General features: G+C 50.2%; 2 protein-coding genes across 2 annotated transcripts in view; both read left to right on the forward strand.

The window, feature by feature from the left end:
• Positions 1 to 305: 305 nt before the first annotated feature.
• Positions 306 to 17,884, forward strand: TRAF1 (TNF receptor associated factor 1; the record flags this gene model as incomplete). Its single annotated transcript, XM_080709625.1, has 7 exons — positions 306 to 445; positions 2,921 to 3,005; positions 10,725 to 10,790; positions 11,461 to 11,871; positions 13,472 to 13,649; positions 15,265 to 15,413; positions 17,666 to 17,884. 7 exons carry the CDS (start codon positions 306 to 308, stop codon positions 17,882 to 17,884), a joined length of 1,248 nt encoding a protein of 415 aa, XP_080565751.1.
• A 33,629-nt stretch (positions 17,885 to 51,513) lies between these two features.
• The window catches only part of PHF19 (PHD finger protein 19), a gene marked incomplete at its 3' end in the record, with an annotated part of 18,745 nt that continues 10,657 nt past the window's right edge, over positions 51,514 to 59,601 (forward strand). Inside the window, exons 1-5 of the mRNA XM_080709512.1 lie at positions 51,514 to 51,711; positions 54,157 to 54,238; positions 56,279 to 56,374; positions 56,809 to 56,909; positions 57,412 to 57,560. Of these exons, the coding sequence (XP_080565638.1) occupies positions 51,526 to 51,711; positions 54,157 to 54,238; positions 56,279 to 56,374; positions 56,809 to 56,909; positions 57,412 to 57,560 (614 nt within the window). The 5' untranslated portion in view covers positions 51,514 to 51,525. The remainder of the gene's footprint in view (positions 51,712 to 54,156; positions 54,239 to 56,278; positions 56,375 to 56,808; positions 56,910 to 57,411; positions 57,561 to 59,601) is intronic.

The following is a 59,601-nucleotide window of genomic DNA, read 5'->3' on the forward strand; positions in this document are numbered from 1 at the left end:
CTGACTCTTTCTCACTCTAAAAAAAAAAAAAAAAATGACTGGACACTCCTAAGGCCTGCAGTCACCATCCAGGGGATTTTTTTCACTGCAGAGGGTAATTCCTGCCCCATCCCTGCTGTGACTCAGCTGTGACGTTGAACCACACAAGCCAGAGAGGAGAAGATAAAGTCACCAGAGACTCCTGCTCACGAGAGAGGGTGGCTCGGGCCAGAGCCCACGTCTCCTCTCCCCACAGAGTCCACGGGGCTGTTCCTGCTGTTCTGGAGCAGCGCCGACAGGCCCTGTGGTTAGCCTGGGACCCCGAGATGACCTCCAGCTTGGCCAACAGCCCTCGCCCGGCCCCTGATGAGAACGAGTTTCCCTTTGGGTGCCCTCCCACTGTCTGCCAGGACCCATCAGAGCCCAAGGCCCACTGCTGCACAGCCTGTCTCTCTGAAAACCCAAGGTGAGGGGACAGGAGCAAGGGGTGGGCGGGAAGCAGGTGCCGGGGAGGGATCCCGGCAGGAGGTGAGGCCAAGAGGAGCCAGGAACTTTGAGCAGAGGGCTTCTCCTCTCTGGGCCTCAGTTTCCACCCTACTTTCCCTGATGCTGCTCCTCTGGTGCATTTGGGGGAAGTAACCACAGAAAGATGGACACAGAAAGGTGTCCATCCCACAGTACTCATCTTCTGCCAAAGGAGATCCCTTAGGCCCAGCTTGGCTACTTGCTTACTGTGCAGCCTGGTGCACACTGCTGGTGTCTCGGAGTCTCAGCTCTCTTGTCTGTGATGCTGTTTCCTGCCTGGAAGAATTGTTACAAGGCCCAGTGAATAATATTCAAAAAAGTTCTTATCATAGTAAATATAATCCCCCCCGCCTTGGTTAGTGATGTTAAATTGTGGACTGGGAGTCCTTTTCATGGGGACAAGGGTATAGAGATAAAAATTTATTGATGGTGCACACTCGTAATCTCAATACTTGGGAGGCTGAGACAAGAGAATCGCACAGGTTCGAAGCCAGCCTCAGTTACTTAGTGAGACTCTCAGCAACTTAGTGAGACCCTGTTTCCAAATAAAAATACAAAAATAGGTCTGAGAGTATAGCCTGGAGGTAGAGGCCTCTGGGTTCCATTCCCAGTACCGTTTAAAAAAAAAAAAAAGTATATTTATGAGCTGGGCATGGTGGTACACGCCAGTAATCTCAGTACTTGGGAGGCTGAGACAGGAAGTCTCCAAGTTCAAGGCCAGCCTCGGCCTTGTAGGGAAGCCTTCAGCAACCTAGTAAGACCCTCTTTCAAAATAAAAAATACAAAAAGAAAAAAGGGCTGGGAGTATAGCTTAGAGGTAGAATGCATCTGGGTTCATTTCCCCGGGACCAAGAACAGAACAAAACAAAACAAAATAATATATTCGTGTAGATATTTGCAATTAAAATGTAAATAACATGGAAATGCGTGTCATCAGTAGTAACATCATCATCCAGCCTTAAGCAACTATTATGCATCTTCTGTGTGCCGAGTACTCTTTCCTATTTGATATCCTCTGAACAGCCTACAGAGGTGGGTACTATTACTATCCCATTTTACAGATGAGGACAGGAAGGCCTTCTAGAGAGACAGGCCTGGGTCAGTTTCCTGGCGAATGTGCCCTTAAATGATCATGGGCCACAAGTATGACCTTTTGGGTTTTACCACTTTGGGGCTTTACAGCTTAAGGAGGCGGGAAAACTGAATCGGGCAAGTGAGAAGTTCAGATGTGGTGACGGAGGGGAGGAGCGTGGGAGAGGGCAGGAAAGGCCAGGGTGGTGCTAGAGGAGCCAGGGCCTCTTCCTTTCCCGTCAAGCTGCTGCTCTGGTTCTGCTGGGGCTTATGTTGTAGGTCTCTGGGCTCCCCTCTCCAATCCTCCAAACCTAGCAGAGAAGGAAGAAAGGGCTGGTTCGAGCGGGGCCGGGACTCAGCCTGAAGGGCCTCAGGCCTGCTCTGCTCTGGACTCTCTCTACCTTGGCCCATCCACAGGCCTCTGGGCCTCAGTTTCTTCATCTAGAAAATGGGTTGGGTCAGTAGCATTTACTGTGGGTCGGATGGCTTAGGAGCTTTGTAAAAACACAAATACAGAACCAGGTGTGGTGGTGCACGCTTGTAATCTCAGCATTTGGGAGGCTAAGGCAGGAGGATTGTGGTTTGAAGACAGCCTCAGCTACTTAGTGAGGCCCTTTGCGAATCAGTGAGACCGTTTCAAAAGAAAGGATAAAAAATAGGACTGGGGGTGTAGCTTGGAGATAGAAGATCCCTGGATTACATCCTCAGTACTGCAAATAAATAAATAAATAAATAAATAAATAAATAAATAAATAATAAAACAAAAAAACACGGGCACCCATGTTTCCCCCAGCCAACCTGACCCTGTCTTAAACCTCTAGGCTCGAAGGTATCAGAGGCCCCTGCTTTTCTCATAGACCATGATCACCTGTCATTACCAAAAAGAAGTCAAAACCAAACAGAAGATGCTGAGAAGAACAAATAGAGTTACACGTCCACAATCCCTTGCCTGAACCCCTAGGGTCGGAAGGAAACTTTGTCAGGTTTTTTAGAAAATAAGCCAGCACATGATGTAATTCTCACAGCTGCAACGTGGCCGCAGCCTCTGTTGAGCGCTTCAGTGTTTCTGCGGCGAAATTTACAAATATTCCCCCGAGGCAAGACGAGTAAAGGCCAGATCACGTCGGGTTTGGTTGCCAAAGAAGCTCACTGCCAACTACAGAAAAACTCCAATGCCCTGCACTTTTGCGGTTTGGGAACAGGGGCTCCGGGATTGTGACCTGTGGGGTCGCAGGCATCAGCTACCACGCTGGGCAAGGCCCAGGCTTTGGGGGTTGTCGGAAGAGTGGGTGGTGCCAGGGAGTGAGTGTCTCGCCTCAGGGGGAACTTGTTCATGTCTCCCCAGGAACCGTGAGGATCAGATCTGCCTCAAATGCAGAGCCAAGGGCATCCACTCTGAAAGCCCGGGAGGCCTTCCGCCGCAGGAGAAGGTATGTTGTTACAACTGGGAAAGTTGTCACTTTTTTGATTGATCCAGGTCTAGGCAACTGACTGGCAGGCGCCTCCCTCCTTTGCCTTGGGCGTGGACCAGATTCACTTTCTAAGTGGTGAGGAGTCTGACTTTCACAGTGGTGAAGCCTTTTGCCCAAAGCCACCCAATTGGTCTCTGACAAATTTCGAGTGAGAACCACTGTCTAGACCACGTGTCCACAAACTGTGGTTCTTGTAGCAAATGTAGCCCGCCACCTGTTTATCTGTCCAGCCCACAAACTAAGAATGGCTTTTATATTTTAAAATGATTGAAAAAAAGTCAAGCCGAGCATGGTGGCGCATGCTTGTAATCCCCGCGCTTGGGAGGCAGAGACGGGAGGATCGCGCAGGTTTGAAGCCAGCCGCGCTGGCTTAAGAGACCCTGTTTCCAAATAAAATATAAAATAGGTCTGGGAGTATAGCCCAGAGGTAGAAAGGTTCCATCCCCAGTACCACCAAAAAGAAAAAAAAAAAGAAAGAAAAAAGCCAAAAGTATTTTGGGGACACATGAAAAGTATATGAAATTCAAATTACTGTGCCCATAAATAAAGTTTTCTTGATACATGCCACACTCGTTTGTTTATGTGGTGTCTATCTCCCAGCAGAGTTGAGTGCTTGTAACAGACCCTTTGAAACTCAAAATATTTACTCTCTGGCCCTTTACAAAAACAAACCAAACAGCTAGCTCCTAGTTTTGCAGAGATAGACTGTGATCAGCTCCCTCTTTAGTTCTGCCAAGCTGTCTTCTAGAAGTAAGAGACGCCTTTGGAAGTGTGAGGGCCCAACAAGCCACTCTCAGACACCAGTTTAGAACTCTGTCCCACCTGAGCTGGAAGGGCCCTCGTTGGGTATCTGCCTAACCCTGATGTTCCCACATCCCACCCGTTAAGATTTTAAAACATGATGAAAATAAGTGAACTTCTTATGAAGCTAAATTATTTTCATTTATAGAATCAACTTCACTCTTCTTTCTTTAAGCTTCAAGATGTCCTTCCCACGTATCACTTTGTAGAAACAAAATGGTGTGATAGTAGATGATAGAATTTGTGGTAAAGCCTTTGTATTATTATACTAGGAACAGTAAAAAGATGGCAATCCTTAGGTTAATTTTCCAACTTAAAAAAAAATATATAAAAATGTGTATGGGCCCATGAACCCGTACATGTAGGAATCACTGCTCAGATTCTAACCCCCAGTGTAGGGCCCAAGATGCACGGGGAATCTCAGTGCCAAAGCTCCCCAAGGACCAGGGTCTCGCTGCTCGGCCACTGTCCCCACAATGACAGACATCTGGCTGATTTCAACCAAAGCTCCCCTCTGGCAACAGCAGTGTCCCCCATATCAGGAGCCTGGCATCCAGAGGTAGTTTTGTTTTGTTTGTTTGTTTGTTTGTTTGTTTTTGGTGGTACTGGGGTTCCTGGAAGCCCTTCTAACCGCCGGGCTACACTCCCAGACCTATTTTATATTTTTTTATATTTGGAAACAGGGTCTCTTAAGCCAGCGAGGCTGGCTCCGAACCAGCGCGATCCTCCTGTCTCTGCCTCCCAAGCGCGGGGATTATAAGCGTGTGCCACCACGCCCGGCCTCAGAGGTAGTTTTGTATAATTCACTGCACGGCCACAGGAAAATCCCAGGCTCTTTGTCTCCCTCTATAAAGGAGATGATAAGTTGGTTCCGCACGGCCTCTCTGTGATGTGCAGGATACTGACCATGGCTGCCAGGCAGCGCTTCCTCCCACCTGCTGAACCAGAGGCATCAGGGGAGCCTCCTTCTCCCTCCTCCTGGCTGGTTTGGGTGGGTGGGAAGGGCTTTCCCTTCCCTTTCTCAGCAGCCCCCACCCCACCTGCAGGCCCTCGAGAACCGTAACAAGGATCAAGTGCCTATTCTTAGAATCTGACACTCTGCCGTGCATTAAGAGTTAATCCCGTACACAGATCCATTTAAGGACCTCGGAGCCGCCCTGCTTGGCAGTGCTTGTGACCTGCTGTGCCATGGGAACAGCTCCCAGCATGCATGGCTTGGGAGGGTGGACTGCGCACTCTCGGACCCTGCCTGCTGCGTGCTCCAGGGCCACTGTTTCCGACGTGATGTATTCTTTGCTCTTAACAACATCAATACACAATCACTGTATAGCTTTTAGATGTTGTAGATAAAGTATATTTACTATGTCTTCATCCAATGGTTTTAATTTTTTTCACTTTTGTCAAAGTAAAAATCTAATATAAATAGAAGCTTTCTGCTAGAAGAGAGCCAGGAGCCCCATCTGTTAGGTACCCCATTCCTTTCTCCTGTTCCTGCCCCTGACAGACTCTGCCTCTGACCTGCAGGGCATGGTCAAAACATGCTGTCTTAAGCCAAAAGCAGTGACTTTTATGATGGACTTACAGGCGTTCCAACAGGCTGGGAGGTGGGAGAGGACGCTGCTGTGTGTAGGGGCAGGAGCCTCTTGATGCAGGCAAACCTGTCAGCCCCTCTCCCTCACTAGCCTCACCACCTGATACAGCTGGCACTGCGCCCCCAGGGACAAGAGGGGCTGGGCAAGTCAGTGGTCTGATCACCTGCACAAAGGCACGTGGTGGAAAAACTGGGGACTCTTCTGACTCCTGCCAGATGATGGGAACTTTGGGGGACTTTTTTTGCGGTACTGGGGATGGAACCCAGGGACATTCTGCCTCTGAGTTATATCCCCAGCCCTATATTTTATTCTTTGTTTTGAAACAAGGTCTCACTGAACTGAGTTGCAAAGGTCCTCACTAAGTAGTAGCTGAGGTGTCCACAAACTGCGATCCTCCCATCTCAGCCTCCTGAATGCTGGGATTACAAGCATGCGCCACCACACCTGGGTTTTGGGGGACTTTTTTGTGGGTCTGGGGATGGAACCCAGGGGCATTCAACCTCCGAGCTATACCCCCTGCCCTATTTTTTATTCTTTATTTTGAAAAAAGGTCTCACTAAGTTGCGGAGGGCCTCACTAAGTAGCTGAAGCTGTTTACGAACCACGATCCTCCAGTCTCAGCCTCCGGAATGCTGGGATTACAAGCGTGCGCCACCACGCCCGGGCTTTGGGGGGACTTTTGACCAAAGAAAAGCAGCTGGCTAGAAGCCAGCACTTTGCATATGTGGTCATCCTAAATTGGTGCATCTGAGGTAGCCTGGGAAATGGAGGCAGACTGGAGAGGCTGGGCCAGAAATCAGAAGAATAAAACCCAAAGGTGCCGGTCCTCGCAGACTCCCAGTGCCACCGGTCTGTCTCTTTGTCCTCCTCCCCTGACTTCATTAGATTCCGTTCTCCCCAATGGGCCCAGAGCTACCTAAGGTGAGAAGCGCTACTACAGCGTTGATGTTGACCTAGTCGGCCACTTGGTTCTTGCCTGGAATGATCTTCCTGAAGAAAAACAGGAGACAAACCAGTGGCAAAAGGAACAAAAAAAAAAAAAGGTCAATCCTGTTTGCCCAGCCGCACAAACTGGATTGTTTCCCACTCTCTTCCCTGTGGGACCCACTCAGGAAGGTCAAAGCCAGCATCAGTGGCTCACAAGAATGCCATAACGTTTTCTAGAATCCAAAAATGATGGGAGTTTAAGCTTTCTAGTCCAGTTTCTGTGCTGCGCTGGATTCCTGTTACATGGCTTTAGGTGCTTCCAAAGACAGGGAGCTCGTTGCTCAGAACACCTCAATGTGTTACGTAACGAGGCTGCATTCATTTGCCAGGCCTGCCAAAACTAAGTTACACTACCAACGAGGTAGTGCAAACAACGAAAATTTGTTTCCTCTGAGTTCTAGAGACTGTAAGTCTGGCAGAGCTGGTTTCTTCCAAGGCCTTTCTCTCGGGTTTGCAGATGCCATCTTTTTCCTGTCTTCATATAGTCTCCTTTGTCCAAATTTCTTCTTCTTGGGAGGACACAAGTCATATTAAATTAGAACCCACCCATTGTGACATCATTTTAACTGAAGCTCTTTAGAGGTCCTGTCCTCAACTTTTAAATTTATTTTTTTTTATATTTTGGTACTGGAGATTGAACTCAGGGGTGTTCTACCTCTGACCTACACTCTAAATCCTTTCTCTCTCTCTCTCTCTCTCTCTCTCTCTCTCTCTCTCTCTCTCTCTCTCTCTTTTATAGTTTTTTTTTTTTTGGATAAGGTTTCACTAAGTCACTGTGCAGTTCGCTACATTGCTGAGACTAGCCTCAGACCTGCAATCCTCCTAAGTACTCGGCCTCCTAAATACTGGGATTGCAGGCACGCACCACTGTACCCAGCTCCTAGCTCTGAGATGGGCTTAGAATTTCAATATGTGGCCGGGCGTGGTGGCGCACGCTTGTTATCCCCGCGCTTGGGAGGCTGAAACAAGAGGATCGCACGGGTTCGAAGCCAGCCTCAGCTACTCAGTGAGGCTTTCAGCAACTTAGTGAGACCCTGTTTCCAAATAAAATATAAAAAAGGTCTGGGAGTATAGCCCGGAGGTAGAAAGCCTCTGGGTTCCATTTCCAATAACACACACACACACACACACACACACACACACACACACACACACACAGAATTTCAATATGTGAGTCAGCAGGAACACACTGTGCCTATAACATGGCAAAAGAGACTCTGTAGATGTGATTAAATGCAAGATCTTGAGATGGGACCTGAAGCATGTGTGCGAACACAGTAAAATCACAAGAGTCCTTATAAGGGGAAGACAGAGCGTCAGCAAGACATGGAAGATGCTGCACGCTAGCTGGGGAGGTGGAGTGAGGGACCCCAGGCCAAGGGAGGCAGGTAGCTGCCAGGAGCTAGAAAAAGAAGGAAACAGATTGTCCCTTCAGGCTCCAGAGAGAACAGGGCCCTGCTAACACCTTGACGCTAGGACTCCTGGAGCAGGGTCTGTATGTTAACAAATCTGTGTTGTTTAAACCGTTATGTTGCCGGGCGTGGTGGCGCACGCTTGTAATCCCCGCACTTGGGAGGCAGAGACAGGAGGATCGCGCAGGTTTGAAGCCAGCGTGCTGGCTTAAGAGACCCTGTTTCCAAATTTTTAAAAAAGTATAAAATGGGTCTGGGAGCGTAGCCCAGAGGCAGAAGGGCTTCCAGGAACCCCAGTACCACCAAAAATAAATAAATAACAAATAAAAAATAAACCGTTATGTTTATAGGATTTTGTGGCAACAACAATAGGTAACTAATACTGGCAGCTGCAGGTATTATCTCATATGAGCTTCACAATAACTCTAAAAGGTGGTACCACTATCCCCATTTCGCCCATGGGGAAACTTAATGACTCTTTCAGGGCTACCCAGCTAGTATTTGAATTGACAGAAATGGGCTTCAAACCTTGACGGGCTGGCTCCAGAGCCCCTGCCCTATAAACTCTAAGGGGTGAGTGACTACCGACAAGACCAGACCAATGGCTGAGCCCCAGAAGGCCTCTCCAGCCACTCCAGCCTGACCACATCCGCATTCAAGGCTGGTCACAGCCCAGCCTGTGCACACATCATAGTAAGGACGACACAGACATCCGTGGGACATCTCCCCCCGCAGCAGGTTTTTACATTCACACAACACAGGAAGGCGCCACTGCCGGAGACGCCGCAGCTCCAGGCAGGGGGAGCCTGGAGGCCTCTGCCAACGTGGCCACTTCCACCTCTGTGCCCTCTGATGCTTCTTACTTCAAGCACTGGCCCTCAGAGCTGCAGAGGATTTGAGTTGCAGATGTGTAGAAGTTGCTTGACCAGAGAGGTCCCTCGGGTCCATTTTCCCGGACCCCAAGTGTCCCCCAACCCCCATAAGGCTCCCACGTTATCATCCAAAGCTACCTGTCCAGAGAGGCTTTGTCACACAGACTCCCCAGAGCCAGGCTGTCTCCTGCCAAAGCCGCCCTCTGCCCGTCCTCTCGTGAAACATCTGTTTTCTATTTTTTGTTGGGAACAACTTGTCCCAGAAGCCTAGGGCAGTGGGGTGAGGCGGGGGTGGGCCTCTGCCGGGCTGCGCTCTGTGTCCCAAGACAACTGTGTTCATTAAGCTTTCTGCTTATTTTACTTTTAGAGAGGAGTGGCTTTGCCTCTTTTCAGCCCAATCCAAATCCCCTTTCCCTTCGCCCTACCAGATCCTTCTTCCAAAACAAAATAACGAAGTGTTTGTAAAACCAATATTATGATTTGCATGCAATAAAATTCCCTCTTTTTAAGAGTACAGCTTGAGGACTCTTGGTTAAAGTAATAAATGTGTGACCACTACTACAGTCAGGATGGCAAATGTTTCTGCTCTGGAAAAAGCTGCTCTGGAAAAACCTCCTACCCACAGGGCTGATATACTTGCTATCTCTATAGTATTGCCTCATCTAGAATCTCTTAAGAATGGAATCATGGAGCTGGGTGTGATGGTGCATGCTGGTAATCCCACCTACTCAGAAGGCTGGGGCAGGTAGACCATAAGGTTGAGGCCACCCTGGGTAATTTAGCAAAACCCTAATAATAAATACTACTACTACTACAAATAATAATGATAATAATAAAAACAATAACAATAATAATGGTTGAGTGTGTAGTTTATTGGTAGAGAATCCCAGGACACAATCCCCCAGTACTTAAAAAATTTTGAGCCGGGCGTGGTGGTGCATGCTTGTAATCCCCGTGCTTGGGAGGCAGAGACAGGAGGATCGTGCAGGTTCAAAGCCAGCCGCACTGGCTTAAGAGACCCTGTTTCCAAATAAAAAGTTATGAAATAGGTTTGGGAGTGTAGCCCCGAGGTAGAAGGGCTTCCAGGAACCCCAGTACCACCCAAAAAAAATTTTTTTTGAAAAATGGATTCATAGAGTATGTAATCTTTTGTGTTTGATTTCTTCCATTTAGCAAAATGTTTTCAAGAAAGGTTAGTCATGCTATTGCGTCTATTAGTACTTAACTCCATTTGACTGCTGAGTGGGTTCTGAATGGACGTACCACAGTTTATCCATTCACCACCTGATCACATCTGAATTGCACGCAGTGTGCATCTGCAATGAGTTAAGCCACTCTGAACACTCATACACACTTCTCAGTGTGGACAGATATTGGAATTTCTCTTGGAGAAATCCCCAGCAGTAGAGTGTGGGTTGTATGGGGACTGTGTAAGTACAGCTTACAAGTTCTTTTAGGGGGATGCCTTAACTTTATAAAAGGCTTCTACAGATTCTCCTACAGTGTTTGAACCGTTGTGCACCCCACCAGCAACACAGGAGAGCGTGTGCTGCCTCCCGCCCTCACCAACACTTGATTATGGTCCCTCTTTTTAATTTTACCTGCTCTAGCAAGTGGAGAATGGCATTCTGTTGTGGTTGTAACTTACATTTCTCTGATGATGGGCGACGCTATCTTTTCATGCGTCACCTCGCATGCAGTATCCGTTCAATATTTGCTCCCAGACTGGTGGCAGCCATAGTGAATAGAGGTTACAGAGCCGCGTGGCAGGTGTCCTGATAGGAGTAGTAGCAGCGCTGCTCAGGATGACAGCAGGGGCCCTGGTCCTGTTTCGTAGGAAGGTCATAAGAGAGCTACAGCTCAAAGGGTGGGGAGGAGTTGTCCACGCAGAGGGAACAGCATGTGCAAAGCTCCATGCCTAGCCCGACTCCCGCCCTGCTGGATCCTGGAGCTTTGCAGAGAGCCCTGCGGGGTGGCCACAAGGATCCCCAGTGACATGGTTATCATTTCCAGGTCGCCCCCAAGGTGACAGAGGCTGGAGTTGTGTGCCCCTTTTCAGGCGCTGGCTGTTCCTTCAAGGTAAGCATCTGGGAGCAAGAAAGGAGATTTGTCTAGTCTCCTTTGACTAGACATCCGGGTCTCCCCTCTCCGGCCCTTGGGCTGCTCCTCTAATATGCCTTATACTAATGACTTTCCAAGCAAGAAATCCCACTATTAAGTCTTCTAGTACTTAGGGAAGTTCTCAATGCCTTACCTAAGCCTGGGCCTGGGTCATTAAAATGCCCCCGTGCCTCTCTCCATGGTCCTGAATCACAACTAGGGGGAGGGGAGTCAGAAGGCACAGCTCACTGCGGGCATGTCTGACGCCAGGGTCCTCCCAAGTCCCTTCCACTATACAGGGAGCCACTTATTCTGTTGGGGAACAGGTCTGACTTTCCTTGGTGGCCTGTTTTGTGTTTTTTTTTTTCTTCCCTTTATGGTGCTGGGTGTTCTACCACTGAGCTACATCCCCAGCCCTTTTTATTTTTTGTTCTTGAAACACAGACTCAGTAGGTTTCTGAGGGTCTCACTATGCTGCTGCGGCTGACCTCAAACCTGCAATCTTTCTATCTCAGCTTCCTGAGTATTGGAATTACAGGCGTGTGTCATCACACCCGGCTCCTTGGTGGCCTCTGATGCTAGGACTCGCCACTGCTCCTGGCTCCTCCACCCAACTCTCTTTTCACCAGTGACCCCTCTCTCTCTGCAGGGGAGCCCCCAGTCCATGCAGGAGCATGAAGCTGCCTCCCAAGCCTGCCACCTGAACCTGCTGCTGGAGCTCCTGCAGCACTGGAAGACCCAGCTGGGCTCTGGCCTGGAGGCTGGGCCCACGGCCCTGGAGCAGAACTTGTCAGACCTGCAGTTGCAAGCAGCCGTGGAGGTGGCTGGAGACCTGGAGGTGGACTGCTACCGGGACCCCTGCTCCAAGAGCCAGGAGGAGCTGGCCCTGCAGCACTTCATGAAGGAAAAGCTGCTAGCCGAGCTGCAGGAGAAGCTGCGCGTGTTTGAGAACATTGTGGCGGTCCTCAATAAGGAGGTGGAAGGCTCCCAGATGATCCTGGCCGCCTCCATCCACCAGAGCCAGCTGGACCGCGAGCACATCCTGAGCTTGGAACAGAAGGTGAGATCAGCCCCACTGCCCCCTCTCTCCCCACGGCTGTTCACCAGCCTCTTTCCTAATCATTCGTCTTGCTCAGAGTGGCTGGGTTCCCACCAAAACCTAGCTCCCTGTGTCCCCGGGGCTTCCAGGAAGAGCCTTGCCTGGGTCAGAAGCTCTAATCCAGTCAAGCCCCACCCCAGAGCCAGTGCCTGAGTTCCCTTGACCTTCAGGATCCTCCTTTCTGGGCAGGTCAATTCATTGCTAGACATTTTTTTTTTTTTTTTTTTTTTTTTTGCAGTACTGGGGATGGAGCCCAGGGGCATTCTACCTCCAAGTGACACCCCCAGGCCTATTTTTTTATTCTTTATTTTGAAACAGGGTCTCACTGATTTGCAAAGGGCCTCACTAAGTAGTAGCTGAGGCTGTCTGCGAACCGTGATCCTCCTGTCTCAGCCTCCCGAGTGCTGGGATTACAGCGTGCGCCACTACGCCTGGCTTTGCTGGACATTTTTCACTACTAGAAAGTTCTTCCTACTAAACTAAACCCCCGTCTCTGTGTCTCCTCTGCAACCTTCCTAGCCCCGCCCCCTTAGGTTCCACCAAACAAATCTGCCTCGGAGTCCCCACGGTGGCTCTTCAGAGATGGATGGTCAGTAAACATGCTCCATTTCCATCTTGAGAACGGCGGTCCAGCGCCTGTGCCATTCTTCCCAACATGTTGTCTTGTGTTGTCCTCAAAACATCTGGCTGTAAGGAGTCTGTGTGCTTGGAGTGTGCCCCAGATGGACTCCAAATAATCCACTTGGCTAACAGTTCTTGGTCCATCAGAAGGTCCCCTCCTTTATTCCAGAGCTTAGACTTGCCCTACCACAGCCAGTTATATGCTAATGTTGCTTTTGTCTCTTACTGACGGGGACCTGGATTCTAGTTTTAGATCCACTGGTAACTTGCTGAGTGGGTCTGAGCAAGTCACTTTCTTTCTGAGGACCTCAACTTACCAGTGAACTCAAGGGTGAATTGTTCCTTAAGGACCCTCACTCCCATTCCCGGCTCCCCTTACCTGAGAACACCCGAGATGAAAGTTGTGTTCTTCAAATTTCATTGGAGAAACCTCCTAGAAGGGCCAGGCACTGGCTGACTCAAGCCTTTATTTATGCACCTCTCCCCAATTTAAAACGTGGGACCCCTGAGGCAGCGACCATGTCTTCATCTCGCCAACAAACTTTATAGCTATTCTCTTTCAGGCCAGGTACCTATGGACACAGGTATCTGGACACAGAAATAAAATGAGCCTGGACCCAGCCCGTAGTGGAGACCAGAGGGCAAGAAAGGCAGAAAAATGTATCTCAAAAACCATCATAAAGGGCTCAGCAGCAGTGGCTGGAGGCTTCCCCCAAGAAGGGCCATATGAGCTGGGTTCCTGATGGATGAATAGGAGTTGGCCAGTAGAAAAGGAAGGAAAATTCCTGGCAGGGGCAGCACGTGCAAGCACAGGTGTGTGCACACCTGGGTGAGGCATGGTCAGGAACACATAGCTGGGCAGATCCATCTCCTTGTCCTGCATGCCCATCTCATCCCCAGGCTGGGTTCTGATGTCCTGGCTGAACGGGCTTCCTTGCAGGTGGTGGAGTTGCAGCAGACTCTGGCTCAGAAAGACCAGGCCCTGGGCAAGCTGGAACAGAGCCTGCGCCTCATGGAGGAGGCGTCCTTCGATGGTACCTTCCTGTGGAAGATCACCAATGTCAACAGGCGGTGCCACGAGTCAGCCTGTGGCAGGACCATCAGCCTCTTCTCCCCAGGTAACACCTGGAGGGTGCAGGGAGCAGGTGGGGAGGCCGGGCCCGCAGGGCCAGGAGACCAGCAGTGAGAACTGTCAACTCTGAGACAGCGCCTGGGTTCAGTTAGGCCAGGTCCATCCAGGCCTCTACAGCCAACAGCTGGGTGGGACCCGGGGTGCTGTGGGTGAGTCGTGATCTGACCTGAGGCCCCCAGCCACACCAGCAGTGGGTGCTGGGCCCTGGCCAGACCCGTTCTCCACTCGGAATGTCATTGCCCTCATGTAAATAGGAATAAGAGTTATCCACTTTAGCTGAGAGTGGTGGTGCACACCCATAATCCCAGTACTCAGGAGGCCGGGACAGGAGGATCACAGGTCCTAGGCCTGTATATGGTGACTTAGCAGGACCCTGTTTCAAAAGAAAACAGAAAAAATAAGAAAAGGCTAAGGATATAGCTCAGAGGCAGAATGCCCCTGGACTCAGTCCCTAGTACTCCCCCCAAAAATAACAATGCGCATTTCTGTGTATACCATGCCTGTACATGTGTATCTATGGCTGCGGCTCCTTTTAAATGGCACAGTGCACTGGAGACTGGGCCGCCACTGAGCCTGAGTCTTGAAGCCTCAACAAGTGTCGCTTCGACAGTTGCGGATGAGTAAACTGAGGCCCAGGAAGGCTGGTCCCCAGGCAAGCCCACATGGTGGCCAGCTGTGGAGCTCGCATCACTCACCCGTGTCCAGGGGTGGGGGGAGGGCATGAAGGATGTGTCGGGGTTTAGGGCCTGCACTTGTCTGAGCTGCACATCTCCTGTTTGTGAGCGCTCTGAGCAGCCCCAGAGGTGGCACCCAGCAAGGTGGTGGAGTCTGCCCACACCCACAGCAGGGCTGGGCCCCAAGATTGTCCCTTCTGTGAGGGTGGCCCTGTAGACTTTTCCTTCTCCATTCTTTCCAAAGAGGGGAAGTGTGAACAGCGCCTCTAGCTTCCGGTCCCAACACTCAACAGGCAGAGATGAGTCAGACGGCCAGCCTGACCCCAACCCCCACCCACCCCTTCCCGCCTGTATGCTCCTGTGCTCAGGCACCAGGGACCATCCGCCCACAGGGGTCTTGGCCATGGGTGGCTGCAAAACTATTAGCTTCCCTGCTCGCCCCAGACTCCAAGGAAGCTCAACTGTGGGCCTGGGGCAGCAGAAAGGACCAGTGCTGCGGGTGGCAGGACTGGCCTCTAATCCTGACCGTGACCGGCCACTTCCCTTCCTGGGCTCAGTTCTCAGATGAAAATGTGGGTCAGTGAAAGCCGTGGTTTTCAAAGTGGGCTCCCAGGCCCAGCAGTACCAACATCTCCAGAGAAATTGTTACACATGTGAATTATTGGGACTTGCCCAGCATCCCTGAATCAGAACACTGAGGGAGGTCCCGTGTCTGTGATGGGAAGGTCGGGGATAACCACTGGGCCGGTGATGTCCAAGATCCCATCTCATATTGACACACTCATGCTGAAGAAGCCGGGCTCTGACCCAGCCGTTCTGAGCCGGGACCGTGGGCGCGCCCAACTGCAGCGACCTGGTCTCCTCTTCTGCAAAGCCCAGCACCTGCAGCCGCCTGCAGGCTCTGCTGACTCTGGCTCCACACTGCAGCTTTCTACACCGCCAAGTATGGCTATAAGCTGTGCTTGCGGCTGTACCTGAACGGCGACGGCACAGGCAAGAGGACCCACCTGTCGCTCTTCATCGTAATCATGAGGGGGGAGTACGACGCCCTGCTGCCGTGGCCTTTCCGGAACAAGGTATGGGCTCCCGGGATGATGGAGAGGGAGGGAAGTCTGGGAACCTGAGTCCTAGTCCGGGTTTAGCCAGGAGCCGGCCGTATGACCTGGCCATTCCCTGCATGATCAGTGTCTTCTTTTTAATAAAACAAGAAGCCGAGTTCAGATCCAGTAGCTAAGGCGCCCTCCAGCTCCCTGAGCCCGGGAGCTAATATATCAGGATCAGGGCCCTCCCAAAGGGCTGGTAGAAATGGAGTTCACAAGTGGGGCGAAGGAAGGCTTTCTGGAGAAGATGCTGAGCCGGCAGGACTTCCATAAGAAAGAAAGGAGGCGGATAACACTGTACCCCATGGAAATGCCCCAAACCCAGAACACACAACACCGCACGCTGGCGAGGACACGGAGAAACAAGAGCTCTGGTCCATAGCTGGGGGGATTCAACACAACACGGTACAGCTGCTTTGGAAAAGAATTTGGTAGTTTCTTAACAAAACTGGACATGCCCTTACCATACATCCCAGCAGTCACATTCCTTGGTATTTTCCAGAGGAGCTGAAAACATATATCCACCCCAAAACCTGCACATGGATGTTTATAGCACCTTTATACATAACTGCCCAAACTTGGAAGCAATTACAATGTCCTTCAATAGCCGAATAGATGAACTGTGGTATAACCAGATGATGAAATATTATTCAGTGCTAAAAAAGAAGCCATTGAAAAGACGTAGAACTGTACACACTTATTACTAAGTAAAAGAAGCCAGTCTGAAAAGCCAATCACACATATCATGATTTCAGTCACATGTCATTCTGAAAAAGGAAGGCTTTGGAGACAGTAAAAAGATCTGTGGTTTCTAGGGGGAAGGGAAAGGGTGGAGCACAGAAGACTTTAAGGGCAGTGAAATTCTTCTGTAGGATTCTTTAATGGTGAGCACACGTCCTTAGTCATTTCTCAGAACCCACAGGATGTACGGCACCAAGGGTGAACCCCAACGTAAGCCATGGACTTGGGTAAGAGATGTGGTAACATCAGGCGCCAGATGTTGACATGAGGAGGTGCGTAGAGAGGACAGGAGACTGCAAAATCTGCATTTTCTCTCAATTTGGTTGTGAACCTAAAACTACTTTAAAAAATAAAGTCTAATGCCGGGCGTGGTGGCGCACGCTTGTAATCCCCGCGCTTGGGAGGTGGAGACTGGAGGATGGCAGTTTGTGGACAGCCTCAGCTACTTAGTGAGGCCCTTTGCAACTCTGTGAGACCCTGTTTCAAAAGTAAAAAGACAAAAAAATAGGGCTGGGGGTGTAGCTCAGAGGTACAATGTCCCTGGGTTCCATCCCTATTACAATAATAATAATAATAATAATAATAATAATAATAAAGTTTATTAACAATTTTCAAGGAGGATGGGGGGATCTGGGGAGCAGCACCAAGTGAGGGGGCTAGCTCAGGATGACAGACCCCAGCTGGGGTGGGGAATGGGCAGTTGGGGCAGGCCAGGTGGGCCTGGGTAGGTCATGAGGCAGTGGTTCTCAGAGATACTGGGGACATTTAAAAAACACCAGTGGCCAAAGCTTAGCTCTATAAGTAGCAGTAAGTGTTCAGGCCAGAGCATCAGGACTTTTAGGCCTCCCCTGGAAATTCTAATGTTTAGCCAAGTTGAAGAATGGCATCGGGAGGAGATGGGAAGCAGTTTCAGTTCCTGGCCAGCACTGGGGCCAGTGCCGGGGAAGAGGGCTTGCGTCACGTTTACATCATTGGCTTCTTCAGGACACATATGTCTGCTCTGTGCATACCAGAAGTGGACTGCAGGTCTCAAAGCATTGTGTGACAGCCCCCAAGTAGAAGGCCTGCCTGACTCTGCCCCTCTGTCTGGTCCCAGGAGGGCCCGGCTGTAGTTGAATGAGAAATTTCCAAGCCAGAGAGCACATTTGGGACCCTGAGGCTAGCCTGCTTGTTAGTGATCGATCCCACCTTTAGCCCCAAGACCCAGGTAAAGTTGACTGTGGCATAATGCCCCTCAGCCTGCTTGCTGGGCTGACAGCTGCTGCTAACCTTAGGACAGCCCTGCGCCCACTTGGAACACGGTTTACCAAGGTCAGGCCACGCCCCAGGTGCGGTCTTATGTTGCTGTGACTCCTAGTGAAACTGAGCTAAGAGTCGGGGAAGGGGGCAAATAGGCAATGCAGGGAGCCCCCCAGCCACTCACTGGGTCCCTGAGCCTCGGGGCTGCTGCCCAGGCCTAATCCCACCTGCCCCTGGGCCGCACACAGGTCACCTTCATGCTGCTGGACCAGAACAACCGTGAGCACGCCATCGACGCCTTCCGGCCCGACCTGAGCTCGGCCTCCTTCCAGCGGCCTCAGAGTGAGACCAACGTGGCCAGCGGCTGCCCGCTCTTCTTCCCCCTCAGCCGGCTGCACTCGCCCAAGCACGCCTACGTGAAGGATGACACCATGTTCCTCAAGTGTATTGTGGAGACCGGGGCTTAGGGCCGGCTGAGACTGTGATGGCCTGGCCTTGGCGCCCACGGGCTCGGGGCCACAAGGAGGGGCTGCAGCTGGCGCCATCTGAGCAGGACCAACAGGTTGACTGTGGCTGCTGTCAGGATGGTGCGACCTAGGGTAGAGAGCACCAAGACAGAGGCCCAAAGGAGGCGGGCAGAAGAGCTCCCCCTACCTAGGCGCCGGACCTAGGAGACCGGGAGCCTCTCCGCCCTGAATGTTGAGGCTGACTTCAATCGGGGAGGATGGGGGGGCTGGATTCAGCCTGAGGTATGGACGGTGAGCCCAGAGCTCCAGGGCCTGAGCAGAGAGAGGCTCTCAGGATAGGAGGTTCTCTACAGCGCCCCATTTGAGGCCTCCTTTTCCGTAGAGTGGCCCTGTGGATTTCCTTGTTTACTACTGGTGATGGAAAGCTCACTCCAGGCACAGAGGGACTGAGCTCACATTTACCTTGGCCCGAGGAGGGGCGCAGCATTTGAAGACTTTCGTGTCCCTTACAGCCAAGAAGTTCTCTAATAACAGGCCACAGGTCCCTGCCACCTCCAGGAGCAGCCTTGGAGGAGGAAAAGGAGGAGGAGGAGGAGGAGAGGGAGGAGGAGAAAGAGGAGGAGGGGAAGGAGGGGAGGAGACAAGGGCCCAGACTTTGCTGCTGCACTGAATCTCCTGTCACATAACTAACCAGGGGACTCTCTTCTTTTGGTTGGTTAACCAGGGCCTTGGAGCCACTGGGCAGAGGCTGTCCTTTTAAATACGCACAAAACCAAACAAAGTATTGTTTTACAATCTCTTTCGAAGCTTTCATGAACTGTGTGGGGGTGGGGGTTGGTGGCCCTGAGCCACCTCTGAAAAGGCCATCGCTGAGTTCAAGGTGGCCCCGCTGAGTTCAAGGTGGCCTTGGGGGCGGCTGGGCTGGCAGGTGGATCCCCTCTTGGCCTCAGTCTTTGCTTTTCTAGATCAAAGAGCCCCACCCTGGCCTGCCCCCCACACTGGTTCTGCGACCCTTAAGGAAGACACGGAGGGGAGACAGAGGGAGAAACGCCCTCACCCCGCACCATCGCCTGCCTGGCATGGCTGCCCAGTGCCCTGTGCTTGTCTTTCCCCGTGGAGATGCACGCCACATTCCCCATGGGACCCTCACCAACCTCCGGGACCCTGAGGCTCCCCAGTGCCCCTCAGGGCGGCAGGTCAGGGCCTGGCCTCTCTCCTGTCCAGCCTGCCCAGCCGCCCACTCTCCTCTACTTGCCTGTGGTGCTGAGGTTTACCTCACTCCTCAGACCTTGGGGTTTTCGTCTGTGCAATGGGCCAGCAACCTCCCTGTGCCCTAGCGTAGCATTTGGGGGGGGGTCAAGGAGGTGAGGGAGCAGCGTGGTGCAACGGGCCCAAGAGATCCAAAGACCCAGGTCCAGCCTGGCTCCACCTGCACCCGCCTCGCGCCTCGGCCTCCATCTCAAGAGCGGGGAAGCTTCTCCCCGGGCCGCGGAGCCCACTGTGGTGACGTGCTCCGCATGAGGGTGGCGTGGTGACAGGAAACAGGCAGGCCTCGGCTGCTTTTTCTTGTTCCTGCTCCTGACAGCTTCTCAGTCATGGAAACTGACAGCTTCCCCGACAGATGAGCGAACCCAGGGCAGGTCTGGCCTCCTCGCCAGGGGTTGCGCCTCAGCGGGTGTCCTAGTGATGACTAGGGTGCCCAGCCAACAGGGATGGCAGGACGTGCTCCTGAACTCCTAGGGGACTCCTCTCACCCCAGAGCGGGTGTGTGTGTGTGTGTGTGTGTGTGTGTGTGTGTGTGTGTGTGTTGCTGGAGATTGAACTCACATTCCTTTTTATTTCGAGGCAGTATCTCACTCATCTGCCCAGGCTGGCCTCAAACTTGTGATCCTCCCTCCTCTGCCTCCAGGGTCACTGGGATGACAGGCACATACCTCTGTGTCCTGTCTCCAGCTGCACATCCTTTCTTCCTTCCTTCCTTCCTTTTTTTTTGTGGTACTGGGGGTTGAAATTAGGGGCCCTCTACCTCCAAGGTAGCCCTTTGTGTTTTCTATTTTGAAACAAGGTCTAACACGCCATTACACATACGCAGAAGCTGACCTTGTACCTGCGCTCCAAGTACTAGGATTACAGGCATGTGCCACCATGCTTGGCACTTTTTTTATTTTTATTTTTATTTTTTTTTTAATTTTATTTTATTGGTGCACTGTATTCATACATCATAGTGGGATACAAACTTTTGTAGACATACATGCACACATCGCCCAGTCAGCCCCCACCCGATCCCCACCCCATTCTCTCCCCATCCCTCCTTCCCATGCTTGGCTTAGTGGTTGACATCTAGTATTATAGCAATTTATCCAAAATTAAAAATGATAATCTCACATAACAGTTTCATTTGTCTGATACCAAGCGTTTGATGATTTAAAGATAGCATTTCAATATTTCTTTTTGCTTTCTTTCTTACTAGAGCATATTTTTTTCTGTTTTTTTAGGTGAAACTATCATATATTTATATATTTATTTTTCAGAAAAAAATCTATCCTAATATGGAATATGAATTCTAGATACCCAAAACGATCTTGAAAAAGAACAAAGCTAGCAGATATATATTTTCTGATTTCAAACCATATAAAGCTACAATAATTGAAACAGTGTAGTACTGTTCTAAAGGCAGATATATAGACCATTGGAGTTAAATACAAGCCTAGAGCTAAATTCTTCCCTATATTGTCAAGTTATTTTTGACAAGGTTTCCACGAACATTTGGTGGTGGAAATAATAATCTTTTAACTAAATATTGTTGAAAAATAATAATTACATGGAAAGGAATAAAATTGGACCTTTACCTAATCCCATATACAAGTATTAACTCAAACTAGATAAAAGACCTAAATATAAATCTTAAGACTATAAACTTTTAGGAGAAAATCTGGGTCATAAAACCTCACAACATTGAAATTGGCAGTGATTTCTTGGATATGATTTCAATGGCACAGGCAACAGAGGAGTATACAGACTCCCTAAAAAATAAAATAAAATATTGTATATCCAAAGACAATGTAAACAGAGTTAAAAGTTACTAATAGTATTGGATAAAATATTTCCAAATGCTATATCTGAAGGTATATTAATATTCCAACTAGAAATCCTAAAAATTAACAACAATAAAGGCAAACAATACCATTTAGAGATAGGTAAAAGACTAACATAAATAATGAATCTCCACAGATAACCAATCTTAGTTGTCTGTTGGATGGAAACTCTTGTTTCTCTGGTTCTGGTGAGTGTTACCTATTTCTTCTTTGTAGTTAATCTCTTTGAGTATTTTCTCTAGCGCTGGTTTTGAAGACATAAATTCCTTCAGTTTCTGTTTGTCATGGAAGCTTCTTATTTCTCCATCTAATTTGATAGAAAGTTTTGCTGGATAGGAAATTTTTGGCTGGAAGTTGTTTTCTTTCAGAGTTTGGAATATGTTACTCCAAGCCCTTCTGGCTCTCATGACTTGGTTTGGGAAGTCTGGAGTGATTCTAATTGGTTTGCCTCTGAATGTCAGTTGGCCCTTTGTTTTTGTTGCCTTTAAGATTCTCTGCTTGGCTTCCACATTGGTCATTTTGACAATTATATGGCGTGGGGATCCTCTTCTCCGATCCTGTCTAAAGGGAGTTCTATAAGTTTCCTGGATCTGTGTATCAACCTCTTGCTCTATATTTGGAAAATTTTCTGCTATTACTTCCTTGAAGAGATTGTTGAATCCTTTGGTATCACTTTCTTTTCCCTCCTCTATTCCAATTATTCTTAGGTTAGCTCTCTTAAGATGGGCCCATATTTCTTCAATGTCAGATTCCTGCTGTTGGATATCTTTTTCTCGATTAGAAACTATGCATTCATTTTTGGATTGCTCATCTTCTAAGAGCGAGATTCTGTTCTCCATGTGGTCTAATCGGTTGTTTGTGCTTTGAATTGAGGCCTTTACTTCATTAATTGCATCCTTTATCTCTTTTTGGCTCTCTCTGAGTTCTTTTCGAAGCACCTCTATTATTTCTACAGTTATTTTCCTGATTTGATCTTCTAGAAATCTCTGATTTTCTGTTTTATCAGGTTCTGATGTTGTGGGGTTGTGCACATTCATTACTCCAGTGTTATTCCTCTTTCCCATGATTTCGGAGGTTTGTGCCTTCTCTGGGTTCTTCCCTTGGGTCACTATGGCTTCACTTAAGGTGCTCTGGATCTCGAGTCTGTATTATCTCAGACCCTACTACTCCTTTACTGGGTTTTATCACAGAGTCTCCGACCCAGGGAGTTGATAGAGGCTGCTTTAAACTATGGGGGGTGCCAGGTTGCACGTTCTCCTATGGTGTGATATCTCTGCCACCACCACTCCCTCACTGGGTCAAGTCCCAGGAGGCCCAATACTGCGATTTCTCCTCTGTGGCCCACAATTTGACTCACTGTTCTTGAGTACGCAGATGTAGCTGTACTGGACTCGGTGAATTCACTGCTGCTGCCGCCGCCAGTGGCAATATGGTGCCTCTGCCACGCCCTCGGCCATGAGGCTGGCGTATTTTTTCTTCTCTGGTTTTGATTTCCACTCTGAATCCCTGCAGCGTGTGCTGAGCTCAGCCACTGGGAGCTTTAAATGCTGTCTGCGCCGAGAAATCCCGCCTGGCTGTTCCGCAGCGGCTCACCTGGCTTGCTGTAGCCGTCCGTTGAGTTCGCCGCTGCCGCCGGCAGTATGGCGCTGCTGCCGCGTCCTCGGGTGCGTGTGTCTCCTCTGTGGCCCTGAGCTCTGTTCTCAGTCCACTTTCTCTCTGGAGCCTGGTGGTTTTTTTTGTTTTTCTGGTGATGGTGTTTTCTGGCTATGAAAGGCGCTCTTTTTGTGGTAATGGAGATTGGTTGTTAGCGGGACTCTTAAGCCCCGCTTTTCTCGGTCGCCATCTTCCCGGAAGTGACCTTTTTATTTTTTATCTTCTTTTTTGTTTTGTTATTTTTTTATTATTTAGTTTTATTTATTTTATATTTATTTATTTATTTATTTATTTTGGCACCAGAGGTTAAACCCGGGGTATTCTACCTCTAAGCTACATCCTTAGCCCCATTTTATTTTATTTTTTATTTTGAAACAGGGTCTCACTAAGTTGCCAAAGGCCTCGCTAAGTTGCTGAGTCTGCCTCTTAACTGCAATCCTCCTGTCTCAGCCTCCCACGTATGGGGATTACAGGTGTGAGCCACCATGTGGTTCCCGGGCTGATTGCCCATTTCAGTGGGAGGAGACACCCGTCTCTTCACACTGTGAGAGTCACCCAGCAAAGCTTCGTTGGTGCCTCCGCATCCTCTTCTGTGCTGGGCGTGATGGCAGATCCCTGTGCCTGAGGGTAGGAGACGCTCAGAGAAAGCACAGCGTCCACTGGGCAGAGCGGGACGGCTTTGTGGAAAAGGCAGCCTGACAACCCGGCCTGAAATACTTTGAAATACAGAGGAAGAAGATCTGGGCAGATGGGAAGCAGCCTTGGCTGTATTTTGAAATACAGATGAAGGGAATCAGGGTGTTGGTTGCGGAAGGACAGAGGAGACAACACAGGGTAGGGTATGCTGGGTGACCTTCAGCCTGTAACAGCATGGTGAGACAGTGAGTTAAGGTGTTTGGTAATATACCTTTCCACAGAGCCTTGTGTTGAATGCACCAAAGACCTGCCATCCCATCTCTCCCAGGTGATTCAAGGGTGGGGAGGCAAGTCGCAGGCACAGCCAGTTTCACGGAGTCCTCCCAACCCCCCAGTGAGGCAGGCACTCTTAATTATTTCCTTTTACAGTTAAGAAATGGAGGCCCGAGGATTCGTCAACTTTTCATCACTGTGGCCAAATTTCCTGGCAACTTAGAGGAAGAAAGGTTTATTTGGCTCGTGGTTTCAGAGGTTCAGTCTATGGTGGGCTGGCTCCAAGGCAAAGGATGTGGCAGAGAAAAGATGCTCAGCTCATAGCAGCTGGGAGCAGAAAGAGAGAGGGGAAGCAACCAGGGACACACATACTGCACAAGGCCATGCCCCCAGTAACCCACCATCCCAGCCACCTGCCTGTGGGTACCACCAGGAAATCCATTATGGGCTCCACTGATGAGGTTAGAGCCGTCATGATTCAATGACTTCACCTCTGAATGCTGCATTGCCCCACATGAGCTTTAATGGGGGACATTCCAAATCTAAATCCTAATAGACAGGGAGGCCTGGCGCCCGCCTGGTGTGAAAGAGGAGCTGCCATTGGAGGCCAGAGCCTTTGCTTCAGGCACCTTCCGCTTCAGGTGTCCCTGTGCGTGAAGTCTTCAGCCACAGCAAGGTCAAGTCTTCATGGCAGGTCTTGGAAGGCAATGGCTCCTCCAGAAATATATAATACACACACACACACACACACACACATACACACACACACATACACACTCATACACATATACATACACATATACATATATACACACATACATGTATATATATACACACACACATATACACACACATACATACACATATACATACACATATACATATATACACACATACATGTATATATATATATATATATATATAAAATATTTGTTTGTTTTTGCGGTACTAGGGATGGAACCCAGGGGTATTCTACCTCCAAGCTGTACCCCCAGCCCTATTTTTTTTTTTTTTTTTGGTGGTACTGGGGTTCCTGGAAGCCCTTCTACCTCCGGGCTACACTCCCAGACCTATTTTAACTTTTTTTTTTTTTAATTTTGAAACAGGGTCTCCTAAGCCAGCGCGCGCGGCTGGCTTCGAACCTGCGCGATCCTCCTGTCTCTGCCTCCCAAGCACGGGGATTACAAGCGTGCGCCACCACGCCCAGCTCCCAGCCCTATTTTTTATTCCTTATTTTGAATCAAAATCTCACTGAGTTGTAAAGGACCTCACTAAATAGCTGAGGCTGAACCGGAGGATTGCAGTTCACGGACAGCCTCAGCTACTTAGTGAGGCCCTTTGCAACTCAGTGAGACCCGGTTTCCAAATAAAGAATAAAAAAAAAAAAAAGGACATGAGGTGTAGCTCAGAGGTCGAATGCCCCTGGGTTCCATCCCCAGACCACACACACACACACACACACACACACACACACACACACACAAATAGCTGAGGCTGTCCACAAACCGTGATCCTCCTGTCTCAGCCTCCCAAATACCAGGATTACAAGCATGCACCACCAAGCCCGGCTCTCAGCCCTATATTTTTGAAACAGGGTCTCAGTATATTGAGGAGGGCCTCACGAAGAAGCTGAGGCTGGCTGCAAACTAGCAATCCTTCTGTCTCAGCCTTCCAAGTACTAGGATTACAAGCATGTACCACTGAGCCCAGCTTCTTACTTTTTTAAACAATACACACACACACACACACACACACACACACACATGTAGGCTTTTTTATTTGTTTTTTGTTTTGTTTTGTTTTTGGTGGTACTGGGGTTCCTGGAAGCCCTTCTACATCCGGGCTACACTCCCAGACCTATTTTATATTTTTATTTGGAAACAGGGTCTCTTAAGCCAGCGCGGCAGGCTTCGAACCTGCGCGATCCTCCTGTCTCCGCCTCCCAAGCGCAGGGATTACAAGCGTGCGCCACCACACCCAGCGCTCACGTAGGCTTTTTAAAATGCAGCTAGAATTATACTAATTAACAGGCTTATGCTCTCCTTCCCCCCCCCCTTACAATCCTAGTATCATGAGCTGGGTGTGGTGGTGCACACCTGTGATTTCAGTAGATAGGAAGATCATAGGTTCGAGGCTAACCTCAGCAACTTACCAAGATCCTAAACAACTTAGCAAAACCCTGTTTTATTTTTATTTATTTATTTATTTATTTTTTTTGCGGGTCTGGAGATGGAACCCAGGGAGATTTGACCTCCGAGCTACACCCCCTGCCCAATTTTGTATTCTTTAATTTGAAACAGGGTCTCACTGAGTTGCAGAGGGCCTCACTAAGTAGCTGAGGCTGTCTGTGAACCGCGATCCTCCAGTCTCTGCCTCCCAAATGCTGGGATTATAAGCGTGAGCCACCATGCCCGGCTCCCTGTTTAAAATTAAAAAAAAAAAAAAAAAAAGGGCTGATAGTGTAGCTGAGAGTTAGAATGCCCAGAGTTTAACCCTTTGTACAAAAAAAAAAAAAAAAATCTGTTACTAGATTCTGTCACTAGCCTGTTCTTCCAAACACACAAACTAATTCAGGTGAGTTGCTCAGGGTCACTGCAAATATGGAAGCAGGATTCACGCTGAGGCCTTTTAACCCCACAGCCAGGGCCAAGGTCATCGTGGCTATTTTCTAATGGAGAAACTGAGGCACAGAAGGAAAGTGATGTGCCTAGGATCACATGGCCAGCTCCTGGGCCACCTTGGGTCACATGGCCAGCTCCTGGGCCACCTTGGGTCTCTAGGACTCAGTCCTGCATCCGGGGTCAGGTGGGTCAGTGGAAGGGACTGAGGAGAGACTTTATCTTGTGGGAGAAGAGGGATCCGGAGCCCGTGAGCAGGACGCAGCTCAGCCTGTGCCGGGCAGAGTGACCGTGCTGCTTTCATTCAGTAGGCTGAGCTCCAGAGCAAACGGGATCACCCCGCTCACAAGGCCTTGGTTTCCACTTCGCCAAGGGGTGAACATCCTAACCTCATCATCCATGGTGGGGAAGCCAAGGGTGCCTTATCCTCCGGTGGGCTCCGTCTAGGAATAGTGGAATCAAAGAACCACGGATACTTAGCTAAGGGCAATACACTGTGCTCAGGCTCTACCCCCATCATATGAAAACCTACCAGTGAGCTGAGCTCATTCTCATCTGTTACAGAGAAGGAAATCAGGCTTGAAAGGGTGAGAGCTCACACCAGGGCCAGCAGCCAGGAATTGAAGCAAGATTAGTCAATGTGCCGTTCAAAGCCCAGTCCAGGGATTTGATCAGGACAGGAAGCAGCCTAATGTTGTGGGAACAGTATGAACAAAGTTATCAGCTTGGGATCTCAGTTTTAGTTCTGCACAGACTACAGATTGATTTTTAAACGGCCCTAACAAAATAATGATAGGTGTCATTTACTGATAACGAACGGGGTGTGCTGACTCACACTTCTGACCCCTGTACTTGGCAGGCTGAGACAGGAAGATTGAAGGCTCCCGGCCAGCCTCAGCAACTTAGTGAGGTCCTGTTTCAAAATAAAAGAATAAAACAGGATTGAAGTGTAGCCCAGAGGTAGAATGTCCCTGGGTCCGATCCCCAGTACCGCCCCCCCCCCAACAAACACACACACAATCATTTAACATGCCTCCAATAGGAGCTGTCACAGTTCTGATAGCAGACCCAAGGGGAAGGGTTGTCCTCACTTTATAGATGAGAAAACAAGCTCAGAGGGGGTAGGCAGTTTTCCCAAGGTCACACAACCAATAGCAGGCCTCTGCCTCCACAGCCAGAAGCTTTACCCACTGTACTGTCCTCTCCTGCGATTTGGGTGAGTGGGAATTGAATGAGATGTGATGCACAGTCTGGACTAGCTGCCAGCCTTTCTCCTCCAGGACCCCCACTCTAGAAGAGAGCTCTGCCCCAGGGGAGGGGCCCTGGGTGGGCTGCTGCCGCCTCAGGGAAGGGGTAGGTAAGTGAGGTCTCAGCTGCCACCCCAGCATTGGGATGTGCGTGTTTAAGCAACACGCACTCACCTGGCCAAGCCAGGGTTTGGGGACCACTCCATGGGCACTGGACATTACACTCACCTGGGCCGATGGCATCCTCTTTGTTGAGTCCTCTCTTCGACCCGCAACTGTCTCAAAGCATTTTCCTCCTTGGAGAACCTGGGGTGTGCGGTGCTAATGTCCCCAGCACTGTCCTAACTGACCATTGCACAAGGAGACCAAAGACCAGAGAGGGGCAGACACTGGGAAAGGCTGTCCGGTCGGTTGATGGCTTGGCCTCCCCTCTCTGATGGGATGGAGGTCAGCTGATCCGTCATCCCAGCCCTCCCTGTTGCCCTCCTCTCCTCTCTGGGATAGGTCCACTCTTTCAGCATCAGGAACTCTGATCCTTTGTACAGATGAACAGCAGGCGCTCAGAGAAGAGGAGGGACCTGCGTAGGCACAGCCTGCCGCCAAGGGGCAGAGCTGCCTTGGGTCTTCCGTCCATGGTGCACCCCCCTTCCCGATGCACCCGGGAACTTGTTGGTAGCGACACTGTATTGAAGATTCTTTTTATGGCCAGAATTGATTTCTCTCCACATTCCCAGCTCCAAGCACAGTCCATCTATGGAATCCCCAGGCCAGCAGTAGAATGGAATCCACTCTCCCACAAGTGCCTGGGACTGTGGGGAAAGGGCCTCTCTGCTGCCCCATTCTCCCTGGGGAATTACCCGCCCCCATGCACAGCTCGTGGGCATAGGGCAGGGGGTGGGGAGGCGCCTCCCAGCAGTGAGGCCACTGGGTGTCTGGTGTCTCTCTGCTGTGCTGTCTCTGAGCTCCGCACAGTGGACAGATGGGTGGTGACAGACACAGGCCTGCAGCCCTGACCATGTCAGAGTCTGGGCACTGAGCTGTGCTGAGGGAGGCCTCTGCCCATGGGAGTAGCAGCTGGTCTCTGCTCAGCCCAGGCCCTGCTTCTTGAGAAAGGGAGAATCTGGCCCCACCAGCCCTCACAGGGGCGCTGGTCAGCATCTCCACAGCCTAGGACCGTGTCATCGTGTGTATGTGTGTGTGTGGTACTAGGGATGGAACTCAGGGGCATTTTACCTCTGAGCTATACCCCCAGCCCTATTTTATTCTTTATTTTGAAACAGGGTCTCACTGAGTTGCAAAGGGCCTCACTAAGTAGTAACTGAGGCTGTCCTCGAACCGCGATCCTCCTGTCTCAGCCTCCCAAATGCTGGAATTACAAGTATGCACCACCATACCTGGTTTCCCTGGGTCTTTTGAGAGAGTATCCACACCCTCGCCCTGGCTCTTAGTAGGGAGTGAGTGTGTCGGGCCCAGCAGTCCAATTCCAGCCATGGTTCTGTTACTTGAACATTTTAGCTTATAATGTCTCTGGGCCTCAGTCTCCCCATCTGTAAAGTGGTGATATAACTTCCCCTGTGTCTGCAGAGGAGGGGACTAAAGCTCGGAGGGGACAGGCAGTGGGGCCTAGGGGCACAGTGTTCCAACAAGCCCCCTTCCCAGATGGACTGTTGAGTCACTAGAAACCTCTGACCTGCTCTTCCTCATGCTGGGCCTCAGTTTCCCCATGGGTGAAACGAGGAAGCCGAAGCCTGCAGTCTCCAACACCCCTCCTAGGACTGAGGACTCCTACCACAGGCGGCAGCGCCCCAGCCTGCCGGCAGAGCCCCGTGCAGATGAATAAGCACTTCCACCGGGTCACCTGGGAGTCTTTACCTGGCGCGGGTCATTCACCTCGACTCACACGCAGGCAGGTAGAGTGAGCCAGGGATCCGGAGAGACTCGCCCACGGTGACCCGGAAGGGGAAGATGGTGAACTCTGATGACGGAAGAAGGGGCCACGGGCCAGGGGCTGCAGCTGGAAAGAATTCTTCCCCAGACCCCGGAAGGAGACGCAGCCCTGCACACACCTCGGTTTTAGCCCCATAAGTCTCACTTAAACTGAAGCTACCCCAGTGGGCTGAGCTGTAAATCCAAAATACATACTAGAGTTTGAAGACTTCATATCAAAGATAATTTGTTTACTTCTATATTGGTGACATGCTGACGTGATGGAATTTTTGATAGATTAATTATATCCTTAAAATTAACATCACTTATCACTTTTTTTTTTTTTTTTTGCGGTACTGTGAATGGAACTCACTCAGGGGCATTCTACCTCCGAGCTATATCCCCAGTCTTATTTTTTACACTTTTTTTTTTTTTTTTTTTGTCTGAAACAGTTTCTCACTGAGTTGCGGAGGGCCTCACTAAGTAGCTGAGGCTGTTCACGAACCACAATCCTCTGGTCTCCGCCTCCCAAGTGCTGGGATTACAAGCGTGTACCACCATGCCCGGCTTATTCTTTATTTTGAAACAGGGTCTCAGTGAGTTGCAAAGGGGCCTCAGTAAGTAGCTGAGGCTGTCCACGAACCGCAATTTTTCCGTCTCAGCCTCCCAAATGCTGGGATTACAAGTGTGCGCCACCATGCTTGGCACCTTTTTCTTTTCTTTTCTTTTCTTTTTTTTTGGAGGTTCTGGGGTTCCTGGAAGCCCTTCTACCTTCGGGCTACACTCCCAGACCTATTTTATTTTTGGAAACAGGGTCTCTTAAGCCAGCACGGCTGGCTTCGAACCTACGCGATCCTCCTGTCTCTGCCTCCCAAGCGCGGGGATTACAAGCGTGCGCCACCACGCCCGGCTGGCACCTTTTTTTTTTTTTTTTTTAATATGCCTCTTACACAGGTCATGGTGGTGCACGCCTATAATCCCAGTACTTGGGAGGCTAAGAAAGGAGGATTACAGGTTGGAGGCTGGCTTCAGCAACTTAGTGAGACCCTTAGCAGCTTAGATAGACCCCATTTCAAAATTAAAATAAAAAAATAAAAAGCCGGGAGTGTAGCTCAGAGGTTAAATGCACCTGGGTTCAACCCCCAGCATCAAAAAAAAAAAAAAATTAATATGCCTCCTAGAAAAACAGAATTACATCTGTAGCTCACATTATATCTCCGCTGGACAGCCCTCAAGGGCTTTTGAGTTGCTTCAGCTGGAAGAACGGTGGACCGCGGCCAGCTGTTGGAGCTGGAACTTTTGCTGGGTAAAGGAATCACCCTCCCCCATATGCTGCAGGTGGGAGGCCTGGTGTTGAGTGATGTCTCAGCCTCTCCTCTGCTCCCATCTGCTCCTGGGCCTTCCCTGAAACATGGTTATATTTAGGTGCCTCAGCACAGCTGCCCGGAAGCCCACTGGGTGGGGGCCAGCCTGGGACCACCATCTCGCTGCCAATGGGGGTCTCAGGAGAACCCGATGCTGCGGCTGTGGGGCTCTTCACGGCTTGTGAGTAAGCTCCCTGCAGCCCTGGCGAGGAAAGATGGTCGTAACCCACATGTTCTCAAATGATGAAACTGAGTCGGAGACAGCTGTGCAAGAGAGGAGGGACCGAGCCAGCCTTGGAATCTCCCACAGCCCGGACTGGGAAGCCACCATCTAGGCCACAGGTCACCAAAGTGGGGAATAGCATTCCCCGGGGGGGAACATAATACAGATTCATAAAGGAACACACATTTGTCACTGTGTCTTTCTGTTTATTAAAGAAGGTAGACTTCCAGAGAGGCGCTGAGTATTTTTTTTTCTCTGAAAAAAAGGCAATAAGCCAAATAAGTCTGGGAACCTCTGGTCTGGACTGAGCCTGCCTCCTGAGGTGCTGGACACTTCACAGGGGCTGGAGCTGTGGGTCCTGCCCACTTAATGCCCAGCAGTTGCCAGGTGTCAGGCAGGCTTTCTGAGGTAGTGTTTTATACCTTGGGAAGTTTCGTTTCCTTCCTTCCTTCCTTTATTCCTCCCTTCCTTCTTTCCTCCTTCCCTCTTTTCTTTCCTTCCTTCTTTCCTTTCTTCCTCTCTTTACTCTGTGTGTGTGTGCGTGTGTGTGTGTGTGTGTGTGTGTGTGTGTGTGTGTGTGTGTGTGTGTATGATGCTGGGGATGGAACCCAGGGCCTCGCACATGATAAACACATGCTTTACACACTGAGTTACACCCTCAGCCTTGGGAAAGTTGCTCTAAGCAAAGCAAAAGTCACCCATTCATTTGGAAGGAGGTGGGTAGGTAGAAGAAATTTAGCTCCAGCGTGTGCAGCCCAACGTCTCCAAATGAAGTGGATCAGAATTCTAAAAAAAAGAAAAAATCCATAAAAATTACACAACAAGCTGGGTGTGGTGGTGCACACTTATAATCCCAGCATTTGAGAGGCTGAGGCAGGAGGATCGTGGTCATGGACAGTCTCAACTACTTAGGCCCTTTACAACTCAGTAAGACCCTGTTTCAAAATAAAGAATAAAAAATAGAGCTGGGGGTGTAGCTCAGAGATAAAATGGCCTGGGTTCCATCCCTAGTACCAATAAATAAATAAATAAATATAAATAAATAAATAAATAAATAAATAAATAAATAAGGACTAGGGGTGTCACTCCGAGGTAGAATACTCCTGGGTTCAAGCTGTGCATGGAGGAGCACACTTGTAATCCCAGCATTTTGGAGGCTGAGACTGGAGGATTGTGGCTCTCGGACAGCCTCAGCTACTTAATGAGGCCCTTTGCAACTCATTAAGACCCTGTTTCAAAATAAAGAATAAAAAAAGAGGGTTGGGAGTGTTGCTCAGAGGTAGAATGCCCCTAGGTTCATCCTCAGAACCGCAAAAGAAAAAAACCAAAACACTACGTAACAACCAGACCACCATGAGGCTCGGAACCCGAGACGTGGCACCAGGAAGAGCTCGGTTCCCAGCCTGCTTCATTCTCTGCGCTCTCAGCGTGGCCCTCCCTGAGCCCAGGGTGAGACCTGGCCGGCCCTTTTTAACTACCTTTCAAATGGCAAACCTCAGCTCGCATCCAAGTCCCCTGCTTGGCTGAGGCTGCGATGCTCAGTAGCTTCAGATCACAGTGGACTGAGGACGTAGAAACTTCATCCACGTGACAACTACGTTTCTGTGTTAACTTGGCTAGGTATGTATGATGCCGTTATTCAATCCAGTAGTCATCTAGGTGTTGCTGTGCTATTTTGTAGCTGTAATGAACGTTTGTAATCAGTCAGCTTTAGGTAAAGGAGATTACCCTGGTTGTTCCTGGTGAAGCTGATTCAGTCGACAGGCATGAAGAGCAGAGCAGAGTCAGACACGGTGGCAAACACCTGTAATCCCAGCTACTCAGGAGGTTGGGGCAGGAGGATGGTACGTTTGAGACCATCCCGGGCAACTTAGTGATATCCTGTCTCAAAATAAAATTAAAAAATGGCCGGGCGTGGTGGCGCACTCTTGTAATCCCCACGCTTGGGAGGCAAAGACAGGAGGATCATGCAGGTTCGTAGTCAGCCTCGCTGGCTTAAGAGACCCTGTTTCCAAATAAATAAAACATATAAAATAGGGTTGGGAGTGTAGCCCGGAGGTAGAAGGGCTTCCAGGAACCCCAGTGCCACCAAAAAAAAAAAAAAAAAAAAATTTAAAAAATGATCGGAAACTGGGTGTGGTGGTGCACACCTGTAATCCTAGTCCTGGGGAGGCTGAGGCAAGAGGTTTGTAGCTTAAAGGCCAGCCTCAGCAATGGAACAAAACCCTGAGAAACTTAGTAAGACCCTGTTACAAAATGAAAAATAAAATTGTGCCAGTACATCCCTGGGTTCAACTCCCAGTACCACAAAAATGGGGTTGGGGTGGGATGACACTCTGGTGGAGCCCTTGCTTAGCATGTATAAGGCCCTGGGTTCAATCCCCAGTAACTCATCTCCCCCAGAAAGAGCAATGAAATAAGGTTTCCCTAAAGAAGGAAGTCTTCTGTGGATATATAATAATTTAGAATAAGGGAAAGGAGAGGTACATTTTATGGCAGTAAGTTGTACTTCAACAAAGCCATTCAAATACCTACATTACAGTGCCACTGTAAGCCAGGCACGGCACATACCTGTCATCCCAGTACTTGGGAGGCTGAGACAGGAGGATCACAGGTTCGAGGACAGCCTCAGCAACTTAGCAACACTCTCAGCAATCTACTGAGAGCCTGTTTCAAAAAATAAAATAAAATAAAATAAAAAGGGCAAGGGGTGCAGCACAGAGGTAGAATGTCTCTGGCTTCATTCCTAGTACCAAAAAAAAAAAAAAAAAGTGCCATTGTAACTATTATATAAAAACTACATGGAGCCAGGTGTGGTGGCACATGCTTGTAATCCCCACGCTTGGAAGGCTGAGACAGGATGATCGTTCAGGTTCGAAGCCAGCCGTGCTGGCTTAAGAGACCCTATTTCCAAATAAAAAATATAAAATAGGTCTGGGAGTGTAGCCTGGAGGTAGAAGGCCCCTGGGTTCCACCCTGAGTACCACCAAAAAAAAAAAAAAAAAAAAAAAACCAAACAAACAAACAAAAAACAACATGGAAACCACAGGTCCTGCTTAAGGCCATCATGTTCTCTTCAACTGGAAGCTCAAAGGCGTCTGAACAGCAGGGGAGAGTTTGCTGGCGGGTTTTAGTGCTTTGTTGTTGTTCTGTTTTGTTTTTGTGGTACTAGGGATTGAACACTGGGGGTTCTACCTCTCAGCTCCATCCTGAGCCCTATTTATTATTATTTTTTTTTATTTTAAAACAGGGTCTCACTAAATTGCTGAGGCTGGCTGAGAACCTGTGATCCTCCTGTCTCAGCCTCTCAAGTGCTGGGATGACAGGCGTGCGCCACCACACCCGGCTACTTCTTTAGGGGAAAATGCTTTGCTTCATGAGCCTTAGGAACTCTGAGATCCCAGGGAGGAAAATCTCTTGTAGGAACCCAGGGTAGGCTCCAGCTTAGGCAGGGGCTCCCTCCCTCTGTGGACTGGCATAGGAAGAGCACCAGGCCTGGAGCTCTTCGTCCTAGATTCAGATCCTGGCCTGATCCTTGCTAGCTGCATGACCTTGGGTGAGTCACATCACCAGCTCTGGCTGGACCCCTTTTCATCTTGGGCAAAGTTCCCCATCAGCGGGACGGTGAGGGCAGCTGCGATCACATTTATAAGGAAGAAGTCCTCACTCATGGAAGGCTGGTCCAGGTCCCTCTGGGCCTCCGCAGCCATATGGAAGGCATCACATTCCTGCTCTGGATCGCATGGGCTGCCGCTGACAGCAGGCCCTCTGCACCTACACCCGATGAAAGGGCCCCTACAGCTCTCTGCACTCAGCCCCCAAACCGCCACCACCAGCTAGGGAGGGCGGAGGGCATCAGGGAAGCTCACCATGCCCGAGGGAAGAGCCTGGAGAGAAGGGGCCAGGTGACCCCCTGGGATGGGTGAACTCCAAGGATCCCACTGCTTTGTTGAAGAAAAGTAACGGAAACATGTAAGGCTCAATCACAGGCAGAAGAAAAGGCCTAAGGTTGGCATTCAAGGTCCCAAGCTAACTTGACAGCCCCAGAGCAGCACCCGTGGTGGCTGACCCTCAGCAGCTAGTTGGAGGAGCGGCCACAAGTGGTGGCTCAGCACCAGCAACGTGCCAGGCAGGACCCTCGCTCCACCTCACATCCCTTGCAGAAGGCACTGCCTCAAAGTGTCCCCGTTCACAGATGACGTGACTGAGGCTCAAACCGAGATCCACTGGAGGGTCCGGTGATCCACAAACGAACATCTGATCACCCAAGCCCAAAGGGCTGGGTCCTCCCCCAGACGGCTCGGTTCACAGCCCCAGAGAATTCGCACTATGTCAGGCTCCCGGTCGATGATGTTCTTGGCCTGGGACCATGCTCTGAGAATCTCTGTCCTTTATAACAGCGCCTGTTCTGAGCACATTTCTGGCATGTAGGCAGACCCCAGATTCACCAGAGACCCCTGTTGGTGGCAAGGATCTCTGCTGAGTTTCCTTCCCTCTAACAATATTAGAGGGCTCTGTTCCTGGATGTCCATCTAGTGTCCTGGCCTCAGAGGAGGGACCCCTACACTGCACTCAATCATTTAAAAAAAAAAATAGGGTCTTGCTAAGTTGCTGAGGCTGACCTTGAACTTGCAATTCTCCTGCCTCGGCTTCCTAAGTACTGAGATTACAGGTGTGTGTCACCATGCCTGGATAACATGCAATCATTTCTTTATTTTTTTCATGGATTTTTTTAATTTGGTGCATACACACAATAATTTCTAAATGCTCACTCTATGTAGCATAAGACACATACTTTTTTTGTGTGTGTGGTACTGGGGATGAAACCCAGGGGCATTTAACCTCTGAGCAATACCCCTAGCCCTACTTTTTTTTTTTTAATTCTTTATTTTGAAACAGGGTCTCACTGGGTTGCAAAGGGCCTCACTCGCTAAGTAGCTGAAGGTGTCAGCCAACCGCAATCTTCAGGTGTCAGCCTCCTGAATGCTGGGATTACACGCGTGCACCACAACCCTTGGCGACACGTATTTCTGAAGCATGTATGCATCCATCAAGCCAGAAGGTCAAGTTACTGCTGGGATGAACTGGCCTACTTCAGGGCCAGGAAAGGGACAGAAAGCTTAAAAAAACCTGCAAGCTGGATGTGGTGGTGCACGCTTGTAATCCCAGCATTTGGGAGGCTGAGATAGTAGAATCGCAGTTCACAGAGAGCCTCAGATATTTGGTGAGGCCCTCTGAAACTCATTGAGACCCTGTTTCAAAATAAAGAATAAAAAATAAGGCTGGGTGTGCAGCTTGGAGATAGAATGCCCCTGGGTTCCATCTCCAGTACCATACACACACACACACCACACACACACACACACACACACACACACACACACACACACACACACAACCTGCCAGAAGATTTCAGAAAAGCTATATGAGCAAGATGGGGTGCTGGGCAGGTGGGGAGGGTCTTGCTGGGAGACGCCATCTATTGTCACTGCCATACCCAGGCAAGCCCTGGACACGGTAAGCAGAAACCTGGGACTAGGAGCCAAGGCGATTGAACCATCTGGGGCTTCCTTGTCGCACTCTAGCCAGCTTCAGTAGAAGGAGTGTCCTCAGTCAGAGCACACACCAAACTTTTCAGTTATTAAATAATGACATTCAGCCGGGCCTGGTGGCACACACATGTGATCCCTGTACTTGGAAGGCTGAGACAGAAGGATCACAGATTCAAAGCCAGCCTCAGCAATTTAACAAGACCCTGTTTCAGAATAAAAAGGGCTGGGGGGTGCAGCTCAGAGGTAGAATATCCCTAGGTTCAACCCCTCCAGTACCAAAAAAAAAAAAGTAAGAATAATGATATTCAGATACCACAGTGTACTTATATTAAAACAATTACAACCCCCACTTCTTAGGTGCCTATTATGTAGCAGGCAATTTACATATACTATCACACTCAAACCTCCAATGACTCCCATAGGGAGCTGCTAAGATCATCCCCATCGCGCTGAGACACCGAGGCTCAGAGAGGTTAAACGGTGCGGCGGGATCCTAGTCTCTGGGAAATGATGGGGCAGTTATCTCCTGGCTTTAAACGGCCTCTTTTCACTCCGTCATCCTGCCTCTCATTTCCTGAACACCTGCTCTGTGCAAAGTCCCGGGTGGGACCGCCAAGTGACTCATTCCAGTAGTCCTTTTCAATCACCTTTTTTTTTTTTTTTTTTTGAGCACTTACTATTTTTATGGGCTTATTTATTTATAGCATGCGTTCTTCCAGAAAGCACTCAACTTCTTTAGTTGCTCTACAAGAGAATAAAATTTTACAGGAGTGGCCATGTGACACACGCCAAATAGAAAACAGAAGTTGGAAAGATCAGAAAGACCCAGGAGCAATACAGGCACGCAAAGTGTACCTGGGGTCTCATCACAATGGGGACTGAGCTTTCTAGCAGCTGGAACTTGATCCTGTGCATTTTCACACTGTGTACGAGACGCCCATACACCAATTGTCCCTGAGACCAGAGGGGTCTTGGTCTAGGAATCTGGCATGAAGAGCGCACTGTGGAACGAACGTAAGAAGCAATGTCCCCAAACAGCCCTCTGATAGCACGAACAACACAAGTCTCGGCTATTTCCTGGGCCACTCTCCATGCGGGCTCACATCCCAGGGAGAAAAGGCTGCTCGGAGGAGAGTCTAAGACTGCACAAGGTGGGCCAGACCCTCTCTGGTTAATCCACTGCTCTGTTTATGGCAAACCTTTGTACATTTGTAGCAAGCTACTGCTAAATGCCATCTGCAGGTGAGCTTTCTTTGGCCTGAGCTTTGTTTTTTGTTTTTTGGTTTGTTTTTTTTTGTTTTCTTGCAGGTCTGGGGATGGAACCCAGGAACATTCGACCTCTGAGCTACACCCCCTGCCCTATTTTTTTATTCTTTATTTTGAAACCGGGTCTCACTGAGTTGCAGAGGGCCTCACTAAGTAGCTGAGGCTGTCCGCGAACCGCGATCCTCCAGGTCTCAGCCTCCCGAATGCTGGGATTACAAGCATGCACCAACACACTCGGCTTGAGCTTTGTATTTTAAATGGTTTGAATTAGCTGTCAGCTTTAAGCAGTTAGGAAATCACACACACACACACACACACACACACACACACACACACACACACAGATTTTTGTTGATCTCTTTAAAAAAAAAAAAGAGAGAGCCGGGCATGGTGGCACACACTTGTAATCCCAGCATTTGGGAGACTGAGACAGGAGGGTCGTGGTTCGAGGACAGCCTCAGCTACTTAGTGAGGCCCTCTGTGACTTAGTGAGACCCTGTTTCAAAATAAATAATTAAAAGCCAGGCGTGGGGGCGCATACTTGCAATCCCAGCATTCGGGAGGCTGAGATCGGAGGATTGTGGTTCACGGGCAGCCTCAGTTACTTAGCAAGGCCCTCCGCAACTTAGTGAGCCCCTGTTTCAAAATAAAAAATAGGGCAGGGGGTGTAGCTCGGAGGTCGAATGTCCCTGGGTTCCATCACTAGACCCGCAAAAATAATTAATTAATTAAAAATAGGGCTGGGGTGCAGCTCGGAGGTAGAATACCCCTGGGTTCCAGTACTGCAATAAATAAATAAATAAATGTTTAAAATTAAAAATTAAAAAATGAAACTGGGAGTGGTGGTGAAGGCCTATAATCTTAATACTTGGGAGGCTAAGAAAGGAGGATCCCAGGTTTGAGACCAACCTCAGCAACTTAGTGAAACCTTCAGCCACTTAGCAAGACCCTGTTTCAAAATAAAAAATAAGCTGGGCATGGTGACACACACTTGTAATCCCAGTACTTGAGAGGCTAAGACAGGAGGATCACGCTGGTTCGAAGCCAGCCTCAGCCACTTAGTGAGGCTCTCAGCAACATAGTGAGACCCTGTTTCCAAATAAAATATTTTAAAAAATAGGTCTGGGAGTGTAACCCGGAGGTAGAAAGCCCCTGGGTTTCATCCCCAATACCATCTCATACACACACACACACACACACACACACACACACACACATAATAATATAATATATAATATTATAATAACATATAAATCTAATATATAAAAATATAATATAAAATAATTATTATTATAAAAGAGGCCTGGAGTGTGGCTCAGAGGTAGAATGCCCCTAAATTCAATCTCCAGTACACACACACACACACACACACACACACACACACACACGCCACACACACACAGAGTTGAGCAGCCTTCTCGAGGCTGAGTCAGGTGTCTACTGTGGCTGAGCCATCGATGAGCAAACCTCCCAGGAGCGGGGAGCAGCCAAGGCAGGTGATCACAGGGACTGTTAAAATGAGCTGAGCGTGGAGTCCGCAAACTCCAGGGGCCCCAAGCAGGAGCACTTACCCCAGCCTGGGGACCCCAGCCCCCCCCGGGGCAAGCTTGGGCTGAGGTTAAGGCATAAATACCAACCAGCCACGTCAAGAAGGGGGAGGACAGTCCCAGGCAAGGTGAGAATCCAGTCCCAGCTCTGAGGCCCAAATGCAGGGGGCGGGGTGGGGAGTGTGGAAATAGACCAGGGAGACCATGTCACAAAGGGCCTAGCTAAGGGGCTTGAACTTGACCTTGAACCTAGGAAGACCCTCTGAAGGGCTTCAAGCTAAAGAGCCTTATGAATGTGCAAACCCTTTTGGGGCGTGCGGGGTGGGGGGTTACCAAGGAGAAGGACTTCCCCAGAGGGTCCAGCTTGAGGTGACAAGGGAGAGGACCCAGAAAGCCAGCCAGCCAGCCAGAGGTTTGGGGGTTTGGGGGTTTCGGATCAGACTCTGCAGTTAAAGCTGCAGAAACCCTTCCCTCCCCCGTGCCTTTTGAAACAGTTTGAATCACAGACTGCCTGCGTTAAAGATGTGTTTGTCTGTTATTTGAAAGCTGCGGTTTCTCTTTAACAGATTCTGGGCCCTGTCTTTTGACAAGGAACCAGGAAGGAATGAAGCCTGCATCCTCTTGCAGAAAGGAGAGAGAAAGAGAGAACGAGCTAATTACTGAAATACGGTGGGGCCCCGCCAAGTTCTACAGCGTCACCGACGCTTCCTCCAGCAGCCCCTGATCTTAAATGGTCAGAGCTTTCCGTACATTTTTATGGGCCGCCCCAAAGCCAGCTGGAAGCTCTTTTTCCATAAACTCTTTCTGAGACAAGTAGCCAGGTTTCACATATTAAAATGAAAATGTCAAGAAGGCAAAAAAAAAAAAAAAAAAAAGCTGTGGGTTCAGCGCAGAGGCCTCAGCTCAGGAAGCCTGTGTCAGGATTCATGGCGTCTGCCCACTTGGTTGGGTTTTATTTACTTTTCTTTGCAAAAGCTGACAGGCAAGTTAGATTGAAGATGATAATCACTTGTTTATGGGGTCACTCGAAAAACACTTCTCTACTGGGCATGGACTGGGTGCCAGGCCTTAAACTGGGCACCAAGATGAGAAGCCAGGACTTGGGAGGCTGAGACAAGAGGGTCACAGGTTCAAAGCCAGACTCCGCAACTTAGCAATACCCTTAGCAACCAAGCAAGACTCTGTTTCAAAACAAAAAGTAAATAAAAATAAAAATGTCTGAGGGCGTAGCTCGGAGGTAAAATGGCCCTAGGTTCAGACCCCACTACCAAAAAAAAAGATGAAACCAGGTATGGTTGCCCCAGCCCACTGCCCCCCAGGCTCAAAATGCTCTTCCCGCAATTGCATTTTTCATGGGCAAGTTGTGATCTGCCTGGGCTATTCTTACCTCATCTTTCAGAGGATGAAATTGAGGCCCTTAGAGATTAGCTGTCTTGCCCAGAGCTGCAATGCAAACAAGTGGTGGGACCTGACCTGGGGTCATCCGAAGCACAGCCATGTCCTGCCCACTCTCTCTTGCTCCTTCTTAGCAATACCACCTCTCTGTTATTGGCTTTAGTTGGGCCACAGCTCCAAGAGGTTTAGCAGTCACTTGCAATCTGCCCAACATCTAGCCCTGCCTTCAAACTCAGGTTTTCCTTTTGGGGGAAATTCCCCTATTTTGAAGAAGAAAAAACTAAGCACCACCCCACCATCACTATAAAGCCCAAATCTTTTCTCACCATGTCTTCCTGTCTGGAGAGTACACAGGCATATGTGAAATACAAGCCCAGCCAATCAGACATTTTTGGAACTGACTCTGTAGTAAATGGTGAAGGGACCCTTGGAGAGGATGCTGGATCAGACTGTGCCTGTAGCCCTATCTTACCGGAGTTCCTGCAGCTCTCTGGGCTCTGCACTTTGTCCAAGACTGTCCTCTAGCTTCTTGGTTCTGTGGGCCCTTGCTGTCCTCCAGTAAGTTACCCTCTTTGCTTACGACAGACAGAGTCCATCCCAACTGCTTGTGACCCAGAATCCTGATGGACAGAAAGAAGGTCATGGCTCCTCATCCTGTTTACAGAGCTGGCAGGAAGGAGCCACCTCCCCTGGTGCTGTGGGCACGTTGGGAGACTACAAAATGTTGGCCTGGGAAACAATCACAGCAGAGAGGCCAGGTGTCCAGACCGCTGCCTGGTCCCTGGGAGGCCAGGTGAATCTCCTGCTCGTGTCTGGCTGCGGGGCTCCAAACCTCTTGGTTCCTCCAGCGACCACCTCCGCACCATTTGGGCCCTTCTCTACAACCTGGGCCTTTCTGGCCTCTTAAGGGCCATGTGTGTGGAGAAGGAGGTGGAAGCAAATGCCGGGGGTGTGGTCTGCTGAGGGAGGGACCTGCTGGCTCCATGCATCAGGGCAGGAAGCACTAGGAATACGCAGGTCTGCAACCTGCAACGCGTCAAGGGACAGCTGTGAGGGGCTGTGCTCTGTTCCCGAGGACTGTGAAAGAAAAAGTTGCAATCTCTGGAGAAATAGAAGCCATAGTAGATACACACACACACACACACACACACACACACACACACACACACACCTCTCTATTATTTATAAGACATGTATTTAAGGAATTAGCTCATGTGATCCTGAGGGCTGGCAAATCTAGAATTTATAGAGCCTAGAAATTTTCTTCTGAGAGCAGCAAAAATGAAGGTTATCTTCAAAGAACCATGGAATTCTGGTGGCAGAATTACAGCCTCTTCAAGCAGAAAGAGGTCCTGAGGGTCACTGAGACATTCCCTTGCCTAGGCAGGGATTCCCTCCCTCTGAAATTCAAGAAAATGTCGCATGTCACAGAACACTTAACCGGAAGGGCATTTAAATAAACGTTAGCACTAGAAAAACTCAAGAGGACCTTGGATGGATGACATCTCTGAGCGGGAAAAGGGGGACTTTGATCAAATTATACCTCCTCTGATTTCCCGACTGACCTTGAACAGGACTCTCCTGCTCTCCAGGGACGAATTCCCCCATCTGAAAATGAGGAGGTGGGGACCATTGGGAGGAAGCTTTCCAGTGAGCTCCCTGACCCTGAGTCTGTGTCCCACATTTCCTAGCCGTGTGACCTTGGGTATTTCACACAGCCTCCTTCAATCTCACCATCTTCCAAATGAGGGACTCATGTCCCCTCCCTTTCCCAGCTTGCAGAATCACCCTGGGAGCTAGTCATATTATAGGAAGATGAAATATCACTGTACAATACCTAGGGTGTCTTCAGCTAGGTAAGGTTCTGCAGCACCAAACAGTGCCCCATGAATGTGGGGGCTAATGGCTGGGGAGGCAGAGCCACCTGGGCTCAGGGCTGAGCTCTGCTGCAGCACCCATTTCTGCATGCACAGTGAGACCCGTACTTGACAGTACCTGGCAGTACCTGGCATGCAGCCCCCTCTCTGTGCACGCTGAGGATCATCAGGATTGTCCTTCAATCTTGACACAGGAAGGCAGAGTGGGGCAAGGGGTGGACAATGGATTTTGAACACACCAGTCCAACTGAGTTCAAGCATCAACGGCTTCATTCCCAGCTGAATCCTACAAACAGGCACAAAGCGTCCCCATCCTCTCGTTTGCTTTCCCCTGATTGTGTCTTGAGCAGTTACCCATAGACTGTCTCCTTCATGGAATGTCCAGCCAGGGCACGTGGCTCCCAGGACCATTCTCCAGTGTTTCTTTTGCCTCCTGTGCGTCCAGCCTGGGCTGGGAGCTCAGCTGCTTTGCCGCCATGGATTCATGGATGGCTTGATCCCAGGAAAGAAGCTTTGTCAGTGCTGGAGTTTGCTAATAAAATTATTCCTCTGTATTTGAACATGGGGATAGTTTGAAAGATAGTTTCAACCCTTTCTGGAAGTATCTGTTATAAAATAGCACATAAATGAGCCTCAGTAACTTAGCAAGACCCTGTTTCAAAATTTAAAAGGGTGGTGCTGGGGGTGTATCTCAGAGGTAGAATGACCTTGGGTATAATCCCCAATACAAAAACACCAAAACAAACAAACAAAAAACCAAAAAAAAAAACACAGCTGAACAGAATACCCAGTGTTCCTAGGCTAGGAATCAATCGATCTATCTAGAAATCAATCTATCTATTATCTAATTCAGTATTTTGGGGGGAGGCATCTGGGAATTGCATCCAGGAGGATTCTACCTCCAAGCTATGACCCTAGCCCTTTTTATTTTAAAACAGAGTCTTGCTAAGTTGCTGAGGTTGACCTGGAACCTGCGATCCTCCTGTCTCAACCACCCAAGGACTGGGATTACAGGTGTGTACCACCATGTCCAACCTAATTCCATCTGTTGCAATCACATCACTTTTATTTTATCTGGTTGAATGCAATACGTAGACCAAATTAAAAAAAAAAGGAGACAAAATAACTCTCAAATTTATAAATGTAATGTTTTGGTGGGTCAAATCTTTACATAAGGCCCTTTATAAAGACTGATGGGGAACTTCTGGCCAGTGAGGAAATCTGAAGCCCTGATTACAGAAGTGGCTTGCTGGCAGTTGCCCAAGGAGGGAGAAACAAGCCTTGAATGAAATTCACAGAATCAAATAAGTTTGTCACCAGAGGGATCTTAGAGATCATCAGAGTATGCTTAGAGCTGACTGCTCCTTGTTTGATGCCATCTCTTAACACTTTTGATGCGTCTGTCTGGCTCTGAACCCGTGTGGTGGGAGGCTGGGTCTTCCTCATCTTTGTACTACACCCTAGCCCGCCCCCATGCCCAGCAGAGTGCTGCCCACAGCAGGTTCCCTAAACAGCTGCTGAACATTGAAAATGTGGATAAGGGACACTTAAAAAAAAAGAAGAAGAAGAAGAAGGGGAAACTAAAATTCAAAGAAAAGAGCCGGGCGTGGTGGCGCACGCTTGTAATCCCCGCGCTTGGGAGGCAGAGACAGGAGGATCGCGCAGGTTCGAAGCCAGCCGCGCACGCTGGCTTAGGAGACCCTTTTTCCAAAATGAAAATGTAAAAAATAGGTCTGGGAGTGTAGCCCAGAGGTAGAAGGGCTTCCAGGAACCCCAGTACCACCAAAAAATAAATAAATAAATAAATAAATAAATAAATAAATAAATAAATAAAATTCAAAGAAAGGAAGGAGCCGGGCATGGTGGCACAATGCCTGTGATTCCAGCACTTGGGAAGTTGAAACAGAAGGATCACAGGTTCAAGGCCAAGTTCAGCAACTTAGCAAGAGCCTGTTCTAAAATCTAAAGCAAAAAATATTAAAAAGGGCTGGGAGTGTGGCTCAGAGATGAAATAACCCTGGGTTCAATCCCCACTATATACATACACACATACATATAGATACATACATATATACACACATAGGTGTATGTGTTTCTTTTTAAAGGTCAGGCATGGTGGGACACACCTGTAATCACAGTACTTGGGAGGCTGTGACAGGAAGATTGAGAGTTTGAGGCCAGCTTCAGCAATTTATTGAGACCCTCAGCAACTTAATTAGATCCTATTTCAAATTTTAAAAATAGCCAGGCATGGTGGCGCATGCTTGTAATCCCCACGCTTGGGAGGCAGAGACAGGAAGATCGCGCAGGTTCAAAGCCAGCCGAGCTGCCTTATGAGACCCTGTTTCCAAATAAAAATATAAAATAATAGGTCTGAGAGTCTGGGAGTGTAGCCCAGAGGTAGAAGGCTTCCAGGAACTCCAGTACCACCAAAAAATTTTTTTAATAATAATTAAAATAATAATAATAATAGGGCTAGGATTGTAAATTGGAGGCATACTGACCCTGGGTTCAATTCCCAGTCTAAATACATACATACATACATACATACATGCATACATACATACATAGCCGGGCATGATGACGCACACTTGTAATCCCCGCACTTGGGAGGCTGAGACAGGAGGATTGCGTGGGTTCGAAGCCAGCCTCACTGGCTTAAGAGACCCTGTTTCCAAGTAAAAATATAAAATAGGTCAGCCGGGCATGGTGGCGCACGCTTGTAATCCCCGCGCTTGGGAGGCGGAGACAGGAGGATTGCGCAGGTTCGAAGCCAGCCGCGCTGGCGTTAAGAGATCCTGTTTCAAAAATATAAAATAGGTCTGGGAGGTTAGCTCGGAGGAAGAAGGGCTTCCAGGAACCCCAGTACTACCAAAAAAAAAAAAAAATATATATATATATATATATATATATATATATATATATATATATATAATAGGTCTGGGAGTGTAGCCCAGAGGTAGAAGGGTTTCCAGGAACCCCAGTACCACCAATATAATAATAAAATAATAATAATAATAATAATAATAATAATAATAAAATACAGGAAGGGACCCATACTAACTTCCACAGCACGATGGGGTGGGTGGCTGTAGGATGCCCTGTGATCCCCTCTGCTGAAGCCTCTCCTTCCTGTACCTCCTGGGCCCCCAGGGAATGCAGACCCTTGACTACTCTCAATTCCCCACAAAAGCCACAGATGAAGGTGTTTATGACTTGGCAGCTAGCCAAGGCCATAGGCACTTCATTCAACAGGTGACAGTGTGACCCTGTCAACCCATTTTTTAAAAACAGTGTTAATGGCCATGCTTTCTACTATAATAAGAGAACTCTCCACACTTCCAGCTGAGGACATTATAAACAGACCCTAATTTGAGGCAATGAAACACAGACCCATCAAACTGGTCACCTGCATAAGAATTATTTCCAAAGACCACATTACAGTAAGAATTATTCATATTTGTGAAAAACATGCTCTGCTTTGTAGAGCACTTTCATAGATGCTAAGTTGCTTAAACAAATATTTCCCAAACAAAATACTGCTCTTTCAAAATGGTGACGGTACAGCTGAATTGTTCATTGTATGTGAACCGGACTTCAGCAAAGCTGACCTTAAAAAGACACAGTCGAGGGAGGGACGGGGACACATCCTGACTGCCTTGTGTGTGTGACCTGGGAAGTCACTCTGCCATGTCACCTTTCTGCCTGAAGCCTGCTAAGTGTCTCATCAGGCTGTGACAAGTCTTCAAGGAAGAGAGGACGCTGCCAGCTGTAACCACCCTGCACAGCTAGCAAGTAGCGCGGGACCCAGACCTCCTCTGCTGCCAGTGCGTCACCATCTCCCAGCACCTCCCCACTTTACGAGGACCACAGAGTTCAGAAGCACAGAGCATGGATGCAAAGCCGGAGACAGGGGAAGAAGGAGGATCAGAGGGAACATCTATGGACCAGCCACCCGGCTTTGCCAAATCTTGACGCCGTGCCTTATTTTGCTTCTGCTCTTTTTTATTTTTCCTAGGGAATTAAACTCGACAGATAACTTTAAATCCACCATGTGCTTCTTTCGGATCTCAGCCCCATTCCTCCCTTCTAAATTTGGTGTCTGGCTAGGTGCGGTGGCACACACCTGTAATTCCAGTACTTGGGAGGCTAGGACAGGAGGATCACAGGTTCAAAGCCAGCCTTTGCAACTTATCGAGACTCTGTTTCCAATTTTTTAATATAAATTTTTATTGGTGCATTGTAGTCATACATCTCAATGGGATAAAAAACTTGTGGAGATTTACATGCACACGTCACCCCTACCCAATCTCTAGCTCCTTCCCTCCCCCCCCTCTCTCCTACCCATGCTTGGCTTCCTGATTATCTGTTTCCAAATAAAAATAAATAAATAAAATAAGGCTGGGGGTGTAACTCAGAGGTAGAATGTCCCTGGGTTCGATCCCCAGCAACACACAATAATAATAATAATAATAATAATAATAATAATAATAATAATAAATAGAACTGACGATGAGGCTTAGAGGCAGAATGCCCCTGGGTTCACTCTCCAGTACCAAAAAAAAAAAAAAAGATTTCTTTCCAATGCATATTTTAATACTTCTCCAGACTATCTGACTATATGACTAAAAATATATACCGCATAGTTTGGAGAGTTTTAAACCACACCTAGCTTGTGTCTATACTGAGGCTTACTTGGCCTCTGTTTATTTTTGTTCCCAGTATATTACACCACCGTGTGAAGAGATCGCAATTTATCTATGGACAAATAAGCAATTGATATCTTTTTACTATTCCATGCTAAGCGCCTGGAGTGGACTCACTGACCAGTACAGCTGAGCATCTTCAGCTCTATTAGATGTTGCCAAACTCTCTCCCAAGTGGTTCTTCCATCTGTGGAAGAGGTGGGTCCAGGGGTGCCACCGCCTCACTGCCGACTGCCCACATCCACAGACATTTCTCTCTTTGCAGCCTGGTGGATTGAAAGGGCTCTTTTATTTGCATCGCTCTCATGACCAACGAGGTTGAACGGCTTTTCATATTTTTGGCCACGTTGGCCATTTCTGCTTCCTCTTTTATGAACTACCTGTGAATATCCGTTTCCCATTATCTTTTAAACTTGGGCTTTTGGGTCATCTGATTAGATTCCCCTCCTCCTGGAATAGCCACCTCCCTATCTCCACATCCCGTCTGAACGCCACTCTCTCCATGAAAGAGCCTTTAAACCACCACGGAAGGCACTCCACCTTTCTTGTGGCCTTATAATTTCCTGTCTCACAGTGTTGTAACAACTTCTCATTTTGCATACCGCTTTGTAGTTTATCAAAGCACCTGTTCCTTCATTATCCTGTGTTAACCTTTATCTGGGCAATGACCCTGGGAGATAAAGTAGTAGTATTACCCCCTCTGAACAGATAAGGAAACTGTGACACAAACTGGAACTAGCTCACCCGAAATGCCACACTGACTCAGAACCAAGACTCCCCAACTCCATGTCCAAGTCAGTGCACATGCAGAAGGCAGGAGGACCAACAGACCCAAGGGAAGAAGAAGTGCGGAGGGGCATGAGGGCACACGGGCTACAGGCTGGAGTCAGCGGGCCAAGCTGGGGCCACTGGGCAGTGAACTGGGAAGGGGGTCCGGGGGAAGGGACTGTCCACTGACCACACCCATGAAGGCACACACTCCCCCAGCCTCCTGGCGGCAGCGGAGCCCGGCAGGGTGGGGGTGAGGGGCTGTGGGCTGCATCCAGCCCTGCCCCGAGAGTGAGTGAGTCGGGGTTGGGGCTTGCCTGCCTTTTCTCCAGCCAGCAGGCCGCATCTGATTGAAGCTAAGCCCAGTGCCTCGGTCTGCCTCCCAGGACTGGCGCTTTGTCCGTCCTTCGTGCATTTACTTCTACGTTGGGGTTGCGCTTACAGAGTATGCGATTGTATCCTGCGCTGCGTTGCTGTGCGAGGTGGCACGGTACACTGTTGTTACTGTGTTGCGGCTCTGTGGCCCCTACTCTGGTCTACCCCGTAGATTGTGCTGCTGAGTCTACGCGCCCCCCACCGCTCTCCTTGCGAGTATCTGTCTACCTGTAGCGTGCACAGCAACTCGCTGTGTTGCGTTTGTGTTGTGCGGAGGGTGTGTTGCGACTTGTGCCTGGCTCGGTGCTGAGCGTGAGCTGCGCCTCTCTGCGGGGAATGTCCGCGCGCCAAGTGCAAGGTGCGGGCGACCTCCCGGGTGGTCGGGGCCGGGGTCTGCGCGGCGGGGGTGGCGCGCCCCGCGGGGTCGCGTGCACCGGGGGCCGGGGCGGCGTCTGGGGTGCGCGGCGCTGTGCGCGGAGCCGGGGTGGGCGCCGGGGCGGGCGGGGACGGCCCGGGCGGGGGCGGGCGGCGCTGCGGCCCCGCGGCCGCGGGCTCCAATGGCGAGGCCGGCGGGGCCCTGCTAATTACATAAGCGGGACGTCAATAATTCGCGGGAAAACGCGAAAAAGATGGCGCCCCGCGCCCGGGGGGCCCCTGCCTGAGCGCCCCGGCCCCTCCCGCCCCGCCTCCCTCCTCCCCGCGGCGCCCCCGCGGCGCCCCGCCCCCGCCGAGACCCCGACCCCGGCCCCGCGGGCGGACACTCGGCCGCGCGCAGCCGCCCAGGCGCCGGGTGGCCAGACTCCAGGGGGGACCGGCGGACGCGCAGCCTGGCGGTAAGTTCCGCGCCCGGGCCGGGGGCTCCCCGCTACGCGCTTCTTCCCCTGCACGCATCCCCGTCTTTTGGGAACCTCCCTGAACTTTGACGGGTCGAGTCTTGGGGAGGGGGGCGCTGGGGGTGGCGTCCCGCGAGCCGAGCGTCTGGAGGACCGGGATGGGGCGCGCGGCCCCAGGGTAGCGGGACCCCCACCCGGGTCCCCGAGCCCTGGAGGTGGGGCGTGGGTGACAGGTCGCTGCTCCTGGCCCCACATCTTTTCTTTCCCTGGTGGGGGGATGGAGGGAGGAGAGGCTGGGGCGTTTGGGATTTTGCTCACGTCCGAAGTCAGGCTGCGGCGGGTTGGGACGGGGGTGGTTTGGCGTCGGAGCCCTTTGGGAAGAGGAGGGCTGGAGCCCGCAGGGAGCACTTATGCAAACTCCCTCCCTCCTCCTGAACACCCTGTTTAAAAGCCAACGGCCGCCCTGGGAGAGGCCCGGGCGCATGAATCATCTCGCTTCCTGCCCCCGCCCGGCCCCGCGCTCCGGGTGCTGTGGATTTGAACTGGACGCCGAAGAGAACCCGCAAACAGGCATTTCTTTGCAGATAGGTTTGAATCAGCCAATCACAGCCCGCGGGGGCCCGCTCCGGAGGATGGAGGCGGGGTGGGGGCCGCCGCCCGGGGGCCCCAGCCTGGCCAGGGGGCGCGGCGACCGGGCCGGCTCCCAGAGGCGCAGCGGGGGAGGAAGTGTCAGCTTGTGAACCTGCCACTACCGGCCCTGGCCAGGCCCCAGGCCCCAGGCCCCAGGCCCCAGGCCCAGCGGGCGGGACCCCGCAGCGCCAGGGAGCCAGCCAGGTGGCAGACAAGGCAGAGGTTCAGGCCGCCTCCCTGCCGGGAGCTTGTGGGCTGTGCCCCTGAGAAGAGAAAAATGGGAAGGGTGGGAGGAGTGGAGGCCACCCAGCCAAGAGCCAGGCTGCACCAATGCCACTCGGGTCCCCCCACATGCAAGCACTTAGTTTCATATACTTAGTTTCATATACTCCAGGGCACATTGCTCTAGACACCATCCTACCCAATCTCATGGAAACACTCTTAGGACTCTATGCCATCACCACCAGGTGCCCACCATCAGGCAGAGGGAGGGGGACCAGAGTAGGAAGTGCAGGGCACGGGAGTGGCGGGGGGGGGGGGGGCTGTGTGTGGAAGGGAAGAAGGGGGTGTTGGGGCATTGACGGGGAGCACAAGGTTCCTGGGAGAACCTAGCATAAAAGCAGGAAAGCAGGAGTGATCTGGGTGCTGGGGTGCCATTCCCATCCCAGCTGCCTTGCACAGGTGAGCCCAGGTGAGCCCCAGGCTCAGGAAACAGACTGAAGGGGTGAATGAATGAACCGCCCAATCAAAAGATGAGGCCTGAACTCAGGCCAGGACAGGAGGATGGAAAAGAGGGCCCAGACGCCAGCAGCCATCCATGCCCAAAGTGGGCTGGCGGTGGCAGGGCACTGGGCGGAGAGGTCTGACATGCCCCGGGCTTCTGGGGCCTGGGTGGCACCATAGCTGGGGTGGAGAAGGAGGTGATCGGGAACGGCTTACCTAAGAGGATGGTGAGAAAGCCTAGCATGGGCACAACTTAGCTGCTTGGAGCAAATGTGCCTGGGTAAAAGCAGGAGCAGGTTTAAAACTCCCCGAATTGGTTTCCATTAAACTATCCCATAATTGAGAACAGAAAAGGGGATTATAAAAGACACAGATGGCCAAGTCTCTATGCCAGCTCACAAGCCACCCTTTCCCTAGGTGAGTTTTCTCTGGACAGATCTCAGGGTAGGGATGGGGCTGTAAAAATTTCCCAGATGTTCCTTGCAAAATTTTGGCTCTGGACTCAGAGAACGTGGCATGCATTTGCTGAAGGGATTTGCTGATGGGATAAAGCTTTGCCCCTGGGACAGGGAGTCAGCTCAGGCCCCGTGGTCAGTGGCCCCTGCTCTGTGTTGCTTGAGAGATCCAATGTCTTTAGAAGCAGCAGTGTATTGGGGCATTGGGGTATTGGGGCAAGAGAGCAGGACCCGGGATCAGCAGACTTGATTATAAGCCACAGCTTAGCCATCAGCCACTTCTTGTCACTCTTCAATTTTCCCATCTGCAGAATGGGAGCAATGGTGTCTCCCTCCAGGAGGGCTGTCCTGATGATTTAGGGCGATAATAAACATGTCTGGCACACGGTGTCACTTCCAGAATCGGCGGTTTCTTCCTTCCCCTGATGGGCTTTCCGGAGCAGTGAATCGAGAAGTAAACCCAGTGTCAGCAGAAGGTCATGGAGAATCGAGCTCTGGACCCAGGGACTCGGGACTCCTATGGAGCCACCAGCCACCTCCCCAATAAGAGAGCCCTCGTGAAGGCTGAGAACAACTTTAAAGACCTGATGTCCAAGCTGACAGAGGGCCAGTATGTACTATGCCGGTGGACAGATGGACTGTATTACCTTGGGAAGATCAAGAGGGTAAGTCTTTTCTCTCTGGCCCCTGTTCTCAGGCCCAGCAGCTCTCTGCTCATCCTCTGGCCTGGCTTTCAGATAAGGAAGGAAGGGGGATTGCTAAGGAATTCCCTTCCAGGCCCTCGTGCCCGGAGAAGCTGAAAGCGGAAGGAGCCAGAACCGGAGGCACCATTTGTAGGCATCATTGTTAAGGCCAACAGCATCCAGCCAGTTCTTTAGAATAAAGTGCTCTGAGATCTGGGTGTGATGGCTCACTCCTGTAATCCCAGTACTTGGGTGGCTGAGACAGGAAGATCTCAGGTTTGCAGCCAGCCTCAGCAATTTAGTGAGGCCCTTCCACAACTTAATGAGATCCTGTTTCAAAATAAGAAGAATAAAATAGGGCTTGTGGGATAGGTCAAAAGTGGAATGCAGCCGGGCATGGTGGCGCATGCTTGTAATCCCCGCGCTTGGGAGGCAGAGACAGGAGGATCGCGCAGGTTCGAAGCCAGCCGCGTGTGCTGGCTTAGGAGACCCTGTTTCCAAATAAAAATTTAAAAAATAGGTCTGGGAGTGTAGCCCAGAGGTAGAAGGGCTTCCAGGAACCCCAGTACTACAAAAAAAAAAAAAGTGGAATGCATCTGGGTTCCATCTTCAGTATCAATCAATCAGTAAATGAAAAAAATGAAATCCCAGTATTTGGAAGTCTGAGATAGGAGGATCACAAGTTAGAGGCCAGCTCGTGGTGACTTAGTAAGACCTTGTTCCAAAATAAAAATAAGGCTGGGGGTATAGCTCGTAGGTAGAATGCTTTTCAATCCCCAGCACCACCTAAATAAATAAATGAATTAATAAAATAAAAAGGGAAGGATGTAGCTTAGAGGTAGAATGCCTTCAGTACCACCAAAAGAAAAAAAAAAAGAAAGGAAGGAAGGAAGGAAGGAAGGAAGGAAGGAAGGAAGGAGAGTACTTAGAGAACCTGCAAACCCAGGAGGACCGGGTGGGAGAGGAACACCAATGACAATCTGGCCCATTTTTTTGCCCTCACCGTCCCTACCAAGCACTGTCCCCCAGTCGTCCAACACCTCCACAGGCTGCTCTGGCACTGGCATTCTACCTCCGAGCTACACCCCCAGCCTTCATTTTTATTCTTTATTTTGAAACAGGGTCTCACTGAGTTGCAAAGAACCTCACTAAGTAGCTGAGGCTGACTGTGAACCTCAATCCTCCTGTCTCAGCCTCCCGAATGCTGGGATCACCAGTGTGCGCCAACGCACCTGGCTGGCTCTGCTTTCTTTATTTAATTTAAAAAAAATTTTATTTTAATTTTTTATTATATATATATATATATATATATATATATATATATATATATATATTTGGTGGTATTGGGGTTCCTGGAAACCCTTCTACCTCCGGGCTATACTCCCAGACCCATTTTTTAATATTTTTATTTTTAATATTTTTATTTGGAAACAAGGTCTCTTAAGCCGGCGCGGCTGGCTTTGAACCTGCGCCATCCTCCTGTCTCCGCCTCCCAAGCGCGGGGATTACGAGCGTGCGCCACCACGCCCAGCTTAATATATTTTTATTGGTGCATTGTAGTCAAACATCTCAATACAAGACTTGTGAGGATATACAAGCACACATCACCCAATTAGCCTTTATCCAATCCCCATCCCATTCCCTCCCCCTCCCTCGATCCCATGCTTGATTTACTTACTGACTTTGATATATTTATTTAAGTTCATCATGTGCTTTAAAGAGATTCCATCTTCCCCCATCCCATCCCATCTGATAGGTCACCTTAATTGCTCCTCCATGGGGCCCTTTCTTCAACCTGATTTCCTCCTATTACCCATTTCTTCCTAGTTTTTGCATATTGGGGGAAGCATCTGATTTTTATTTTCTGTGATATTTCCCTGTGGATGCCGCATTGCAGGCTCCAATCCCACTCTCAAAGGCCCTGGCACCTGCCTCGCCTCATGGCAGGCTCCGAACCCGGCCTCACTGGCCCCAGCACCGGCCTTGCCGCCTGGCAGGCTTCAATTCTGGCCTCAGAGGCCCCAGCACTGGCCTTGCCTTATAGCAGCCTCCTATCCCAGCCTCGCAGGTTTGGGTACAGGCCTCGCCACGTGGCAGCCTCCAATCCCATTCCTTGGAGGCCCCAACACCGGCCTTGCCTTATGGCAGGCTCTGATCCCGGCCTTGCTGGCCCCAGCACCGGCCTCACCACAGGGCAGGCTCCGATCCCGGACTCGCTGGCCCCAGCACTGGCCTCGCCACCTGGCAGGCTTCAATCCCAGCCTCGGAGGCCCCAACACTGGCTTTGCCTCAGGGCAGGCTCCAATCCCGGCTTCACTGGCCCCACCAGCTGGCTCTGCTTTCTGAAACACAGGCACAGGAGGAGGACCGGGCCCAGCTTGGCTTCCCCCAGCTGCTTTCTCATGCTACTCCCTCTCCATGCCCCAGGTCAGCAGTTCCAAGCAAAGCTGCCTTGTGACTTTTGAAGACAATTCCAAGTACTGGGTCTTGTGGAAGGACATACAGCATGGTGAGTCCTGGCACTTTGGGTACTCCCACCCTCTCCTGTTCTCTCCTCCACTGCCTACAGTTTTTCCTTTTCTTTTCCTGGCTTGTCCTGGTCTCTGAACCCCAAGCCCACCCAGGATGATCAGATTGCCAGTCGTGTGACCCTCTCCTGCCCTGAGTGTGTGGGCCTCGTGAGGGCCACGGGGTGGATGGGGAAGTGGCTCAGGGAGGTGCCTGGAGGCTGGGACTAGGTCTCAGATCTGGTTTTGTGTCCTTCTGCTGCTGCTAAAGCTCTGGGTCCAATGAAGCTAGGAATGAGCAGGAGGCCCGGCAGTGAGAGCTGTCACCTGTGGATCTGAGCAGAGTCTCCTCTCAAGGAGTGAAGAAAACTAGTGGAGGCTGCTCTATCCACGAAGCAAGGAGTCGGGGATAGGGAAAGACCAAGAACACAGAGAGGAACCAACCAGTCAGTGTGAAGGTGGACATGCCTGGATGGAGCTGGACCAGCTTTCAGGACTGTCTTAGAGAGATGGCAATGCTTAGCTTGGTGCTACTGAGTTACAGAGAAGCGGTTTCCAAAGAACATGTTACCATAAAAAATGATTCCAAGAAGTTTGCAAAGTCGAGGCTGCAGAACCTGGCCAGTTAGTGGATCTTTCAAATAGCCCCTCAGTCTAAGAAGTTGTGGCCAAGGCTAACTGATTCCTTCTCCAGCCTTTGCACCCTGAGTTTATTATATAATATCCAAAGCCATGAGAATCTCCCCTCCAGGTTACCCTCTTATTGAAAGCATAATCGCTTCTAAAAACATATCAACTGGTCACCATATGTGGACTTTATTTGGATCTTAATTCAAAACCCCAAACTTAAAACCATGATGACATTTTTATTTGAGAGACAGTTGGAAATGTGAACGCTAACTGAATTTGTCAATCTTAAGAAACTATTTTTAGGTACAATAAAGGCTCTGCAATGATTTTCATTTTGTGGTGTTGGGAGCTCATGATGCTAAACACAATTCCACTGAACTATATCTCCCGGCCCCATAATGATGCTTTTTTTTTTTTTTTTTTTTTTTGGTGGTACTGGGGTTCCTAGAAACCCTTCTATCTCTGGGCTACACTCCCAGACCCACTATATATACATACATATATATATATATATATATACATATATATATATATATATATTTTTTTTTTTTAATTGGAAACAGGGTCTCTGAAGCCAGCTGCGCTTCGAACCAGCGCAATCCTCCTGTCTCCGCTTCCCAAGTGTGGGGATTACAAGCATGCGCCACCATGCCCGGCTTATAATGATGCTTTAAAAAAAAAAAAGTCCTGAGCCAGGCATGGTAACACACACTTGCAATCCTAGTACGTGGGAGGCTGAGACAAGAGGATTACAGGTTCATGGTGAGCCTCAGCAATATAGTGAGGTCCCCTGCAACTTAGTAAGATCCTGTTTTAAAATTAAAAAATAAAATAGGGCTGGGTGTAGGTTAGAGGTAGAATGCCTCTGGATTCAATCCCCAGCAGGAGATAGATAGATAGAGAGATATATACCTGATCTTTAGAGATACAATGGAAATATTAACGGGAAGATCAGTATCTGGATCTTGATTTGAAATAATGATAAGATTGGCCATGAGTTCATAATTATTGATGCACACAGTTTCATCATAACATACTAATATTATTCTGTAATAAATGTTTTAAACGTTATTTAACATAAAACAGTGCTTACCAAAATAAGTCAAATCAGGCAAGATAGGGAGCATAATGAATGAAGAATAAGGGATAAAGGTTTCGACCTCAGGCAGCCATGGGTTTGACTCTTCTCCTCCGCATACTAGCCCAGCCATGAACTTAACCTCTGGAGCCTCAATATCCCCATCTGTAGAGTGGGGTAATGATAATAGGCATCTCCAAAGGGCTGGGCAGATTCAATGAGGCAGCCCTTCGTTTGCTAGGCCCCATGTGCAGTAGATGCTTAGCATCTGGGCTACCATGTTAACTCTTAATCCCTTTGATTCAGACCTGACCCAAGAGGGCCTCTTTTTCAGCTGGCGTTCCAGGGGAGGAGCCCAAGTGTAACATCTGCCTGGGGAAGACCTCGGGACCATTAAACGAGATCCTCATCTGTGGAAAGTGTGGCCTGGGTGAGTGGGTGAACAAGACGCCCAGAAGGTCCTCATTTGGGCCCGTCCTGCGCTGGCCCCTGGTGGGCACTGGCCCCTGGTGGGCACTGCTCCAGCTGCTGGGCCTCAGCCACTTCCCTGTTTCTAGACTCCAGGACAGAAGGGGCCCTGGGAGGTGACCTGGGGAAAGTTGAACAATACAACAAATATGCAGTTTGGGGTCCTCCTGGGTGGAGAAGGAGGGTGGGAAAGAAGGGGTACAGTGTTGACGCCTGACCTCGGGGCTTGTCCCTCTGGCCAGTGCCGTCATTTAGTCCCCAGCCTGGGTGCCAGCTTGGCCGCCCCGAGCAGCTGGCAGGCAGAGCGTCTAGGTCTGCGGCAGCCGCCCAGCCTTTGGACTGGCCAGCCCTGGGCCACGGCCTCCACGTGGTAGTCACCACCCTCCTCTGCCATAGGTTACCACCAGCAGTGCCACATCCCCATAGCAGGCAGTGCCGACCGGCCCCTGCTCACGCCCTGGTTCTGCCGACGCTGCATCTTCGCACTGGCTGTGCGGGTGAGCCCTCCGCCCCTCCTCCTCCAGCCCCCCCAGGCCAGAGGCACCCCGGGCTCTGGCCGGCCTCCCCACCCCAGACCCTGAGCTCTAAGCCGAAGGGCCCCGTTGGGCGTTGGAGATAGGTGGTACCTCTGCCGCTTAGCAGCTGCATGTCCTTGACCAGGTTCCAGAGCCTCCCAGAGCCTCAGTTTCCTCAACTGTGAAATGGACACAGCTTTATTATCAGGAGCAGAGAGCACCCAATGAATGATGCTTTACTATTAAAGGGAAAAAATTGTGTAAATGATCGCACTCAACACATATAGGTCACTGTTAAGTATTACTGTTAATACCCTTCTGGAATAAAACAAGATGGGATTGGGATTGGAGGAAAAAAGCTTCTTGCCTTTCTGACTACCTTGGAATATCTGTGGGTCCCCCAAAACCCTGGGCATCAACAGATACGCGTGGCCTGTCCAGGCCAACCAGGGTGGAGAGTGACTGGGACTCTAACTTCCCCCAGAAAGGCGGTGCGCTGAAGAAAGGCGCCATCGCCAGGACGCTGCAGGCGGTGAAGATGGTGCTGTCCTACCAGCCGGAGGAGCTCGAGTGGGATTCGCCACACCGCACCAACCAGCAGCAATGCTACTGTTACTGCGGCGGGCCCGGAGAGTAAGGCCGCGGGGCGGGCCGCCCGGGAGGCGGGGCACGTCCCGGAGCTTCTGGCTGGGCCGGACCCTGGGGGGCGGGGTGCAGGCTGCGGGGCGGGGCCTAGGGAGGCGGGCCCGAGGCCTACAGGGCGGGCCCGGACTATCAGCCTCGGGGGCGGGCACTAGGGGGCGTGGTTGGGGGGGGTCAGCCTCGGGGGCGGGGCCTAGAGGAAGGGCCCGGACTAAGCCTTGGGGATGGAGCCCGGACTGTCAGCCTTGGAAGGGTTGGGGCCCAAGGGGCGGGCCCCCGAGTGTCAACATCGCGGGGTGGGGCCAAGGGGGCGGGGCCGTAGTGTCAGCCGCGGGGGCGGGGCCTAGAGGGGATGGAACCCAGGGGGCGGGCCCGAGCTGTCAGCCTCGGGGATGAGGCCCCCGGGAGCCGGCCTTGGCCGTCAGCCTCGGGGGCGGGGCTCCGAAGGGCGGAGCTCGGTGCTCTGGGAGCAGCGCTGGTCGAGGGCTTCTCTGCATCTGAGCAGAATGGAAGAGTCGCCAGAGGGCCTCCAGCGAGCCCTCAAGATGAAAACCTAAATATTCGGACTCTAGGTGATGTCTCGCAATAACAGCCGTCGTGAGGGGGGGAGGGGGTAGAGTGCAGAGGTGTTTTCTTGGTGCTGAGTAGGAAAGGGGGAAGTATTGAAGAGTAGCCAAGATCCTAGGGCTGACTCTCCTCCAGGACCTCCCAAGGTGTCCAAATCCTGGCTCTGCCCCTTACCAGCTGTCCCAGCCATGAGCCTCAGTTCTCTATTTTCCCATGGGGTGGTTGTGAGCACAGTGTGAATTAGATAATTCACATAAAGGCTTACACAGTCCCTGGCACTTGGTAAGCACTTTAAAAATGGGAGTTGATAGCTGGGCCTGGTGGTGCATGCTTGTAATCCCAGCATTTGGGAGGCCTTGGAGGATCGTGGTTTGTGGACGGCCTCAGCTACTTGGTGAGGCCCTTTGCAATTGAGACCCTATTTCAAAATAAAGAATAAAAGTAGGGCTAGGAGTGTCGCTCGGAGGTAGAATGCCCCTGGATTCCTTCCCCAGTACCTTAAAAAAAAAAAAAATCTGTGAGTTACTGGTGGAGCTGCACCTGGTGCCTAGACACTGACTTTACCTTCCCATTGTCAGAGCCAGTGAAGCAGGCAAGATAAGAAGATCCTTTTCCCTAGAGAGCTGCAAGCAGAGCTAGGGTGCTGTGCAGGGGCCTCTTGCCCTGCTACCGCCAAGAATCAGGTGGATTTCTCCCTGCAGCCTAGGCCTCCAAGTAGCCATGGGCTGGAGAGCCTGCTCCCTTGAGCTAACTGCCCCAGGCATTGTGAAAGAAACTGCAGACTAAGAGGAGAATATTGTTCCCTCAGGGAACAGCTTGCAGAGTTCCATTAAATCCTGCACCTCATACCTAGTTTGGTCGAGAAGAACTAAAGGTCTAGAGGCTGGGCTTACAGGCCAGCTGAGTAACGCAGGCACATCCTTGAACAACTTCATTCTCAAATGGGCTTTCTCCCGGGAACTTCCCCCTGGGTTCTGGGAGGCCCAAAGGATCAGATGGAAAAATGCTTATGGGAATTTATAGCAGTAGGGCAGTGCTTCTCAGCACTTCCTGGGTGATTGGTAATAATGTCCCTCCCAGGGGCTTTGCCAAATGAATAGGTCTGAAGTAGACCAAGCACCGACTGTTCAGGGAATGCCTTTGTGCTCTTTCCCACCCAGTAACTAGTTGTTGAATGGTCACAACGAGGTAGATACAGTACCAGGTGAGAAAAACCAGACGCAGGCCTGCTCGCATGGAGCCTACGGGAGCCGTCATTCTTTCTGAGTATCTCAAGCACACTTTCCCTCTGGGTTGTGTTTGGGGGAGCACAGTCCAGAGGTGGGGACTCTGCTGTGGCATAGCAGGGAGAACACAAGCTTTGAAGCTGATGGGAGTGGGATTTGAATCGCCATCCTCAAGCTGGTCAACCTCCGAGTCACCTGTGCTCTGTGGGCAAAGGTTCACCTTTGACCTGATGGCATGG

Source organism: Muscardinus avellanarius, assembly GCF_963383645.1.
Source record: "Muscardinus avellanarius genome assembly, chromosome: 13".
Classification (NCBI taxonomy): Eukaryota; Metazoa; Chordata; class Mammalia; order Rodentia; family Gliridae; genus Muscardinus; species Muscardinus avellanarius.